At 46.3% G+C, this 64,710-nt stretch overlaps 21 protein-coding genes across 21 annotated transcripts; 13 read left to right on the top strand and 8 right to left on the bottom strand.

Moving 5' to 3' along the window:
• HD556DRAFT_1312997 (uncharacterized protein) lies at positions 1-1,120 on the top strand (the record flags this gene model as incomplete). Its single annotated transcript, XM_041300744.1, has 9 exons — positions 1-88; positions 137-213; positions 263-362; positions 409-468; positions 517-560; positions 645-713; positions 748-970; positions 1,001-1,023; positions 1,073-1,120. The coding sequence occupies 9 exons, from the start codon at positions 1-3 to the stop codon at positions 1,118-1,120; spliced, it is 732 nt and encodes a 243-aa protein (XP_041154420.1).
• Positions 1,121-5,223: 4,103 nt separating this feature from the next.
• On the top strand, positions 5,224-5,400 carry HD556DRAFT_1201101 (uncharacterized protein; the record flags this gene model as incomplete). Its single annotated transcript, XM_041296389.1, has 1 exon — positions 5,224-5,400. A coding segment is annotated over one exon (177 nt), but the record flags the coding sequence as incomplete, so codon positions are not given.
• Positions 5,401-5,412: 12 nt separating this feature from the next.
• HD556DRAFT_1312999 (uncharacterized protein) lies at positions 5,413-9,198 on the top strand (the record flags this gene model as incomplete). The annotated part of the gene is made up of 16 exons (XM_041300745.1): positions 5,413-5,569; positions 5,612-5,757; positions 5,818-5,933; positions 6,358-6,520; positions 6,573-6,718; positions 6,772-7,166; positions 7,218-7,400; positions 7,470-7,581; positions 7,632-7,963; positions 8,106-8,147; positions 8,180-8,368; positions 8,423-8,653; positions 8,736-8,831; positions 8,891-8,917; positions 8,940-8,957; positions 9,134-9,198. The coding sequence occupies 16 exons, from the start codon at positions 5,413-5,415 to the stop codon at positions 9,196-9,198; spliced, it is 2,418 nt and encodes an 805-aa protein (XP_041154422.1).
• A 2,545-nt stretch (positions 9,199-11,743) lies between these two features.
• Positions 11,744-12,840, top strand: HD556DRAFT_1530655 (translation protein). Its single transcript, XM_041309465.1, has 2 exons — positions 11,744-11,954; positions 12,026-12,840. The coding sequence occupies exons 1-2, from the start codon at positions 11,865-11,867 to the stop codon at positions 12,494-12,496; spliced, it is 561 nt and encodes a 186-aa protein (XP_041154423.1). The 5' UTR covers positions 11,744-11,864; the 3' UTR covers positions 12,497-12,840.
• Positions 12,841-14,084: 1,244 nt separating this feature from the next.
• Positions 14,085-15,083, top strand: HD556DRAFT_1434520 (translation initiation factor eIF3 subunit; the record flags this gene model as incomplete). Its single annotated transcript, XM_041305335.1, has 5 exons — positions 14,085-14,097; positions 14,157-14,257; positions 14,306-14,573; positions 14,653-14,968; positions 15,017-15,083. 5 exons carry the CDS (start codon positions 14,085-14,087, stop codon positions 15,081-15,083), a joined length of 765 nt encoding a protein of 254 aa, XP_041154424.1.
• On the bottom strand, positions 14,998-17,182 carry HD556DRAFT_993455 (transductin family protein/WD-40 repeat family protein). Its single transcript, XM_041312212.1, has 7 exons — positions 17,113-17,182; positions 16,851-17,063; positions 16,680-16,798; positions 16,554-16,633; positions 15,758-16,507; positions 15,451-15,702; positions 14,998-15,390 (listed from the first exon to the last, which is right to left on the bottom strand). Exons 1-7 carry the CDS (start codon positions 17,139-17,141, stop codon positions 15,157-15,159), a joined length of 1,677 nt encoding a protein of 558 aa, XP_041154425.1. The 5' UTR covers positions 17,142-17,182; the 3' UTR covers positions 14,998-15,156.
• Positions 17,183-17,896: 714 nt separating this feature from the next.
• On the bottom strand, positions 17,897-21,287 carry HD556DRAFT_1411032 (Metallo-dependent phosphatase-like protein). The gene is given in 21 exon segments (XM_041304165.1): positions 17,897-18,262; positions 18,311-18,670; positions 18,726-18,774; positions 18,827-18,963; positions 19,026-19,111; positions 19,164-19,172; positions 19,231-19,311; positions 19,364-19,426; positions 19,479-19,504; positions 19,556-19,602; positions 19,661-19,760; positions 19,814-19,841; positions 19,894-19,997; positions 20,235-20,270; positions 20,334-20,383; positions 20,445-20,494; positions 20,546-20,594; positions 20,648-20,702; positions 20,769-21,033; positions 21,044-21,094; positions 21,140-21,287. 19 exon segments carry the CDS (start codon positions 21,017-21,019, stop codon positions 17,993-17,995), a joined length of 1,851 nt encoding a protein of 616 aa, XP_041154426.1. The 5' UTR covers positions 21,020-21,033; positions 21,044-21,094; positions 21,140-21,287; the 3' UTR covers positions 17,897-17,992.
• A 410-nt stretch (positions 21,288-21,697) lies between these two features.
• On the top strand, positions 21,698-22,780 carry HD556DRAFT_1313003 (uncharacterized protein; the record flags this gene model as incomplete). The annotated part of the gene is made up of 7 exons (XM_041300746.1): positions 21,698-21,829; positions 21,920-22,009; positions 22,160-22,187; positions 22,213-22,308; positions 22,369-22,441; positions 22,523-22,654; positions 22,717-22,780. The coding sequence occupies 7 exons, from the start codon at positions 21,698-21,700 to the stop codon at positions 22,778-22,780; spliced, it is 615 nt and encodes a 204-aa protein (XP_041154427.1).
• Positions 22,781-23,373: 593 nt separating this feature from the next.
• Positions 23,374-25,318, top strand: HD556DRAFT_1530658 (uncharacterized protein; the record flags this gene model as incomplete). Its single annotated transcript, XM_041309466.1, has 14 exons — positions 23,374-23,493; positions 23,538-23,643; positions 23,708-23,740; positions 23,797-23,816; positions 23,869-23,883; positions 23,937-23,975; positions 24,031-24,059; positions 24,118-24,131; positions 24,187-24,222; positions 24,395-24,454; positions 24,513-24,647; positions 24,704-24,941; positions 25,000-25,057; positions 25,115-25,318. 14 exons carry the CDS (start codon positions 23,374-23,376, stop codon positions 25,316-25,318), a joined length of 1,107 nt encoding a protein of 368 aa, XP_041154428.1.
• Positions 25,319-25,713: 395 nt separating this feature from the next.
• On the bottom strand, positions 25,714-29,196 carry HD556DRAFT_1411052 (Metallo-dependent phosphatase-like protein). The gene is made up of 20 exons (XM_041304166.1): positions 28,953-29,196; positions 28,636-28,897; positions 28,515-28,569; positions 28,413-28,461; positions 28,312-28,361; positions 28,201-28,250; positions 28,102-28,137; positions 27,703-27,806; positions 27,623-27,650; positions 27,470-27,569; positions 27,365-27,411; positions 27,288-27,313; positions 27,173-27,235; positions 27,040-27,120; positions 26,979-26,987; positions 26,841-26,926; positions 26,642-26,778; positions 26,534-26,582; positions 26,127-26,486; positions 25,714-26,074 (listed from the first exon to the last, which is right to left on the bottom strand). Exons 2-20 carry the CDS (start codon positions 28,884-28,886, stop codon positions 25,805-25,807), a joined length of 1,851 nt encoding a protein of 616 aa, XP_041154429.1. The 5' UTR covers positions 28,887-28,897; positions 28,953-29,196; the 3' UTR covers positions 25,714-25,804.
• Positions 29,197-30,894: 1,698 nt separating this feature from the next.
• Positions 30,895-32,428, bottom strand: HD556DRAFT_1449110 (uncharacterized protein; the record flags this gene model as incomplete). The annotated part of the gene is made up of 2 exons (XM_041307547.1): positions 30,895-31,704; positions 31,757-32,428. The coding sequence occupies 2 exons, from the start codon at positions 32,426-32,428 to the stop codon at positions 30,895-30,897; spliced, it is 1,482 nt and encodes a 493-aa protein (XP_041154430.1).
• A 1,192-nt stretch (positions 32,429-33,620) lies between these two features.
• On the top strand, positions 33,621-36,928 carry HD556DRAFT_994076 (uncharacterized protein). Its single transcript, XM_041312213.1, has 4 exons — positions 33,621-33,690; positions 33,756-33,814; positions 33,867-36,582; positions 36,640-36,928. The coding sequence occupies exons 2-3, from the start codon at positions 33,799-33,801 to the stop codon at positions 36,578-36,580; spliced, it is 2,730 nt and encodes a 909-aa protein (XP_041154431.1). The 5' UTR covers positions 33,621-33,690; positions 33,756-33,798; the 3' UTR covers positions 36,581-36,582; positions 36,640-36,928.
• An 817-nt stretch (positions 36,929-37,745) lies between these two features.
• On the top strand, positions 37,746-40,967 carry HD556DRAFT_1449112 (uncharacterized protein; the record flags this gene model as incomplete). The annotated part of the gene is made up of 15 exons (XM_041307548.1): positions 37,746-37,818; positions 37,884-37,916; positions 37,968-37,987; positions 38,041-38,055; positions 38,109-38,147; positions 38,203-38,244; positions 38,290-38,303; positions 38,359-38,450; positions 38,512-38,517; positions 38,570-38,629; positions 38,683-38,817; positions 38,874-39,105; positions 39,162-39,219; positions 39,273-39,417; positions 40,579-40,967. The coding sequence occupies 15 exons, from the start codon at positions 37,746-37,748 to the stop codon at positions 40,965-40,967; spliced, it is 1,353 nt and encodes a 450-aa protein (XP_041154432.1).
• Positions 40,968-43,314: 2,347 nt separating this feature from the next.
• Positions 43,315-45,060, top strand: HD556DRAFT_1449114 (uncharacterized protein; the record flags this gene model as incomplete). The annotated part of the gene is made up of 12 exons (XM_041307549.1): positions 43,315-43,381; positions 43,456-43,488; positions 43,540-43,559; positions 43,610-43,624; positions 43,679-43,717; positions 43,773-43,801; positions 43,860-43,873; positions 44,149-44,208; positions 44,267-44,401; positions 44,458-44,689; positions 44,747-44,804; positions 44,860-45,060. 12 exons carry the CDS (start codon positions 43,315-43,317, stop codon positions 45,058-45,060), a joined length of 903 nt encoding a protein of 300 aa, XP_041154433.1.
• Positions 45,061-45,310: 250 nt separating this feature from the next.
• HD556DRAFT_1530665 (uncharacterized protein) lies at positions 45,311-46,046 on the bottom strand (the record flags this gene model as incomplete). Its single annotated transcript, XM_041309467.1, has 2 exons — positions 45,311-45,828; positions 45,881-46,046. The coding sequence occupies 2 exons, from the start codon at positions 46,044-46,046 to the stop codon at positions 45,311-45,313; spliced, it is 684 nt and encodes a 227-aa protein (XP_041154434.1).
• A 906-nt stretch (positions 46,047-46,952) lies between these two features.
• On the top strand, positions 46,953-47,637 carry HD556DRAFT_1449116 (uncharacterized protein; the record flags this gene model as incomplete). The annotated part of the gene is made up of 8 exons (XM_041307550.1): positions 46,953-47,025; positions 47,091-47,123; positions 47,175-47,194; positions 47,245-47,259; positions 47,314-47,352; positions 47,408-47,436; positions 47,495-47,508; positions 47,564-47,637. The coding sequence occupies 8 exons, from the start codon at positions 46,953-46,955 to the stop codon at positions 47,635-47,637; spliced, it is 297 nt and encodes a 98-aa protein (XP_041154435.1).
• HD556DRAFT_994712 (uncharacterized protein) lies at positions 47,574-48,909 on the top strand. The gene is made up of 6 exons (XM_041312214.1): positions 47,574-47,722; positions 47,779-47,838; positions 47,897-48,031; positions 48,088-48,319; positions 48,377-48,434; positions 48,490-48,909. The coding sequence occupies exons 1-6, from the start codon at positions 47,692-47,694 to the stop codon at positions 48,688-48,690; spliced, it is 717 nt and encodes a 238-aa protein (XP_041154436.1). The 5' UTR covers positions 47,574-47,691; the 3' UTR covers positions 48,691-48,909.
• HD556DRAFT_1411118 (uncharacterized protein) lies at positions 48,550-49,124 on the top strand. The gene has a single exon (XM_041304167.1). It carries the CDS (start codon positions 48,813-48,815, stop codon positions 49,044-49,046), a length of 234 nt encoding a protein of 77 aa, XP_041154437.1. The 5' UTR covers positions 48,550-48,812; the 3' UTR covers positions 49,047-49,124.
• A 2,751-nt stretch (positions 49,125-51,875) lies between these two features.
• Positions 51,876-53,615, bottom strand: HD556DRAFT_1449118 (uncharacterized protein; the record flags this gene model as incomplete). The annotated part of the gene is made up of 7 exons (XM_041307551.1): positions 51,876-52,465; positions 52,493-52,535; positions 52,586-52,714; positions 52,763-53,005; positions 53,062-53,142; positions 53,202-53,381; positions 53,421-53,615. 7 exons carry the CDS (start codon positions 53,613-53,615, stop codon positions 51,876-51,878), a joined length of 1,461 nt encoding a protein of 486 aa, XP_041154438.1.
• A 360-nt stretch (positions 53,616-53,975) lies between these two features.
• HD556DRAFT_1247331 (uncharacterized protein) lies at positions 53,976-54,411 on the bottom strand (the record flags this gene model as incomplete). Its single annotated transcript, XM_041298695.1, has 2 exons — positions 53,976-54,020; positions 54,139-54,411. Coding segments are annotated over 2 exons (318 nt in total), but the record flags the coding sequence as incomplete, so codon positions are not given.
• Positions 54,412-54,776: 365 nt separating this feature from the next.
• HD556DRAFT_1247311 (uncharacterized protein) lies at positions 54,777-57,949 on the bottom strand (the record flags this gene model as incomplete). Its single annotated transcript, XM_041298694.1, has 11 exons — positions 54,777-55,220; positions 55,281-55,610; positions 55,676-55,848; positions 55,943-56,126; positions 56,179-56,275; positions 56,338-56,498; positions 56,556-56,751; positions 56,884-56,999; positions 57,061-57,240; positions 57,302-57,520; positions 57,572-57,949. 11 exons carry the CDS (start codon positions 57,947-57,949, stop codon positions 54,777-54,779), a joined length of 2,478 nt encoding a protein of 825 aa, XP_041154440.1.
• Positions 57,950-64,710: the final 6,761 nt, after the last annotated feature.

Consider the following 64,710-nt stretch of genomic DNA (forward strand, 5'->3'; position numbering starts at 1 on the left):
ATGTCTGTTGTACTTAGGATTTTGGAGACTTTGGATGGCGCAGTGACAGCCACTCCTCCCTTTGAGCGCCCTCCTGGCAGTTCCCAACGTAAGTCCTTCTTTTCCCGCGTCGCTTGCTAACGTTTGTTCTATTTAGGATTATACTTACGAATTTCGGGACTTTGGATGGCAGTTAGAGCCACTCCTCCCTTTGAGCGCCCTCCAGTTCCCAACGTAAGTCCTTCTTTTCCCGCGTCCGCTTGCTAACGTTTGTTCTATTTAGGATTATACTTACGAATTTCGGGACTTTGGATGGCAGTTAGAGCCACTCCTCCCTTTGAGCGCCCTCCAGTTCCCAACTAAGTCCTTCCTCTCTCATGTCCGTTTGCTAACGTTTGTTCTATTTAGTATTATACTTACGAATTTCAGGACTTTGGATGGCGCAGTTAGAGCCACTCCTCCCTTTGAGCGCCTTCCAGTTCCTTAAACGTAAGTCCTTCTTCTCTGCGTCCGTTTGCTAATGTCTGTTCTATTTAGTATTCTGCTTATTGGAACTGGGGGTTGCGCAGTGCATGCCACTTGTCAGTGGCTCCTGCTTATAGGAACTGGGGGTTGCGCAGTGCATGCCACTTGTCAGTGGCTCTGCTTCTTGAAATTGGCGGTAGCGCAGTGCATGCCACTTGTTAGTGGCTCCTGCTTATTGGGACTGGGGCTCAGCGCAGTGCATGCCACTTGTCAGTGGCTCCTGCTTCTTGGAATTGGCGGTAGCGCAGTGCATGCCACTTGTTAGTGGCTCCTGCTTATTGGGACTGGGGCTCAGCGCAGTGCATGCCACTTGTCAGTGGCTCCTGCTTCTTGGAATTGGCGGTAGCGCAGTGCATGCCACTTGTTAGTGGCTCCTGCTTATTGGGACTGGGGCTCAGCGCAGTGCATGCCACTTGTCAGTGGCTCCTGCTTCTTGGAATTGGCGGTATCGCAGTGCATGCCACTTGTCAGTGGCTCCTGCTCCGACTTTTAATAGCCTGCTCCAACTTTTTAATGGTGGTAAGCGCTCAATTCCTGATGACCTTAACTGATCTGTTTTGTTCTCTAGACTGCTGAACCTGCCGGTACTTTTGTGTGGCAAGTGCTCTCTAGTTAAGTGTTAATCTTGTCTTAAATTTCGGTCTAACGTTTCTACAGGACAAATTTGTATTGTATTATATATATATTTGCTACATACATTTTCACCTGGAGTGTTGAGGCTTTGGTGAGGAGGGCCCCCTCATTGAAGTCTCGCCTCCCCTTTTGTATTTGTTACTTTATTTGTTTGCTTACTTGTAGTAAAATTTATTGTCACTCGTACTTTGTATTTGAAAATGTATGTTGATGGATGCACTTTATTTGCTGCCGGCTGAAAAGGTCACGTGACCGTGTGTATATTAGCAAAGAGCCTTATTAAGAAAGCAAGCGCAAAAGCACAGTAGTGTATAATAATCAAACGCTGCACAGACCAAAGCAACTATTATCTACTACATGTCTTAGATAGATAATGTGTTATGTAGATCTCAATTCTGCCTTGATGCGGCTCACCATTGACATGCTGAAGGACGCTATCATTGATTATTGTCTGCCAGTCAAAATATACTATTGGCATAGGCAGATGGTGGCAGAACACTAGGACAAGTAGCCATGACGCCATATGATACAAACTTCCCTTCCCGGTCAGAAGGTTGATTCTTCTTTGAAATTGCCTTCTGACCACAGAGGGGAGTCATCATATGGCGTCATTGTCACCATCTGCCTGGGCTGCTAGCATATTTTGGACTGACGGACATTCTCAATACCCTACAGGCCGCTTAGAGGCTAGCCCGCCCTCAAACTGTTCGTGTTAAGAGTTCTGCCTCAGAGGTAATACTTAGTTAGCTACACCTATACTGTAGGGTATTGAGAATGTTTTCTTCGGTTAACAAAGAAAACATTTTCAATACCCTACAGTATAGGTGTAGCTAACTAAGTATTACCTCTGAGGCAAAACTCTTAACACGAACAGTTTTGAGGGCGGGCTAGCCAGTATATGCCTCAGAGGTATCTCCAAACTGTTCGTGTTAAGAGTTCTGCCTCAGAGGTAATACTTTGTTAGCTACACCTATACTGTAGGGTATTGAAAATGTTTTCTTTGTTAACCGAAGAAAAACATTCTCAATACCCTGCAGTATAGGTGTAGCCAACTTACCTCTGAGGCAGAACTCTTAACACGAACAGTTTTGAGGGCGGGCTAGCCTCTAAGTGGCCTGCAGGGTTTCTCAATACCCTGCAGTATAGGTGTAGCTAACTTACCTCTGAGGCATATACTGTAGGGTATTGAAGATGTTTTCTTTGTTAACCGAAGAAAACATTCTCAATACCCTACAGGCCACTTAGAGGCTAGCCCGCCCTCAAAACTGTTCGTGTTAAGAGTTCTGCCTCAGAGGTAAGTTGGCTACACCTATACTGCAGGGTATTGAGAATGTTTTCTTCGGTTAACAAAGAAAACATTTTCAATACCCTACAGTATAGGTGTAGCTAACTAAGTATTACCTCTGAGGCAGAACTCTTAACACGAACAGTTTTGAGGGCGGGCTAGCCAGTATATGCCTCAGAGGTAACCTCAGAGGTATCTCCCCTCCATGGTCAGAAGGGAAGAGTCAGCCTTCTGATGGTGCAGGGCAGTTTGTATCATATGGCGTCATTGCTACTTGTCCTGGTGTCCTCCGGATGCCAATTTACTATTATACACTACTGTTTTTGTGATTGCATTCTTAATAAGTGAGTCCTTGCTGTCTCTCAAGGCGTTGAACTCCAGCTGGAAGTGTCTCCTGTTATTTGAGACAGGGATCCCACAGTGTAGTCCCAGATTCAGAATATCATTCATTCTTCTGTGGTAGTCTGCCAATATTAGTCTTCACTCTTCCAGCATCTGAGCGAGTTATTACAGTACTAATTATGTCACAATCTGGGCAAGACTTCATTTAATCAGTCTTCCATCAGTAGATTCCATTCATATATCCAAATTTGATCGCGGGACAATTTTTTCGGAATCATTTCATATAAGTTAAATTGAGTCTTGATCCGAACGAGCTGGTTGAAAATTTTCCTTGCTCACCATGGACCAACAAATGAGTCAATCAATCAAGCTGAGAGCAGCTCTGACCACAAGGATCAAGGAAATTATGGGAAAATCATCAGCAACAGGGATCTTCAGAGGGGGGATATTGCAAACTCACCTTCTACACAAAGCAAGGTGAGAGGTTATATTTAGGGCCTTATTTGATCCGCTCTATTAAATGGTCTCACTTAAGATTAAGAATTGGACATGAGCTAGACAGTTGCTTAGCAACACGTGATGTCAACTTCCATGCTTCTGCGTCAATCTCAGAATATGAGATCAATCGAGCTGCACTGACAGTTGCCCATGCAATGGTAAATCCTTGTGAGTTGTTTCACTCTGCAAGATATCACCTGGTTTTAAATTCACATCATTTGCAGATTATGTGGATTGGGATGTTGACAGATTTGCCGAAATGGCCAAAGTCTCTACACCTAAATCTGATGGTCCCCTCGCTAATACCAATCAGCTACCAAAGTACTTTTCTGCAGCTATGATCGGTAAAATTTCAGTACCAGCTACTATTGTGGACAGGCAAGGTAAAATTTTAACAATTTACTTGCCAAATATTCTGTCTTCTTCTCGGGTTGTATGTTCATTCTTCCTTGGGAATTCCCCTCATCAATTGATAAATTAAATTAGGAATATGTGAACTCAGCCACTAAGGGTTTACGGACTTTACTTCTTGAAACAATTACGTCCTCCACCCAACAGTCTTGGCGATCTCAAGGCTTTGTTGTCCCAGAGGGGGGTGGAGAATTTGGAGTAGGCAGAGTCACAGTATCACCAGCATATTTTATGCAAAGACACGAGGTATAGGCCAAATTTAGTGGTTGTTTAGCTACTTTTGACTTTGTTTGATTTCATTTGCAGAGACTGGAAGACCCAATGGTTACCTCGGCTTCCTATAAGTCTGTGGAAGTCCAAGAGTGGCTAGCTGCTTTATCAGCTACTGAATCTTTCTGGAATGCCATTACCGCTGTATCAGCTCCAGATCTATTCGAAGCAGGCACCTTGGCAATCACTCGTATTATTGAGGAACTTCAAGGTTCTGATAGAACATCACCACCCATCTGTGATTGGCCCTCGATCTTCTCAGGATTGGAAATAATTGCAAATCGTACAACTTTATCACACAGAGATTCTGGTGGCGCACCTTCTCTTTTTGATCTTCTGATTAGTTTAGGCAGTGGCCATGAGGCTAAGTTGACATTAGCAGATGTTGGGGCCGAACTGGATTATTACCCTGGGACAATGGTCTTCATTTCCGGGAAGGTTTTACAACATTCTATTGGTCCATGGGGTCCGGGAGAAAGGCTCGTTATTGCCCATTTTATGAGGGATAAAATCCACTCTAGATGCGGGGTATCCAGACCCCCCTTTCCAACACAGGCCTATTTTTTGCAGATGGTGGGGCAGCAGGATAGTTATTGTTGTGACAAGTAGATGATAAGAAAGGAGTAGTTCTTGGAGGAGGAGGGGTGGAATGGGACAAATCAAGTGTTTGACAGTATACCTACTAGATTAGTTGATGTGATCTAGTGATTCCTATGAATGGTTTCAACTATCAAAAATAGAATGTTGATAATATCAATTTTTCCCCCCACATGTAACCCTATGTCTCCCAAGAAAAAAACTCGACTCAAGGCAGCTACATTTTCCTTCCAAGGAAGAGGTCGTTTGTCTAAAGGCAAGGACCTTGATGTTGCCTATGTGTCTCATAAAACAAGTCATTGGAAAGAGAAGGAAGCCAACCTGGGTGGAATCATGCGCTGATAGCCTTTATGACACTGCCCCAACACCATCTCCATCCTCCAGCCCTCGTAAACGTATTAGAGAAGACACTCAAGGGTTGCAAAACAGTCATGAAGATTTTGATAGACAAACCCTTGGTGACTTTGTTTCCTATGTAGAGAACTCAGAAAGAAAACCAAGGCAAGCATAGTGATTCAGTGTCTTTTAATGATGTACTAAATAGAGATTATTACGACCAGACACAAAATGACTTCATCCAAGAATATCTGCCTTTCCGAGACTTGTACTTGGATATTCTCCTTGACTTGGAGAAACCCTCCGATGTATCCCAGTGCCAGTCTTGTCAGATTGGTGAAGGGAAATTCCGCTGTTTGACTTGCAGTGGAGATCAGACATTCTGTCGTTCTTGCATTGTCAATGCTCACCAGTTTTTGCCCTTCCACAAGGTTCAAGAGTGGACTGGGAAATGTTTCAACGACACATCACTTGAAGAATTGGGTTTTATCTGGTATATGGGCCATGGGGGACAACCATGTCCATTTTCTGACGACATGCATGCATGGGAGAATATTCCGATGGACGCAGAGGCCGATTTTTCACCAATGGAGACAGTTCATGGTTCAACTATACCAACCAAGTTGACCATTGTACATTCCACTGGAGTGTTTTTGCACAACGTTGTCTGGTGCAGCTGTCCTGGGGTCGATTGTCAGCAGCATTTGCAATTGCTGAAAGCTAAATTATTTCCAGCCAGTACCACTCGACCACAGACTGCCTTTACTTTTGATGTCCTCAATCATTTTCTAATTGACGCACTGGAGTGCAAGACTTCAGCATCCAGCTTCTTTGAAAAAATCCGTCGAATGACCAATAACTGTTTCCCAGATACTGTTCCTGTAAGTCTTATAAGTCTTCTTGGTGAAAGTTAAACTAACAGTACCAATTTGTTTTTCTAGAATCGATATCGAGAACTTATGAGAGTGTCTCGACTGTGGAGAGACTTGATGAGTCGAAAATGGTTTGGCTTTGCCCATAATGATGAGCAGAAACCGGACAAGGGTGATCTGGCTTGGTTTTGCCCTGCTTGTCCACAGCCTGGGATTAACCTACCTCCTGACTGGCAAGCCAGATATGAAAGGCAAGTCATTTATCCATCTTATTCTAAGGAGAGGCGACTCAATTTCTCTACCACACTTGAGAATATCATACTCACTGGCTAGCCCTACACTGCATAGTGTACGAGAGCTCCGGCCGGACTGACTTATGTTCTAATCAAGCTGGCCAGCATGGCATAGACTGGATGTAAAACCAGGCCGGCCGGCACATTAAATTGGCTTGCTAGCTTGACACAGATAGCATGCATAACCATGCTGGCCGGTTAAACTGAGGTGCATAGATGTCACTCAAAGACATGCCAGCCAGAGAGTTGGTCCGGAGAGAGACTTCTACTTTTCTTTTTTGCACATTTTTAACCTTATGCTTACCTGTTTGTACAGTTGGCTTGTTTCACAAAGATATGTGGTAGACGGGAACTTCACTGCTCAACATATGGTAATGAGAAAACCACAGTTGGACATTAGTTTGTCAGACGGGCTTGGGTATATGGTGAAAGATCAAGAATACCAGACTCATCTGTCATCGGCTGTAGAAAGTAAAGAGGTGAGTTGGCTCATGACAACCACTTTTCGTTCATGCTTCACTATCTTTGTAGCGGTCTTCTTGCAGCAATCATCGTGCAGTAAATGCAGCCAATATCAGCAGGAGCAATCTTCGAGCTACAGGTGTAGGAGCAACTGCTTGTGCTCGACATGGATGCTTTGTTCCTCATAGTATAGTTGATTTTCAGAAGGGCGAAAGGTCTGTGTATGTCCTCCAAATCAACATGTTATGCAAGCTCAGGTAATTTTTAGACACATGAATATCGACTACTCAATATGCAATGCATTGAATTATCATTCAGCTGGTATAGACTCTTCCCTCATCATTTATGATGTGGGGTGTCAGTGGAGCATTAATTTTCTACAGAGAGTAGCCCAGAGCAAGGGCTTGTCTGTACCTGAAAATATGCACATCATTCCAGCAGTTGGAAAATTCCATCTTAGCGCTCACAAATTAGCTTGCTTTGCAAGGTACAGCCTCAACTTTATTCAAGGGGCTGGACATGTTGATGGGGAGATTTTGGAGACTCTGTGGGCACCATTCAATAAGATCTCCCCAACTGCTCGGTCAATGAGTCAGGCTCACCGTCAAGAAGTTCTTGATGATCATATGCGAGACTCAAACTGGAAAAAAATAGTGGGAATAAGTAAGCCCTCCAAATTTTGCATTTGAACAAGCTTGACGATTGAGCTTCCAGTGAAGACTCTCTTGAAAAAGTACAAACGGGCTCTCAAAGGTGTTGATGACACAAAGTCTCCCTTTGACGAGCTCACTCTGTCTCTGGACCCTGAGAAGATTTCGATATGGAAGATCGATGAGAAAAAGGCCATGGAACAACGTGGAGAGTATCTTGACATCTATCAGTTGCAGATGAACAAAGGTAAGTGAACTCTGTCTAGTTGTGAGGCTGCTATTCTTGTATAGACATCTGATCAGTATTTGTATCTAGCTCCAACTATGGCAGAGATTAGACTCAAATTAACTGAGTCTGAGAATACCGACACTAGCAAACCTGGGACAGTCTCTTGGCTCATTACTGGCATCAATCTGGAGGATTTACAGTATGTAACCAATAAAAATAGAGAAACCGTTTGACATAGTACTATTTTAGGGATGGACTAAGGGCAGATATTCGACAACTTCCTACTGATGCAACCCCAGGACAGAAAGTTCCTATAGAAGAGAAGCGACAGAGATTGACAGCTAGGATAGCTAAATTTCATGAAACAGCCGATGCCATGACTGCTGGTATGGATCTTGGAACTGCAACAGTGCATTCCGACGATCCTAGATTCTGCTATGCAGGTCATGATGAAAATGGTTGGGGAGAGGTCTCAGATGAAGAGATCTCAGAGTATATTGACGAAGAAATCTTGGCTGAAGAGATGGGTATCTGGATGTCATCATCAGTGCCCTACCAGGATGCATTGGCTCTCGGACTGGGTCCCCTCCAAGCTGAAGAATTAGAACTTCGAAAGGGCCAAGCCAATGACTGCCTCGAAAAGCTTTGAATGGCCCTTGGTCATAAGGCCATCATCTATTGTCAGTATTTTCGAAGTGCTAATTCTACATGGGCTGGGACTAGGTCAAAGCAAGAAGCTCAACGCTGTCAGCTCAAAATTGACAAGTGTGTAAGAAGCTATCAGAGGGCAAGGTCAGCAATGGAAGGTCTAGGCATGGACAAAGCCACCTTGGGGAGTCTTTATCAGCCAATATCGCCTACAGAGCTCAGTATAGACAAAGAGGTGACAGAAGAAAATAGATTTGGACAAGGGTCAGACAGGCTGGCTTGGTTTTGGAGGGGAAATAATGCAAGCCAAGGTCAAGACGATGCCTGGATAGATGAATGTAAGAAAAAATCTTTATCTCTATGATATGTCACTAAAGCTCCAACTGATCTAGTCTACAGGGTGAACTGGTTGAAGGCTAAGGCTAGATGGAATAGATGGCAAGAGGAATTAAGGCTGGTAAGACATGAAATGGGTTGGACCATAAACTGGTTCAAGTACCACCAGAATGAATGGGAGAGAAGGGGTGGCCAAGCCACCAGACCTGGTCATCAAGCCTATGCTTATCAGCAGGTCTTGATGTGGGGAAGATTTGTTGAGGAGGCAGAGAAAAATTTCAATGGATGTCAATTTATACTTTGATCTGGTATACTGTCTTTGCTAGGAAAAATATGACAGGATAATTCTCAATGCTAATGAATGACAAGGTAGCTTAGCTAGCACTAGCTCCACTCTATGTAGTCCACAGCTGGCCGAGATAATTGTATTTAAGATATGGACTGGCCAGATGGTTCCTACAGCATGTATGTACATGGCTGGCCCTTATAAGAGTATATAACTAGCTTATATCTACCCTATGCAGTCCATGTAATTCTGATACCAATAACTGGTTAGCCTTGATTCTACAATAGACAGAATCAAGTCGGCCGGTATGAAATGTTGAAACCAATAACCAGCCAGTCTTGATCATACATGTTGTAGGAACTATCTGACCAGTATACAAATCTGAAACCAATGACTGATCAGCCTTGATTCTACTATTGTACAATTAAACCGAGCAATATTAAAACTAATAACTGGCCAGTCTTGATTCTACATGTTGTAGAATTAAACCGGCCAGGATGCAATGTTGGAATTGAAAACCAGCCAGTCTTGATTCTACTGTTGTAAAATCAAACCGGCCGGAATGCAATGTTGTGATTGAAAACCGGCCAGTCTTGATTCTACTATTGTACAATTAAACCGGCCGGGATGCAATGTTGTGATTGAAAACCGGCCAGTCTTGATTCTACTATTGTACAATTAAACCGGCCAGGATGCAATATTAAAACTGATGACTGGCCAGTCTTGATTCTACATGTTGTACAAGCTATCTGGCCAGTATGAAATTCTGTAACTAATGACTAGTATAGAAATTACAAAACAATAATTAGCTAGTCTTGATTCTACTATTGTACAATTAAACCGAGCAATATTAAAACTAATAACTGGCCAGTCTTGATTCTACATGTTGTAGAATTAAACCGGCCGGGATGCAATGTTGGAACTGATAACTGGCCAGCCTTGTTTCTACTGGTGTAAAATCAAACCGGCCAGGATGCAATGTTGGAACTGATAACTGGCCAGCCTTGATTCTACTGGTGTAAAATTAAACCGGCCAGGATGCAATGTTGGAACTGATAACTGGCCAGCCTTGTTTCTACTGGTGTAAAATCAAACTGGCCAGGATGCAATATTAAAACTGATAACTGGCCAGTATGACATTCTGTAACTAATGACTAGTACTCGTATAGAAATCCCAAACCAATAATTAGCCAGGCTTGATTCTTCTATAGGATTAAACCGGCCAGCTTTAATTCTACGGTTGTAGAATTAAACTGGCCAGGATGCAATGTTGGAACTGATAACTGGCCAGTCTTGATTCTACATGTTGTACAGGCTATCTGGCCAGTATGCAACTTAATAACAAGTGACTGGCTGACTTGATTTTACAACATGTAGAACCAAGACTGGCCAGTTATCAGTTTCAACATTGTGTCCTGGCCAGTTTGATTCTTGATTCTACAACAGTGGAGTCAAGGCTGGTCAGTCATTGGTTACAGAATTGCATACTGGCAAGCTTGATTCTACCTGCAGTGAAATCAGGCCAGCCAACTAGCTAGCTGAATTCTATATCTTGCAGGCATAAAGCTAGCCACTACCACTGATGGTAATCATTTATATATATATTAACACTAAACACTAATTCTACATACTCCGGCCAGCTGTATTATACATTTTGTAGGCATAAGGCTAGTTATTGTGTTTACAGTAATTCTAATATGTATATATCTACACCAGTCAACACTGATTCCACATACTCCGGCCAGCTGGAGTTTGCATACTCCGGCCAGTGACTGGCTGGCCATGATTCTACAGACTTTTGGCACATCCGGAGCCAGGGTTCTACATGGAAAGTGACTGAAGGGTCTGCGCTAAGGCCAGCTTCTTTTAGTATCCCACAAACGTCCCATGTATACGCATTTCCGTCGTAGCTGCCAGTGGCTAATAGCTTTCCATCTGCCGAAAATGACACAGAAGCCACGGCACGTGGATGCTGGAGGGGCGAACCGATGGGCAGGTTATTGTCCAGGTTCCATAACCGTACTGTGTCGTCCAACGATGCGCTTGCAAGGATGCGGCCATTCAGAGATATTGCAATGGATGAGACAAAATAAGTGTGCCCATCCAACACTGTGATCTGTTTGCGAGTTGAAGTACTCCATGTCGTAATCCAGTTGTCCTTTGATCCGGTCCCTGATATAAGTGTTTTTCCATCCGGAGTCCAAGCCAGGCACCACACCGCAGTGTAAGCTTCAAGAGTAGCGACAAGCTTGCCTGTCTTGGCATCCCAAATTTTGACATGCTGTTCGGAATTTTGGGATCCGCTAGTTGCAAACATGGTCATGTCTGGCGAGTAGACGAATGTATACACCACATGTTCGTCCGACCCTGTCTTGATTGGTGCAAGGTTTGCCTCTCCGGTCTCTACATCCCATTGTCTTGCAGTCCCATCTTCAGATCCGCTCAAGACTCGCTGACCGTCTCCACTCCAGCAGACAGAAACCACCAGTTTTGTATGCCCCATCCAGTTCACGATGACTTTGCCTGTGTCCATGTCCCACAACCTCACTCCGCCATCCTCACTCCCGCTGACCACTCTCTTCCCGTCCGGAGACAACGCTATGGTGTACACTGGACTGTCACCGTCCCGCCAGTCGTCTCCTATCTGTTTCCCACTCTTCAAGTTCCATACTCGCAGCGAGCCGTCCGCTGAACATGTCATTATCCGTTGTCCGCCTGGTAGATGTATGGCACCGAAGACACAATTGGTGTGTCCCTCAAATTTCTGGCGAGGTATGATCCTCGAGGTCTTCTGTCTTTCAACTTGAACGATGGGCGCAGACATCTAGGCGGAGCTCCGTTCCAGCTTTCATCTGACAAAGTTTAGAATCACCACTTACAACGATATGTTCGCAGGTCACGACGTGTTGACAGCAAGACACAACGAGCGTCAGTGCACTGGAAGTTTAAACTGGGACGTCCTCGTGTTCGCTTCACAGCTTCTAGCAGGCCGTGCAACTGAAGCGCCCAAGCCTCGTTTCTGATCAACCGAGTCACCGTCCTAACTCCCATGGTCCATATACCAAATTGCGCCTCATTGCCCTTGCTATGTCTTGCAGGTGATCTCGTCCTTCACGTATTCTTCTCGATCTCGTCATGGATGCTGCTCCTCTAATCGCAGTAAACGAAACTCGTCCTCGGCCGCAGATATCGGAGCACTTGGCCAGGGTTGAATGAAGCTGGAAAGCATCAATATTTTCCAGGACATGGTCGCCTTGATCAAGCTCTTGAGCACCAAACATCAATCGATGCATTCTTCAAGGGTGAGCCATCTGTGGCATGGATCATCCAACGTTGTACTAATTCTCGTAACAGGCACTGATTGAATATTGAGTCGTCACCAGCCGCCCGTCGTTCACAACCGAAATACAACATCCGCGCTGTCAACAAATACAATGTAAAACGTATACCTATCCCAGTCCGTGACTTTGTTTCCGATCCTCGTCTCATCGTTATTCATTCCTTCGATGCCATCAAGCCTGGTGCAGAGGTCGATGAGCTCAAAAGTGGCGTCCCCAGTGGTTCTGTCTTCACAGACGTCCTACTGGCTAGGCAAGAAGTCCAGATTCGTCCGGTGAAAAACACTCAGGGCCGGATCCGCTGCAAGACCATTTTTAGCAGGATCGTCTCTCTGCACGCCGAGAACAATCACTTACAGTTCCAGCTGATTGGTATTGGAACCAAGATCGAGCCTGCGCTGTGCAGAGCAGATCGTCTCGTTGGTCAAGTATTGGGCGCAATTGAGAAGCTCTCGAGGGTCTATACTGGTGAGCATCCTGGTTTTGGATATGCTATCCCGTTCTAAAGAGAATCTAGAGCTTGAAATGTGTTCGTTCTTTCTCTGCCGTTTACTGGGCATTCGTATAGAGGAGAAGAAAGAAAGAAAGGTCTCGAAACTCGCCAAGAACGAGCTCCTGCTGATCGACATTGGGTCGACATTGGCTGATGGGCGAGTATTGGAGAGGGGATCTCGTGAAGGTTCAACTGACTTTACCCGCATGTACTGAGGTTGGAAAGGAAGTCACGCTTTTGAGACGTGTCGAGAATCGTTGGTGGCTTGTGGGCAAGTGTTTCTGTCGACTTAGTACACTGATTCGCTACCTACTTGATGTGATCGGAGCCAATCTACATATATATCATTTGACAAGAAAACGGACGGAATGCATTACTGATGATCATGGGTATACTCAGAAGCGTAAGGAAGTCATAAGAAATGACAAAGGAGATCTTTAAAAGATGAAAAAAGAAACAGGGTAGATTAATGATGACCGTCAGTATACTCAGAAGAGGAACAACATATAAAGAGCCAAAGACGAGTCCAGCGTCCAGCGTGTCTGATTATGACGTGAGGATTGGTGTTTGGAGTTGTGTTAGTGACCACGGGAGGTGGGGTGGCAGTGGAGACAGCAGCCTGTGCTTGCGAAGACTGGACTTGAGAAGCGCCATTAGAATGTTGTGCGGTATTGCCATTGGGAGGAAGTGAGGTGCTTGCGGCAGTGTTCCCAGGTTTCAATGGAATGATTTTCATTCGTCTTTCTCTTGCTGATGCGTTCCTCTGTGTTGTATGAGATGGGATTTGAATATTCGAAAAGGAAGAAGACTACATACACGTTTTCCCTTGGCATATGGAACATCGACTACTGCTGAGGGACGTTCATCGAGCTGGATATCTTCACCGGTTGGTCTCCCAGAGAGACGACTTCGAACCCAGTGGAAAGGGCGGGGTCGCGAAGACGTATCGTGGGCGTCGGTGTGGAATAAAGAGGAAAACCGGTCACGAAGGGTGTGCGATGCGTGCTGAGAACATGCAAGTCAGAAAAAACAGTCCTGGATTAGATGTCAATGACGTACGTGAGCCCGATCTGGTAAGTCATCAAAAAAACCATCGGGCACCTGGCGCTGGGGGGCGATGATTGGCTGACGGACTGGACGTGGTGTAAGCTTAGTATCAGCCTAGAAGGAATAGGTTCAATTGCGATAGGATCTCAAATTAAGAGCGTTAGATTAAAAGTGCACTGGAATTTCAGCAGGTCAAGAGCGTTAGATTAAAAGTGCACTGGAATTTCAGCAGGTCAAGAGCGTTAGATTAAAAGTGCACTGGAATTTTGAGCTGGCGTGTCCTCGTGTTCGCTTCACGGTTTCTAGCAGGTTATGCGACCAAGCCCCGCCTCCTGTTGAATTCAACGTCGTCATCGCTCGTGGCAGTGGCACGCCATCGTCATTTTCCTTTTTCATCTTTGGTATTCCGGACTCAATACGTTAACAAGCAACTTTTAGCCGGTACCTAGCCACGTGACCTAATATTTTGCTACCACTTGCTGTATCTTAGACCAGGTCCACGACACACCTGTACCATAGTGCTACCCGCAAGGGACAATCGACACCACATAACCATGTCAGACTGGGGTAAAAACAAGAATCTGTTCAATCATATCTCCTACAACGCTCACCACGATCAAGCACAGAATCCGATGATGCTCCTGCCCCTACTGCGGCCTCGATCGCGACCAAGATAGCCGTAAAGAGCAAATGGGAGGGTGAAGACGAAGAGGAATCATCTCCAGTCGTACGTCGTTACCATCTCCTCCCTTATTCACCTCACCGATCTTACCAGAGCGATTGGGACGCATCCTCGGACGAATCCTCAGACGACGATAAACCAGCAGCAGCACCCGTAGCACCCCCAAAAAAGAAAGGCACGGTGAAACAGAAGATAGCGGAGAAAGAAGCTGCGAAAGCTGCACTAGCGGGCAATGATGATGTGGAGTATGATGAAGACTCTGTCCTTGATCCGCGCGACAAGGCGAGGTTGGATAGGGAGCGGGAGATTAAAGCTGATTTGGATAATGCTGCTGCGCTTTTTGGTGCTGCTGGCCTCGGAGGTGGGTTTTAGGCTCGGAGTTGAATTTAGGTTGTTGGTTTGCGCGTTTTCAGCTGATCCCTTCGCGCCTGTGTTTGCAGGCACCTCATCATCCGATCTAGACGCGCTGATTTCCGCCGATCCCCGCACAAAAGAGGATTTCCAGGATTTCTCAGCAAGAATCATCGAATTCATCGTTAAGCAACATGAGACCAAACCTTTGTACGCGTCATTCGTGGAGCATCATGTCCGAGAGCTCTGTCAGCCTTTGAAGGACGTGGAGATCAGGAAAGCTGCGAGTGGGCTTACGACGCTTGCTAATGAGAAGCAGAAAGAGCAGAGAGACAAAACGAGCGGGAAGAAGAAAGTCAAAGCTGCTGCGAAGCCTGTCCTAGGCTCGGCGAAAGTCGCCAACAAGTGAGCATATTGTTTTGATCAGTCGTTGCGATCGCTGATTGGTTGTAGATTTGACACGGGGGTGTATGATGAAGCGCTGGATGATTTCGGTACCAACCAAGACGATTTTATGTAGAACAGTACCTATGCATCTACTATATTACGTTTGAGTAGATTTGTCTTTTTAGTATGAGCTGATATGTCAAAGCTCAGTCGTCCTCGTCTCCTTCGTCTTCGCTCGCTTCGTCATCGTCGACGAGGCCTACTAACCCTCCGCCTTCTTTTTCCTTCAGAACGCGCCCGGCTTCGCTGAGCTTCGAAGCGAATGCTCTTCGTGCGCCGGAGTTAGCGCCGACGTCCCATATCTGTAGCTTCGCTCTAGAGCCTGCTGCAGCGATCGTAAGGGGGTCGTCTGGTGAAAACACCGCTGAGAAGACTTTGCCCTAAAATCACGAATCAGCACATGATATTGATGTGACGACGGAATCAAATAAAATACTGACCACTTCCATATCTCTTGACGCAACCATGCTCACAGCAGGCTTGCCTCCAGCGGTCTGGTCTACGTTCCACACTTTGACGAGTTTGTCCGTTCCTCCCGTGCATATACAACCCCGTAGCAATGGGCTGACGTCAAGAGCCGATACGGCACCATCATGAGCAGAGAGCGTAAACCGTGCTGGTGAAGGGGATTTTATATCCGTAGGAAGCGCCCGAGCATCAAAGTTGAGCACGAGGCCATTTTCTAACGAGACCTAAAAACCCCTCAACGATTAAAACATTTGACAACGAATCAAGATTGACACTCACGTAAAACGCATGCGTTTCCCAAGGATCCCATCGCAAAGCCTCAACATCGGCCCCAAGCACAGCCCCAACACCCGTGTCCGGCGCCCTAGAATCAAACACCCGAACCGTCCTATCATAACTTCCAGACAAAAGCACTGTCGGTTCTTTCTCGTTCCATTGCACAGCTTGCACCTTATCCTTGTGCACCCCAAAGCTCCTTATCGCTCCCTCCCCATCCACGATCGGACGTGACAAATCCCATAGCTTCACTGTACGATCCGCAGATGCGCTCGCTAGCATGTGCCGATGGCTGCGGTTCCATGAGAGCCCGAGGACAGCGTCGACGTGGTATGCGTTTGATGAGGGACGGTGTTTTGTCTTTTTGCGCTTCTTTTTACCTGTGCCCGCTGGGACGGGTACATGTGCAGCTGTTTGATCAGGTCTGCCGAGGATCATGTCGGGGTACATGCTTTCCACGATATCTAGTGACCATATTTCGATTTCAGGATCGAGCGTGCCGACTGCGATGTAGTTTCCGAATTTTGGTGGGGTGTCAGTGTCCATTTCTGAGGATGTAGGTGGGAAGTCTAGCCATTCGAGGCAGAGGGGGAAGTTTGGGAGCATGAGGTCGTGATGGACGTAGAGGTTGTCTTGGGATTCGTCGTAGACGTAGATCTCGAGTTGGGAGACATCGTCTTCGGTTTTTGCGGTGACTAAGAGGTTGTCTGTTGGGAGGATTTCGAGTTCTGAACGCTCATCATCTTCAACATCCTGTATAGCGTTAGATGCAAATAAGAGAGAGGTAAAACAACCGCACCTCTTTGAGTGTGATGTATGGATCGTCTTGGTTATCCCTATAAAATGTAAGTCCTTTAATATTGCTAAATGGACCCGTGCCTGTTAAACATCAGCATCACTGAATAGACCGTGTCTACAGACGTACCATCTTCTTTGACATCATCATCGTCATACTCATCCAACTTATACTGCGCAAGATCATCCCCCTTTTCAGGCACATCAACCGGTACATCCCCGTCCACCTCCATCGACGCATCCTCCTCGCTTTACAATACCATCAGCAAACATCACAAGGAGTAAAAACAAAATCACGCACTCGACCCATGCATCTTCATCACCATCCTCATCCGCATCATCCGCCTCAGCACCTTCCGCGCCCTTGCCCATACTCTTAGCAGCATTGTGCGCACGCTCCATCTCTATCCGCGCATCCTCGAGCTCGATACGTGCGAGTGTACTGACGCGCTCGAGTTCCTTCTCATCGAGGACGTATTTGGAGGGCTGGTGGGCTGAAATGCCTCGTTTGACCCTGGAATTCGAGTTAGATATGTGAGATGTGCGAGACGGGGATTGGTTACCATGATACACAGGAGATGAGGTTGCTCATCGTTTGTGATGATGAGCAGCGAATCTAATTTTTTGTGATCGTAGTCACGTGATATTTGAAACTTGAATTGCCCATCACCGTGCCACGGTTCTGTTCAGCTATTTCTGATCGCCGAAACTTTCAACAGTTAACCGGAACCTCCGACTTCGAAGCCTAAGCAGATGGACAGTTATAGAATTTTCTTAGAGCACCTTTAGGCTCCCACTCAATTATGGATTCATTGGAAGTGGAGCAAAATCGACGATCAACTTGAAGTGCCAGTGGATCTGTTTTTCAGTGACTTTCCTGCGCGTCTGTCTAGATGTGTACCTGGCCGCCAAGAATGTACAGCAGTCATACAGCAACCGGACAAGCGCTTTCACGCTGCTACCAACACCACCATCACCACCATCACGCCTGCAGGCTGGAACCGATTGAAATATTCTACTAGTCGATCTCCATTGACGAGCAGCTCTTACACCCCTGATCAATTTGTTGCCCAGCTGAACCATATTGTTCCCTGTCTTTATCTTTTCCTAATCTACCCCGCCCAAATTCAATACGTAGGTCGTTTATCGATATCACCATTCTTCCTATGGTTTCTAACCGCAGTGCACAACTCGACAGTACTTCCTTTGGTTCCTTCGTCCTGTCCACCTTCGTCAGTGAGTCAGGGTCATCAGTGGTCCCATCTTCTTCCCTTCTCCCGTTGAACTTCAGGATCAGTAGGCCTGGGCGATGATTTCGTGACTGATCACGCCAATTGTGCGAAGCACCTCTTATCTAGAATGTAACTGTCGATTCAGAGTGTTTGAGTAAGCAGGTTAACAATACTAGTACAGCGCACTACAACTACAGACCATACCATACCATCAATTCCACATGCCCTGAGCATACAGGCCCAGTATATCGCTAGCCAGCGTCGGACTATACGATGAAACATCAGCCATCGTGTAAGTCTTATCCTTCTGTAAGCCATTGAGGATGCCAATAATCTCCTTTCCAAGGAAGTTTAGGAAGACAACATCAATAGGTGTGTCGGCCGTCACGTTAGGGGGATTTGAGCCAACGTAGAATGGAACATCGTAGTTGGGCAACGGGGTGTGTAGTGTATCGTCTGCTTTATCAGCGTCGGGGCATGACTAAACAAGTGTTGTGAGCATAGAACAAGCGCGGCGTGGAACTCTTACATCTCTCGTGACATAACCAAATGATGCTTGTCCACCGACTCTAGGATGGTCGTCTATCTCCTCCAACCTGGCACTGTCCGCAGTATCATCGATTTCATGGCTGGAAAATACATCTTGGGTTTCATCTCGTTTCTGTTGTATCGCCGCCGGTTTGTTCATAGCAGGGAGCAATTGGTTTGCGATCCCAGATGTAACATTGGCAATGTATAAGAACGAATCCTGATACGGCATGATCGTCAGTTGATCGTTCTTGGTGAACGGTCCCTTTAAGAGGTCGAAGCGTAGAGCCCATGAATCGATGATAATGATGTTTGGAATGGAATCGCGAGTGTTGTTGATAGCGAGTGCGTATGGGACAGCCTAGTGAACGCGTCGATACCTGCATAATTTACTTCACTACAAACTTGGCACTTACATTTTCGACGAAGAAAGATACAAGAGACCCGTTGGAAGGATAAGGGTTACTAGCGCACAATGGTTGAGCTTGAACGATAATACTACATAATGGGCACCCACTAAGACAAGGTATAATCTTGCTGAGCTGTTCCGTACAGGTGGGACAAGTTAAAGCGAGCCGCAAGCTCCTCTAGGCCACGGGTGATCGATCGTCCGTGGTCGGTGTCAAATGATCGGTTTGAGGTTCGAGTGTGGTACTAAGTATGAGTCATGGGCAAGATTAGGCTAGCGGTTGAGAGCCAACAGTTCGGTGAAATACCTCGTAGGTCACGCGGTTCTGGTCAAGATATCTCCTTGTGAAAGTAACGTTGTTACGGTTGTGCTTGGCAGCATGGAGGTCCGCGCCTAATTTCCTGGTGTTAGGTGTCTGAGGTACAGTATTGTTATAACATCGTACTCATCCAGCCTAGAAGATCGTGTCAGACAATACTCCTTATTCATATTCATATTTGCAGTTTACGCACCGATTGTTTCCATGTAGCGCCCGCTTTCGATACCCATGGATCGACCATCGTACTGTGTACAATCACGGATGTGGGTATGTCCTAGATCTACAATGAGCATGTGATTTGGAACGATCAAGATAGTGGCCTCCACCTCCAAATATTAGTATGGGTGTTAGAGGGTGCACGGCCCGTACAGCGTTGACGACAGTAGGCCCTGGATGAACATTTTGTTGGATTTTCGTTTGACAAACATTTCAATGACATACAGCTATCATTGGAAACAGGCATGTGTCTGCAGTCGCATTAATGGAATATTTCCTTCGGCAACAAGGAATTTGCCTACCCGATAAGCACAAACGCGTCAGGCTCTTCTGCAATGGCCTCAATGAACTACAAACAGAAATCAGGATGCCATGTTTCAATCACTCAAACGCATTGAATAACGTACCCACTGCTCCTTGACCATATCACCGACAGCTTGCACAGTCGTGTTCACATCGTTCCCAGTAAAATCGAATATGACTCCCAGAGAAGTGATACGACGGCCTCTGCCGTGTCGAATGAATAAGAGTCCCTCCTCGAAGTTAACATGTTCACTTACTTCCTTGTGGTGAACTTGGTGTAACGGTCTGCAGGGATAAACGTTGGCAGCAGCAACAATCGTTTTGAATCCGAACTCACTGCCTACTGGGACACTCTCAGGCTTGCCGTCTGAATTAAAAACAGTGATGTTGACGTTAGAGGTCAAGTACCGCCCAGCGAGGTGGGGGACAAAGTTGGTATACCTGCAGAGCATTCATGGCATTTTGGTAAGCCGTTTCCGAATTTGCGAAGATGTTCGTGGGACATTCGTCCATAGAACAAGTATTGAGTGATACAGACAGTCAGTAGTGTGAGCATACCAAACACAGTTAATGGAGAATAGAAAAGACGCATCATATAATGCGGGACGTGACAAAAGAAGAAGAAAAGCAAATTTTGTGTCAGTTAAAGAAGATTCGTTCAAAATGGTTATAACGTACATATCATACGTATCTGCATAACCATACAATTCGTGGCTATAAAAGGGAGATCGAGGAGACGAATTAGGAGAGGACTCGGACTACAAATCCAACACCCACTTTCCGATGGTCATGAGATCGTAGGGGAGGCGCTCAATGAACTTGTTTGACTATAAATGGCGCATCCAACATGTCAGCATTGGTTATATATCACCTATGAATAGAACGGACCTCGTGTGCGTCGACATCACCGGGAGGATATCCATCAGAAAGACCGGTCCCTGGGAAACGTGAGTCGGATTGTGTTTCAGACAATGAGTGATTGCACATACCGTCATGTAGATCACCTGAGTCTATCAAAAGAAGGTCGACGTCCTTATGCTGCAATAGGAATTATACATGATGAGTGCACGAGTTCAGATTGATGGACGAACGAGGGCGATTTGCTTCATGTGAGTCACAAAGCTAGCAAAGTCTCCGAGATCCCCACTAGTAGAATTCGCACGAGGTGGGTGAGTGACGGTGGCTCGAGGTAGTTGCACTGTGAACACCAACCTGTAGTATGGTTCAGCCCAGGACGTCTTCTGGTGCCCGAGTAGCCAACCATGGGTATCGGTGGTGTGGATCACGTTCAAGTCTCCCCAGACAAGAGGACGGTATGGAGGTGTGAGTGGAACCTGCGGGTACTCACGGCTTTCCAAATGTTCATGAGCATGGCTGTCGCGAGCGTGCAAGTGATCGCCCGCGCAAGCAGCGCTACGGAGTGCAAGACCCAGGAGAATAGCAGGAGTTAACTTGAAAATCATACTGGAGACCCCTGAAATTGATACTCAAAATATCACTGCCTTTATACCACAATGTTTTCGGAACTGACCTCGGATATGAAAGATGCTTTCTGACAGTTTGAGGTGGGGCCCCTCCCCCCAATTGCCTAACCTTCAAACAGCTGGTCTGCATCATGGATATCAAATGGACGACATGGCCCGGCAGTGACAGAAGTGCCATGATGATCATGGAGGAACTTCAGTGTTCAAAGTCGACTCGTTTACAGAAATTTGACAAACCGAATCCCACTGTCGGCCACCCGGTTGACATATTCAGACGAGCTATTTCAAATGACGGACGCAGTGGTTGGGAAGTTCGAAGGATTTGTTATTTATAATTTGGTTCGGTCTCTTGAAGGTTACCGGATTAACTTTTGAACCTTTAGCCTTGCTTTAGCCCCTTCCAGTCCATCTTTGACGAACACTTAGCTTGACTCCTGCTTTGGAGATTACGGTACAAAGCATCGACCAGAGAAGAATTATCTGAATCTACATCACTCAATCCGGAACAATGTAATCCCCTTGCTCATGCCCGCGGTGCCTTATTAATGAACAAATTCAATCTCCTCGTGTTGTCCTCGTGTTCTGGCACCCTGTCTCCTTGCTCGGCTTACCGTCTTCCAAGTTACGGGCCATCGGACTCGTAGATGCCGATATATCATGATCGCGTATAGAAAACTTGAAGATTGGAGAGAGAATTTCTACATTTCTATACCACAACAAATAACTAAAATTGTTAAGACCATCAGACGCGGCGCTCTGCGGGGTGTATCAATACGAACAGCTGGCGAGGTCCGTGTTTGTGATATAGGTTTGTTATATGCAGAGAATAATCATATATAATGAATAGAGTTCTAAGATGTCGAATCACTCAACTTGAAGCTGCCATCAGGGATCCCACGGAGTAACTCCATCGCCGTCGCTCAGTCATCCACATTCAAGCGCAAACGTGTACGATCTTGGCTGTCGCGAGTACGTCTTCCTCTTAGAGACGCGGCACATGCGTTGTTAAGGATAGGTACATCGGCCTTCTACCTGCGATCCAACTGCATGAGTAATATAAGTTTCAAGAAACAAGAGAATACCCACAGTCTATGTTTTTATCGAGGATGAAATATTTAGTCACAAGCCGACTCGCACCCGTGTCAAGGTTCGTCAAGGTTGTATTTGAACAGGTCTTGCATACAAACAAATCCGATATCTGAAGTTTGGGTTGACCAGGCGGACCAAATTCAAACCCCAGGAAATAGATTACATACCATGCATCACATGTCAGTCCTCCTACATGCCCTGAAAAACATATCACTTTCACCGCTCCCCAAAATCTGCAGCAGTGGAATTGCGCATCATGGCCTTGAGCGAAGTTAGACAGGGACTGAGAGACGACAACGACTCGGAATGGAGGTAAGAAGGGTGGGAGTAAACTTTGAGTAAACTCTAAAGTCCCTCTATCCACCACTACCTTTTTGATTGTGCTTAATACAGACAGGAATGCCACTTCTTCGCCAATGCCCTCCGTCGCGATGCCACCTCGATCTCCTACATCCTCACATCCGAAAAGGCCATCCCACACCTCAGGCCTCAGCAGCGAGTCGGGACGCTTCAAGCCGACCTTCGGTGAGCTGTAGATATTTGCCAACTAATTGTCCCACACAAATAATTATACTCCACGACAAAAGGGTGGTCGCGTCTCACCGCGTCGCTATCGGCACCAACAGAAAACTAGTAGACTCATTGGAATAGAAGAACCGAACCGCAACGTTACAACGCACGTTCAGCCATCACTCGCGAACTCTAACTAATACTTCTTCGCCGCAGTTCTCCTTTTGTACTTACTTGCGTCGCCCCACCTCTGATGCAAAAAAAAAAAACTTTAAAGTCCGATTTACATAGCATCACCAGGGCTATGGTCACCTTCGATGCAATACGTTCCACTCACTTTTTGACTTCTCGCACTGCATATGACACATGAGGCCTCAGTATCATTTCCTAACAACCTGAACTCTTTCAAGTTGCTAGTGCACGAGTAATAGGTGTGTAGCCTACGCTCGTAATAATGCTTTCTTCGCGTTGCCTTATGTTAACAAGCTGCTGTACCTCGTACTTGTCTGCCTACAAAGAGTTAACAATCTAGGCATAGCCAGCAACCTCCGTAGCTGCACCACCTGAACTCGCCCGAGCTAGAACAAAGTTTAACGATTTTCTATATAAGGAACCAGGCGACCGAGTCGATCATTGATCAAGGGATCGTCAACTTTCACACCCACGTTGCAATATTAAAGATTCTGCACTTACCACTCATTAATTATCCTTATCGCATAGCCTACCACAGCCCGATGACCGAGGAAGAGGACGCGAATTGCCTGGAAGCGGAGCCTACGCAACTGCAACATCTATGCGGAGTGCACAACTACCTCGATCCCATTTCGGTTCTCGAGAAAGCACTGGATAGTGGTGTACGTATATATAGCGTGAATGTTGTTGTCATACGTCTACCAAGTCCGCCTCTCACCCACATCCATTCTCTCCTAATATGACCATAGTCTTAAATGATCCCACTTGGTGGCCGATCATCAATGCATATCGGTTTTCCAGCTATTTTTCAGGTTCGTGGAGAGCGGTTGGATGTCACGGTCGAAGCTCATTCTAACCTTGATGATGGTTTCGCAGTTGCGGCATTTGTTGGACTGACATATGATTGGGGTGAGCATGATGATATTAAAGGGATGCTGATATCCTACAACTTGAAGTATTTTCAGCACTTACATTCGGACAAGAGGTATGTCGATCCTATGACCGGAGCAGCCTTCCCTCTAAGAATGCTTTTATAGGTCGAATTGGTCTGGGTGAGTGGAGTCTCATGTCACGGGGACAACTATGAAAATACGCTTCATTACAGAAGCAACGCTGGTCCCTAATGACAGTCCTGTATCTCAGCGTATGTGGCTTGCCTGTCGTCGTTGTCATGTCGTGCTGACTTGAAAGTATCCTAGGTGCGCTACCTTGGAATCTTATATGCTGTGTATGTTTGGAAGGCTAAATATCCGATGTCGCGCTAATTGTATATCTCTCATAATCAGCCTGGGCATCCTGAGTATGTCTCCTTAATACATTCACTGTCTTCGCTTCGTCTGACTAGCGGCATACAGTTCATGTTCCCACCATCTCGCTGACAGGTACAGTGAGTCTTCTGCACAGATATCTGCTATATCTCTCCAATTAACCGTGGTGCCCTGTAGGAGTGGGTGTTGTTCTTTCCTAACTTTCTAGTTCTCTAATGACGGCCACACGATACTTCCATAGATGTGAGTCTGTTTGGAGTGTGTGCTAGTGCTAGTCACTGAATGGATTCCTCAGGCTTGATTGTGTACAACCTATGGAATTGTACGAGTGTCCTGGTATTCACAATGCTGTGGGGTGAGCTTGGCACTTGCGAGACCTCAGTGATATTGACTTGACTGAAACATGCTGCAAGTCATCAGCGTCACTCGGTTGTATGCCATGCATCAAGGATCCAGAAAGATCCTGATACTTCTCATTGCCACCCTCCTGCTTGTCGACATTTTCGATGTGGTGGCAGCTGTACTGGAAAACCTACATGTTTCAGGGGGTACGCTTAATTGTGAATGAAAAATAACGTGCATGGGGCTCACTGATGAATGCCAGAGGAACTCATTCTCTCCGGCACTCATCAGTGCTTGATCGGCAGCTACTATGAGGAAGATATCCCACTGCTGAATTACATTTCTTGGATGGTCTCCATTGCGTGGGAGGTCCTCGCACTGTCTCTCGCAGTTTGGATTGCGGTAAAACACTTCCGTGAACTGCGACGACATTCGGCAGGAGGGATTATCGGGGACTGTTTCACGGTGTTGATGAAAACTCACGTGGTTTACTTTGCGAGGTAAGCTCATATTGTGATTATTGTTCCTACTTTTCCACTGAAGGGTCGGACGTGGTAGCTTTGTTGCCGTTTCTTGCATTAACCTCATTCTTGATTTCGCTCCAATATCCTCAGCGGTATGTCAATATTTTTCACTGACTTCTGCATGCGACTACGATTCATCGTTTCTATAGGACCAGGTTTCCCTGGGAAATGAGACTTTTGGTGGCTTACTTCAGATTTTGGAAGTCGTACAAATGTTTGTGCTGGGACCACGACTGATCCTTGGCGTTCGAGAATTTAACGCTAAACTCGTGGCTGACTCCGACGCGGCAACCGGCATGATCTCAATCGTTTTCCAAGAGCGTGTGCATATATCGACTAGCAGTAGTGTGTAATGCTCAGTGAAGTTGACGCGGATAGTTGACTGGTGCTTGCAGGGAGCACGGGAAATTTGTTTTTTTGGTCTCTATTCCAAGTCTTGTTGCGGTGCTCAAGTAATTATTTGGTGTAGATTTCAAAGAGACAGGTTTGGGCAGTATTCTCTTTGTATTATGTATTCGAATTATTTGTTATAGGTCCTGACATTAACAATCATCTCAACCAATATCCTGGATATCCCTAATGTACTAACGAAGGAAATGAGTGTACTGAACGGGAAAGCGGAGAAGTGAGATATGCTTATAGGCGATGTCGCCGGAACGTTAGGGTGCAAGTTCCAATTAGCTTTTGCTGGATCAGTAGGCCTGGGCGATGATTTCGTGACTGATCACGCCAATTGTGCGAAGTACATCTCTTATTTAGAATGCAACTGTCGATTCAGAATGTTTGAGTAAGCAGGTTAACAATACTAGTACAGCGTACTACAACTACAGACTATACCATCAGTTCCACATGGCCTGAGCATACAGGCCCAGTATATCGCTAGTCAGCGTCGGACTATACGATAAAACGTCATCCATTGTGTAAGTCTTATCCTTCTGTAAGCTGTTGAGGACGCCGATAATCTCCTTTCCAAGGGAGTTTAGGAAGACAACATCAATAGGTGTGTCGGCCGTCACATTTGGGGTGTTTGAGCCAGAGTAGAGTGGAACCGGGTAGTGGGGCAACGGGGTGTGCAGTGTATCGTCTGCATTATCAGCGTCGGGGCATGACTAAACAAACAAGTGTTATGAGCATCGAACAAGCAAGGCATGGAACCCTTACATCTCTCGTAACATAACCAAATGATGCTTGTCCACCTACTCCAGGACGGCCGTCTATCTCCTCCAACGAGGCACTGTCCCGAGTATCATCGACTTCATAACTGGAAAATACAGCTTGGGTTTCATCTCGTTTCTGTTGTATCGCCGCCGGTTTGTTCATAGCGGGGAGCAATTGGTTTGCGATCCCAGATGTAACATTGGCAATGTATAAAAACGAATCCTGATAGGGCATGATTGTTAGTTGATCGTTCTTGGTGAACGATCCCTTCAAGAGGTCGAAGCGTAGAGCCCATGAGTCGATGATAATGATATTTGGAATGGAAGCGCGAGTGTTGTTGATAGCGAGTGCGTATGGGATAGCCTAATGAGCGCGTCAATACCTGACTTCACTACAAACTTGGTACTTACATTTTCGACGAAGAAAGATACAAGAGACCCGTTGGAAGGATAAGGGTTACTAGCGCACAAGGGTTGAGCTGGTGGTTTGAGTGATAATACTACATAATGGGCACCCACTAAGTCAAGGTATAATCTTGGTCAGCTGTTCCGTACAGGTGGGACAAGTTAAAGCGAGCCGCAAGCTCCTGTAGGCCATGAGTGATCGATCGTCCGTGGAAGGTATCAAATGTTCGGTTTGAGGTTCGAGTGTGGTACTAAGTAGCAGTCATGGGCAAGATTAGGCTAGCGGTGGAAAGCCAAAAGTTCGGTGAAATACCTCGTAGGTCACGCGGTTCTGGTCAAGATATCTCCTTGTGAAAGTAACGTTGTCACGGTTGTGCTTGGCAGCATCGAGGTCTGCGCCTAATTTTCTGGTGTTAGGTGTCTGAGGTACAGTATTGTAATAACATCATACTCATCCAGCCTAGAAGATCATGTCAGACGATACTCCTTACTCATATTTGCAGTTTACGCACCGATTGTTTCCATGTAGCGTCCGCTTTCGATACCCATGGATCGATCATCGTACTGTGTACAATCACGGATGTGGGTATGTCCTAGATCTACAATGAGCATGTTATTTGGAACGATCAAGATTGTAGCCTCCACCTCCAAATATTAGTATGGGTGTTAGAGGGTGCACAGCCCGTACAGCGTTGACAACGGTAGGCCCTGGATGAACATTTCGTTGGACTATCGTTTGACAAACATTTCAGTGACATACAGCTACCATAAGAAACAGGTATGTGTCTGCAGTCGCATTAACGAAATATTTCCTTCGACAACAAGGAATTTGCATACCCGATAAGCACGAACGCGTCAGGCTCTTCTGAAATGGCCTCAACGAACTACAAACAGAAATCAGGATGCCATGTTTCAATCACTCAAACGCATTGAATAACGTACCCACTGCTCCTTGACCATATCACCGACAGCTTGCACAGTCGTGTTCACATCGTTCCCAGTAAAATCGAATATGACTCCCAGAGAAGTGATACGACGGCCTCTGCCGTGTCGAATGAATAAGAGTCCCTCCTCGAAGTTAACATGTTCACTTACTTCCTTGTGGTGAACTTGGTGTAACGGTCTGCAGGGATAAACGTTAGCAGCAGCAACAATCATTTTGAATCCGAACTCACTGCCTACTGGGACACTCTCAGGCTTGCCGTCTGAATTAAAAACAGTGATGTTGACGTTAGAGGTCAAGTACCGCCCAGCGAGGTGGGGGACAAAGTTGGTATACCTGCAGAGCATTCATGGCATTTTGGTAAGCCGTTTCCGAATTTGCGAAGATGTTCGTGTGGCATTCCATAGAAAAAGTATTGAAGAGTGATGCAGACAGTCGGTAGTGTGAGCATACCGAACACAGTTTAATAAGGAATAGAACAGACGTATCATGTAATGCGGGATGTGTCAACAGGTCAGCAAAGATATGGCAGAGATAAAAAGTCGCGCCAAATCATCAAAAACGTGACAAAAGAAAAAAAGCAAATTTTGTGTCAGTTAAAGAAGATTCGTTCAAAATGCTTATAACGCACATATCATACGTATCCGCATAAACATACAATTCGTGGCTATAAAAGGGTGATCGAGGAGGGGAATTAGGAGAGAACTCGGACTACAAACGCAACACTCACTTTCCGATGGTCATGAGATCGTAGGGGAGGCGCTCAACGAACTTGTTTGACTATGAATGGCGCATCCGACATGTCAGCATTAGTTATATATCACTCATGAATAGAACGGACCTCGTGTGCGTCGACATCACCGGGAGGATATCCATCAGAAAGACCGGTCCCTGGAAAACGTGAGCCGGATGGTGTTTCAGACAATGAGTGATTGCACATACCGTCATGTAGATCACCTGTGTCTATCAAAAGAAGGTCCACATCCTTATGCTGCGATAGGAATTACACATAATGAGTGCACAAGTTCAGATTGATGGACGAACGAGGGCGATTTGCTTCATGTGAGTCACAAAACTAGCAAAATCTCCGAGATCCCCACTAGTAGAATTCGCACGAGGTGGGTGAGTGACGGTGGCTCGAGGTAGTTGCACTGTAAACACCAACCTGTAGTATGGTTCAGCCCAGGACGACTTCTGGTGCCCGAGTAGCCAACCATGGGTATCGGTGGTGTGGATCACGTTCAAGTCTCCCCAGACAAGAGGACGGTATGGAGGTGTGAGTGGAACCTGCGGGTACTCACGGCTTTCCAAATGTTCATGAGCATGGCTGTCGCGAGCGTGCAAGTGATCGCCTGCACAAGCAGCGCTACGGAGTGCAAGACCCAGGAGAATAGCGGGAGTTAACTTGGAAATCATACCAAAGACCCCTGCTTAGGTCAAGAAATATCACTGCCTTTATACCACAACATTCTCGGAACCGACCTCGGATTGAACATCCTCCTTGATTGGCGCCGCCCCAATCATTGCCTAACCTTCGAACAGCTGGTGTGCATCATGGGTATCAAATGGATAACGTGCTCCGGCAGGAGCTGAAGTGCCATGATGATGGAGTTCGATGTTCAAAGTCAACTCGTCCACAGAAATTTGACAAACCAAATCCCACATGCAGGGAAACGTTACTCGGGTAACATATTCATACGAATTATTGGACGCAAGTGTTTAAACGATAAACGGCTGACTACACTACTGATGCCGGATGTGTTAATTATATAATTCGGTTCGGTCTCTTGAAGGTTGCCGGATCAACCTTTAGCCCCTCCCAGTCTCGAGATACTATCTATCACGAACACTTAGCTTGACTAGACTTGCTTCGCATATTACGGTACAAAGTATCCATCCGTGAAAATTATCCGAATCTACTACATCACTCGATGGAACAATGTGATCCTCCCCCTCTTGCTCGCGCCCGCGGTGCCTTAATGAACAAATTCAATCTTCCCGTGTTTTGGCACGCTATGTCGTTGCTCGGCTCACCGTCTCGTTGCTCGGCCTACCGTCTTCCAAGGTACGGGTCATCGAACTCGTAGATGTCGATGATCACGCCTAGAAAACTTGAAGATTGGAGACAGTGCATCCAAACGCCCAAATGTCGACTTTCTCATTCCACGGTCATTGATTTAGAGCACAAGCGGAGATCTCGTCGGTTGTGTGAACATGTGTAGGTTGCGCTATTAGATGCCACGTGTGAGTTCTGCTACATGTCCTGAAAAACACATCGTTTTTCACCGTTCCCGAAAATCTGCAACGATGGAGTTGCGCATCATGGCCTCGAGCGAAGTTAGAGGGTCTGGACAACGATTCGGAATGGAGGATGGCGTCAAGCTTGGTCCCCTTTGGTGAAGACTGCAATATTAGCCTATGTGAGTGAGCCCATATCAAACATGATGTTGTCCTGCTTGAGATCCGTATACGTTATCTCAAGTGCGTGCATACGCACAAGATTTAGTGCAAGATGTTTCTTTCCGAATGACCTCCTGGAGAGATTTGACATCTCCACCCAAAACCTCTGTGACAAAGTATAGATGGTGCCCGTGTCGATCCTTTCCAGATTGTTCAAGAAGAAAAGAAGATGGAGGCAATGAATCGACGTGAGGCTGGATGTTAGAGACCAGGAGTTGAGCGTTTAAGAGCAGGTAGCTGCAATATTACGCCTCGTTCAAATAGACCAGTTGAATCTCCTTTCAAAGCTTTGATCACGACTACAACTGCTGGTCTCCACGTACATCTCGTCAAAAGACATCCAGATGGTGGAGTTTATACCTCTCCGCTCAAACTTGCGGATGATTTTGAAGCGCTTCTCTGGATTTAAGGAATCACCAAATTCGACACGAACCTTGGAGATAGTCATGCCCTTAGTCCATGAGAATTCTTGATACTAGCTCCTCCGCAAATTTCAGTTCAACTTCTACGCCCTCTGCGTCAACGTGAACGTGTTTATATAGGAAACGAGGTGCAGAGGGCCAGAAGATGCAATTTTCGGATGTGCTATTGTGAGATATCGGAGGCTGAGGTAATACTGATGTTGTATTTTAGAGAAATGGCATTGAAAGTCTCGCACTGGACGTGTACGCTAAGCGGACACCGTAGTCTGTAGCATGGTAGTTTTGTTCAAGGAATCCTTTCACGGAATGATTACCCTATGCGTGTCAGACAAACACAACATAATAACGCGTCCTATATGCAACACGATTGAGACTAGGTAAGGTATGGATACCACTAGAGAGCGGAACACTCGTGTGACACCAGTTCAACAGGATGTGTTTGATGATGTGCTTACGCCAGAAGCGGATACAATCTATCTTCGTAAGTAACTACCATAGCGCAAAGCTGATATATAACTACTTGGTGACAGACGAGTTCTACTCTAGACATCAATGACCTCAAGCCTGTTAGACTCCCATGTAGGATACGAAGTAGAACCTGCCGCAACATGTTTCCAATTTGCATTGAGCAAATAAATTCTATCCTTGTCGAGCCATATGTCCAGTAACTCACGAACACAGAACTTCCTTTTCGATACGACCTCGACGTAAGGCAAGGATGTTGTAATCGTCAAGTTCTCCTCTTTGACGGTGTCATCCATGACAGGACTCATTTCTATCGTAGATGAATCTTTCACCACACGCCCAAGACCCTGTCTGTTTGTCCCAGCTATTGGGCTGAAGTCCATCAGACGTACTCCGTACACCCCAGGGCGCGCGTCTGGCCCGCTAATTGCGAAAGCCTGCAAAACTCGATTGCCACTAACGTGGACTTTGCCTCGATATGGATACCAGAAAACACGAGTATTTGAAGGACCCCAATGTATCCATGGTATTGTTATTGTTTCTGCAACTTCGTCAAGGTCGAAGAAAATCCGCATGGAGATGATGAAGACCAGAGAGGCAGTACCATAGGACGCAGTAAGGCATAGTAGTTGATGTTTAGGGTCTGGGGTGTACCTCACCGTTTGAGGTTGGGTTTGCATCTGCTCAATATCGTCCATCGGAGGGAGGCATTGTATACACTGCAACGGGAGGGGCAATTTGAAACGCGTATATGGTGACATCTTGCTCGGGTCTTCTATTGAAAAGAACTCCAGATATTCAGTCACAATGAGCAACCTATCATTTCCGAGGAAACAAAAATCAATCTGGTTTTCAGATGGGTGGGGTGTTATTCTGCCGGTGACCATCTGAATTCAAGATTAATCGTCAAGTCTTTGAACATTTCAGATCAAACCTCACCGTCTTTGACGTGTTTTTCCAATCCCAAATCTGCAGATTCCACTCGTAATTCCTTCCATCATCGTTTGTAATAACCAAGGAACGCAGCAAAGCGATATGCCTCCCACAACACTTGAGCTTCGCACATGTTGTTTTAATGAGATCGGATTCAGATTCGGTCATCTCCACTAGAATTAGCGTTCGTTCGGCAGCTTGAGGGTGAACACCATCACCATCACCATCCAGGGCTCTAAGGTCAATACAGACCACCTCATCTGATTCAAGAGGATTATCCTCTGAAGTAACACAATACGCGACGGCGATCAGGTTTTGTGCTAGGTCCATCAACACATCCAGGGTGACTGAGTGGGGCTCCGAACGCAATGTTTCTAGAGACCAGTAGCGCTCGATTGTTCTTTGCGAGGGCTTTGGTAGTATTGGAATTATCGCAGCGAGGTCATCAGGTTCATCCCACGAGAAGAAATGCCCATGAGTCACGAGATGTTTCTTAGCGTACGATTTTTCTTCTAAGGTGATTGTTTCGAAAGAGTACATGTCAAACTTGAACCATGCGTGGGACCTGTCCTTCAAGGTCTTCAGACGGATGCCAATAGGTGTATAGTTGGTGTTGGGGACAGGAATTAACCGTTGGCCAATGAGTTCGATGGTGTATTGAAGCTCGGAGGAGGACATGTACGCCTGGCGAAGGGCCTTGCATACCTGCAAGAGCATCGAAATCCATCTAGAATGAGAATCACATCAACACAATTGTGACTCACAGATGTACAACGAAGAATATCTCGATAAGAAAGATACCTGAGAATGTAAAACATCAGTTCTTCAGCGAGAGATAAGAACCCTGTTTTGGGCTTCATTTCGTAGCCTACTCTTCCGACATGGCAAGGTGGACAACGAGACTCGAGCATTGGATATGAGTGGGAAGTTATACACCAGATGCTAAGGAAGATATTTGAGTGACTGACCGCTGGAGCACGGCGGGAGCTTGCAAAAAAGGGTTACATAAATTGAGGTGAACCGAATGACTCGTTGCGTGGGGTATCATACATGGTAACTTACCCATATGGGACGGTAAAGGAGGTTTACACTGTGGGAAGCAAACGTTTCGATCTGAAAAAGGCAACGCTTATTTTCTGTGACGGAACCTTTCTCGATCGACCTTCCCGATGACCGTGACGGAGTCTGCAGCTGCGACCAGCCTTCTGAGTCTGCAGAGACCTCACTCAACCGAATCAGCCGCACAATTTCGCGCATTCTGAACGTCCGCACTGCAGCACTGCCCTCAAAATTAAATCGACTCGGAGGAACAACTGTCAAGTTTCTTCCTTAACAGTCTGACTACGAGAAACTATTACCACTCTAATTTATAATAGTATGTCAGAAATTCGACATGATGCATATCCGATGCCCTTTGACTATCTGATTTGCGATGAAGTTTTTGATGGGACGCAAGGCAAAGGCAATCGGGATTGGCGCGACCGAGCGCTGCTACAATTTTTTATGGCACTGGATCCGTAATCACTGAAAAATTCATCCGTTCAATCTCAAGCACAGGTGGTCCAAAATTTAAAACTGAACACACCAGTTTCGGGAGGGGACCATTTCGTCCTCGGACTTTGACAGCAAACGATGACATTTCGTAAGTGTGTTCGCCCATTCCAATGGGCAAGGCCGCTAAATGTTGACAACGACTTAGAACTCGCCGTATCCTCATGTCCTCCCTCATGCACACAATGCATATGTTACGTACCATACTACCCGACACAGCATCAATACCTGCACACCCGCCCTCGTGTTGCCAACGAACGAGTTCTTCACTCTTCCACAATCCCCAGCAGGCGCACAACACCAGAACAACGATCCATCACTTCTTACGACCTCCCCCTGCCCCAGAAGGTCTATTAAGCCCTAGACTTTGATCATTGGCTAACGTTGTCGTACGTCTTCCATCAAAGATGACATCGTTCATATGGTAGCTAACTGCACTTTCTAACCTAACTAGCACTTCCCCGGACAATTCTGGCATATTCTGCCACCATCACACAATGAATCATGATCAATGTCAGTATCAGTATCTTCTATCTATTACCTCGATCGCTGACTTCATTCGCAGTGCGCCAATCACCTGAAGGCATGTGGGAGAGTCTTTCCCGCATCGCCGTTAAGAGTGCTGAGTATAACTCCCGCGAACGTCAGCCTCATCCGAAGTGTTTGGAAGGGACGCGGGTAAACCCTCTCGACTACATCTACAGATTGTTAGACGACCGAAAGAAGAGTCGACTCATCTGGCTGCATGGTACAGCAGGCGTCGGAAAGTCTGCTATTGCATTCACTGTAGCTGAAAGAATGAGAAATCTGCAAGTAACAGAAGAGACGAACATCGAGAAGCGGCTCGCGGGCACATTCTTTTTTTCGCGCAAGCACACCGAACGCTGCACAACTGGATATTTTTTTGCGACGCTCGCATACCAGCTTGCCTGCAATTTTCCCAGCGTCCGAGAGGACTTGAACAGAACCATCCGCGAGAATCCTGCTCTTTTGGATTCCAACAAGTCTCTCCGCGACCAGATGGAGGGACTCTTTCTGAAACCTCTGCGGAAGCTTCAATCTAGACTGCGCGAATGTCCGCCTTCGGCGTTCGTTGTCGATGCCCTTGATGAATGTATGTCCGAAACTGAGGTTGCGGATCTCATTTCCCTACTCGGCTACGCTCTTCGTCAACCCAATTTGCCCGTAATCCATATCCTACTCACGAGTCGCTCAGAAGCGTACATCCGTGAAGCCATTCAACTTGAAGATGTTCACCCACTGGTGTGCGAGATACCAGTCGAAATTTCTGGAGAGGGTGTTGCTGCAATCATCTCATTAGATGGCGCAGATGTTGACGATGACATCTATATCTTCCTGGAGCATTCCTTCAAAAAGCTGCGGAGCCGATATTCAAATTTCCCCCAGCCAACATCACGTGAACTTGCACGGTTGGCTAGTCGAGCGGGAAGACGTTTCATTGTAGCGTCTACGATGATGAAATTCGTCGATGATGGATATCATGATCCCCGCGATCGGCTCCATCTCATGCTGGAATTCACTAGCGAGTTGCTCCCAGGAACGGAAGTTTATAAATTATATGACCGTATTCTCGCCACATGTGCCAACCCCGCGCGAGCATATTTGCACTTATCTATTGTTGCCTCCCTTGCAAACCCTCTGTCAATCTCACAAATCGCGGAACTTCTTGGCCCTGGTGAAGGCAGGGATGTGGAGATGGTACTGGCGCAGCTACGGTCCATCATGGACATTCCTACGGACCGCAGTCTCCCAGTAAATATCTTTCACTCATCCGTTCGCGACTACGTTCTTAACCCTTCGAACTGCAATCTCCCTGGGGTGCAACATATCAGATACCCCCACCCCCTACTCGCTCGTTCATGTCTCTACTTGATGATGCAAGCCATCCCACGAAGCACGGCCTTGTTGGACGCACTATCGCAATTGAAGACGCATAGCCGGGCTATGAAACCCCACGAGCCCCAGAGCTTAAAACAAGAGCTAGCCTTCATAGTCGAGCCACCGACGCCATTCACAGTCCTTACAGCCCTGCAGTGGCTTCGGGGAAGTCACAAGTCAGATTTACTTTCCTGGTTAGAGACCCTTGACGGGTGCGCTTGGCTGGAGACCCAAGAGGGGAAAGACTGGCTGCAGATTCGGTGGAGGATAGACTGGCTCCAGACCCAGGGGAAGACATTCTTACCGAAGGCTCATAGCGTCCGAGACTGGCTGCTGACCCAGGGGAGGAAAGGCTCGCTGACTGAGGCCTGGCCATCTTGGCTGGGAACACAGAGTGGGAGAGATTGGCTGCAGGCACAGTCGGGGCAAGATTGGCTGCAAACCCAGTGGGGGAAAGATTGGTTGCAGACTCGGTGGGGGCAAGACTGGTTACAGACCCGGTGGGGACAAGACTGGTTACAGACACGGCGAGGTCAAGACACGTATACCCAGCACACGCGGGACTCGCTCCAGACCCTGAACGGAGAAGGCTGGCTGAAGACTGAGAGTGGGCGAGAATGGCTTAGGGACGAGAGCGGGAGAGAGTGGCTGCAGACCCATAGTGGACGAGACTGGCTGCAAACCCAGAGTCGACAAGACTTGCTGCCAACCCACAGCAGACGACAGTGGTTGCAGACTCAGAGCGGGCGAGAGCGACTGAAGACCCAACCCGGACAAGAATTGCTGCAGACTCAGGGTGGACGAGATTGGCTGAAGACTCAGAGCGGACGAGAATGGCTGCAGACCCAGAGCGGCCAAGACTGGCTGCACACGCCCCATGGTCAAGCTTGGCAGTCGACTGCTGCGGCGTCTGTCTGGGTCACAATGGAGGAGTTCTCGAGGACTTTGGAAGCAGTCAGCGAGTATGCGATCGTCCCGGAATTGCTCTCGCTTGCAGCTTTCCAGGCAATCCAGCAGTTCAAGAGTTTGCCGGATTTCTTGATGTTCCCGGTGTTCCTGGCATTGAGGCATCAAGATTCTTCTTCCACCTTACCGCAATGTCATTTCCCGCCAGACATGGAGATATTCCACGCTATGATGGCCTTTGAGGGTTTTGCACACGAAGCACAGGAACGAAGTCGATCAGCTTCTGACGCGCTCAATTATGCGTGCCAGAATTGGGCGTTCCATCTCTCGCGAGCTCACAGTCCATGGGACAACATACTTAATCACCTGTTCAAATCTTTCTGGAGTCACCATCTCCTCTGCTGGCTCGAAAGGCAGTGGTGTTCGAAGGGCCTCCGGTCTTGCCTTGCTATTTTATTCGAAGCGCAGAATTGAAGGTCAGTGTGTTGTTAACGATGTTTGCGACGCAGAAACTAACCTGCACATGTGAGTAGGGACATCATCAATAAGAAAGCGGTAGATAGTATTTATTTCTCCTGCACGTTGCTCAAGTGCTTCCAGCACATACTCGCTCTAGCAGATCCTACCCTTCTTGTTTATTACAGTTGGTAAAAGCAGTACTCTGTTCCGTTTTTGATGTGACAAAGAGCTGCAGTTGGTTGGAGAAGAGCATGGCAGTGCGTTAATAAGTTATGCATTTATGACTTATTGTGTATTGAAGCGATTACCGCTGCGCGGTTCGTTTTGTGTTATATATAGTTTGTCTATTTATATACAAGAAAAAATGCGGTTGCGTCTATGAAAGCGTCGATTCAAAGCAAATCCCACTGATGATCATGATGCCCCAAGACTCGGACCCAGACGATGCCATACCCCAGGGGTCTGTAACAGACTTGCCCCCAGAATGTCCATTTCCCGGACGTTCTCATGATATGAGTCAGTACAGTTTGAAGAACAACAAATCAGGTCTTATGCGACGGTCATACTATCAGTGCGCCCAAGTCTTCTTTTATTTGCGTCCTTTCTGATTGCTGTCTAGTTCTAGCAGTGATGACGCTAGTACTATCTGTCAATCAGCGTTTCTCAACTAGGCTATCTCTGGCTAGACAAACCGATGCCCGTCAGCACCGCACCAATTTCCTGATTGGCAGATTGAAGATTCTGCATTCATCATTGTTGGCAACCTTATATGACAGCCCGATAACCGATGCAGAGAGCAAGGATGTGCGCACAAAGCGACAGATAGCACAAGAACGAGGAGCAGAAATGTTCAACATTGAGATAGTACTATGCTCGCGCACGAGAACGTGAGTTCACTCCGTGTGAATCTTCCCTACTTTTGACGGTTTATTTCTGGTATAGCCTTGGCATGCCGACACAATTTGCCTTCTATCTTTCACTGTGTTAGTATGTAAAGCGTTCCGCCCGTCGAAATGTTTCATGACCAACGTTTACGTTGACCGCTAGCCCCTGGATCTTTGGGTAATGAACACAGGAATGGATTTCATTTTGGTGATCCAAGCACTGGATGGTGGTATATAAACTATCACTATACGTCTACCAAGTTCACCTTTCACCCTCACTCCCATTCTCTACCAATATGACCATATTCTCAAATGATCCTGCTTGGTGGCCGACCATCAATGCGTATCGTTTTTCCAGCTATTTTTCAGGTTCGTGGAGAGCAGTCGGATTCTGAAGATTATGTCTCAATTTGACGTTGGTTGCGGTTTCGCAGTTGCTGCCTTTGTTGTAGTGACGTATGATTGGGGTGAGCATGATAACATTAAAGGACTGCTGATATCTTACAAGTGTTTTTCAGCACTTACATTCGCACAAGAGGTATGTCAATACTATGACCGGAGTTAGTCATCCCGCTAAGAATCCTTCTATAGGTTGAATTGGTCTGGGTGAGTAGAGTCTCATGTCAGAGGAACAACCATGAAAATACGCTTAATTACAGAGGCAACGTTGGTCCTTGATGACAGTTCTGTATCTCGGTGTATGTAGCTTGTTTGTCGTGGTTGTCATGCTGTGCTGACTTGAAAGTATCCTAGGTACGCTACCTTGGAATCTTATATGCTGCGTATGTCCGGAAGGTTAAACAATCAATGCTGTGTTGATCGTCTGTCTCTCACAATCAGCCTGACCATCCTGTGTATGTCTCCCTAGTACATCCACTGTCTTTGCTTCTTCTGACACGCGGTATACAGCCCATATTCCGACCCTCTCGCTGACAAATACAGTGAGTCTTCTGCGCAGATGTCTGCTATTCCCCTCCAATTAACTGTGGTTCCCTGTAGGAGTGGGTGTGGTTCTTACTAACTATTTGGTTCTCTACTGACTGTCACGCTATACTGCCGTAGATGTGAGTCTGTTTGGAGTGTGTGCTACCCGAGGTTGATCACTGACCGGATTCATCAGGCTGGATTGTGTACGTCGTATGGAATTGGACGGGTGTTGTGATATTTGCGTTGCTGTGGGGTGAGCTTGGCACTTGCGAGACCTCAGTAATATTGACTGAAACATGCTGCAAGTCACCATCATCACTCGGTTGTATGCTATGTATCAACGATCTAGAAAGATCCTGATATCTCTCGTTGTCACCTTCCTGGTTCTCAACATTTTCGATGGAGTGGTAGCTGTAATGGCAATGGTACATGCTTCAGGGGGTACGCTAAATCGTGGATGAAAAATAACGTGCATGGTGCTCACTGACGAATATCAGAGGAAATCGTTTTTTCCGGCGCTCATCAGTGCTGGATTACCTTCACGGGAGATATCCTATTTCTGAATTCTGTTACTTGGATACTCGGAACTGTGTGGGAGGTCTCCGCGCTATGTCTCGCAGTCTGGATTGCGGTAAAACACTTCCGTGAACTGCGACAGCATTCGGCAGGAGGGATTATCGGGGAGTGTTTCACGGTGTTGATGAAAACTCACGTGCTTTACTTTGCGAGGTCAGCTTATATTGTCATTATTATTCCTTTTTCCACTGAAGGGTCGGACTTGGTAGCTTTGTCGCTGTTTCGTGCTTCACCCTCGTTCTTGATTTCTCTCCAACATTCTCAACGGTATGTCGATCTTTCACTTCCATACATGCCACTACGATTCATCATTTCTATAGTTACAAAATTCCCTGGGAATCCAGACTTTTTATGGGTTGCTTCAGATTTTGGAGATCATGCAGTTGTTTGTACTGGGACCACGGCTGATTCTTGGTGTTCGAGAGTATGGCGCCAAGCTCGTGGCCGATTCCAACACAGCTATTGGTATGACCTCAATCGCTTTCCAGGAGCGTGTGCATATATCGACTGGCAGTAGTGTGTAATCCGTCCTCGATTCATCCTCTCACCTCATTCGACGTCCCACTCCTGTCTTTTCGCCTGACTTATGCCAACTGGCTTACGGAAAATCCAATCAAGATGATTCCAAGGTGCGCGAAGCACAGTCGTGCATGCGTAGCTTGATGATGTGAGGCATACTCGATGAGTTTTGACGAGGTTGATACTGGTGGAGGAGTTTGCCTTCCACTTTTGGTCGACGAGGCGGAAATACGGGTGTGAATATGAACTATCTCGTATTGTCACTGAAGCACTACTGGCTTATACATGTACGCTAATAGACATTGTGCTATGAAGACCATGGCTCTTTAGCTGGGACCCAGTGCCTCTATGGAGTCAGGGGAATCTAAAGAAATCCACAGTGCTAACGTCTGGAAATAGCACACTAACCATCAAATGGTTTGTTGACGTGGTTCCAAACGGTGACAGCCACGGACCAGGAACAGATATGCAGGCATCAGGACTAGCAATGAACTAATAGTGCAAGAGTCAAGCATCCGCTGCTTGATGCTACATAGGTTGTGAATATGATAGCGAATTCGACACAGGAAGAGGTAAATCTCCCGTGGTTGGCTGGCGGAAGAGACCGTCTTCAAAATGACACAGAAGTTGGGGCCTTGAATTACATTTTCGGATTTGAAAAGTTTGAGTGCTCCGGGTCGTGGACATACTCTGGGGGATTTGAATATTGAGAAAGGGAAGGTTTCATGATATCTGAACCGGGCACGAATTTTCACAAGAACGTATACACACGGAGGGCTATAGCTACTATTATTTATAGATTTCAAGCACATCTGCAGAAGTGATAAAATATTTTAAACAAAATGACAGGGGTTCTCTGAGCACGAGTTGATCGATGGTGTCGGTGAGATCTTGAGACTGTGCCCGCCTCATTCTTCACACTGTGACAGGGCGCCCGTCGCTATTGGACAATTGTATAGCGAGTCAGTATCATGATGAGTCTCCGGCCATTGGTTAATATACAAGCTCTCCATGAAGTTGCACAATACATAGTAATAAAAATGTAAACAGCATGATAAGGAATAGGATACACTGGCACGACTCGCAATCATTCATGACCCAACTCAGCATCAATTCGTGCTCTCCGCAAGTCCCTCCTCTCCTCGTCAGTCATACACGACCACCCCTCAACAGTCTCCGACAGATCCTCCTCGATACGCTCTTCCATCTCTATTTGCTTCTTGCTCTTCTTCGGCGGAGGTCTCGGTAATGGTGGTGGAGGAGTCCGTCAGTTGGGGTGGAGCGGTGCAATCCGCGAAAGCATCGTGCGCGAAGACTTCACCAATGGCGAATTGGAAGGACTGTTTGAGAACGGTGAATTTGGTTGTGAGTTGACACGCCGGATGAGCTCTGACATTGGGGTCGACTTGGGTTTGATGTTGAAGGCGGGTGACTGGAGAGTGACAGACAGAGCCTGCTTTGGTGGGGCAGCCACGCTTTTCGGGGAAATCTTCTAGGTAGAAAGAATATCAAATAGTATGAAAATGTAGTACCTTGGTTATCTCAGGGATTACAATGGTTTCAGAATTCCTGGGACCATCGTCTCGAGAGTCTTTATCCTCGGGCAAATGGTTGCTTTGGTTAGGGGATTTCGAACGAGGAGGGTCGTTCTCGTCGTCCTCATGTCCACTTTCCGAGAGAACCGCTTTCCTTTTGCCTTAGGTTTCGATTTCGACGTTGCAGCGGAGGTGGGTTTCGATAGCGGCTTCTTCTTCGATGTAACTTTCGGTTCCTCTTCCTCAACGAAATCGTCGTCTTCGAGACCATTATTACCTGCAGCTGGCTCATCCGTGGGGGATTTGTGCACAAGATCGTCGGGTTGGACTCTGTCAGCCTGCTTCCGACCTTTTTTCTTCCCCTTCGCCCGAGAAGACAATTTTGTGTCCTTTTTCTTACCCTTGCTCGCAGCAACGATGTCTGCGTCCTCGTTTTCGTCTTCAAGCGTGTGCAAATTGTCAATTTCTGGGACGACGGGCGACAATTGTGCAGAGAATAGAGGAGGTGCTATAATAGAGGACGACGAAGAATCGGGGACGTCTACATCCATCTCTTCGCCATGAACCTCTGACTGAAACAGGGAAACCTTCTTCCCATCTCGGGTGGAGAAGAGGGCGGAGAAGACAGATCGGGTAAAGCAGGAATAGAAGATGGGAGGGATGATGTTGTTAAGACGGAAGCGCTGGCTCTTGCGGTGAAGGAAGAACCACAACGTTGCTCGGCTGAGTATCGACGATGCGTTGTTCAGGAACCTTTAGTGAAGGCGATGTCCTAGCTTTAGGCTTCGGTTTAGGCCCGGGTCTCGACTTGGGCTTGACGGGCTTGTCTTGGGATTTCTGCCGCTTCCGTGGAGGCTTGAGTGATAGTTCGTCGAGGTCGGAGTCGGATGATAACTCTATCACATCATGGTTGACAGGCACGTAAGTCGGCTTCTTGACCTGAGTCTTTCGAGTGCGCGTCTTGGCTCGGTCGGCAATGCTAAACACAGGATCGACCTCCTCGATGAGATCTGAAACCGCAGATGGTATGGCTGGAGGGCGGATGCTGTCTGCAGCCTGCAGCCAAGGTACTGGCTGAGATCGCAGATGCAGAACCTATGAGTGAGCCAGAGGAACAAAGTTCATCGTTTTTGATGAAGTACTCGTAGTTCGAGACTTTCGCAGCACGGGATGTGGACGCGGTTTAGACTTCGGTACAGGTGTTCCCGTGCCACGAGGAAGTAACGGAGAAGTATTTGGTGGTTCAGAGTCTTAATAGCCTGGAGGTGGTGTAAACAGAGACACATTACTTGTGTCGAGAGGTTCATGTCTTCGCCGGGGAGTCTGTGCTTGACTGGTAATAAATGAAGCAATCTGAATTGTTGACGTTGCAAATCCGTGTCCAGTTAGCATGCGGTATAGGGCATGAAGCTTGAAGAATTCCTAACGCTGTAGTATCTTTTCCGGGCCTGTAGAAAATGGGGTTCCGCTCAAGAGATCGCTTTGGTCAGCAATTTGAAGAGATCGTAAAGCATCTTCGTCTTCGCTGTCAGCGACAATCCAGTTGTCTGTAACATCGGCCATGTTGTAGTTGATAGATATTTTACTGGGTGTTATCGATGAGTATGCATATAGAAGAAGTTAAGAAGAGTAAGACATGTCATGAATCAAATTATACCTCCGAACCTCGTACTCGTCAGCTTGTGAAACACTCTAGCCACAGCCCAACCTAGCCACAGACTCCGGAGCTTCCAGGGAACAAAGTTCATTAATTTTCTATATCAAGGATGCAAGAACCGCAACTGCATGATCTATGTGGAGTGCACAAATGTCGGAAAAGACATCATGATGATGGCAAAAGTATCTGTTTACATTTGTACTACGCCGTAGACCAAACAAATTTGGCTTCGTGTCGGATTCGTGTCTACTCACTTACCCTTTCTCCCTTGGAATATGATCTGACCAATATCTCACTTCCGCAGTGATTTCGGTTACCAAACTAGTGAGCACGGATAGTGGTATATAGCGCGAATGTCACCGCTATACATCTACCGAGTTCACCTCTCACTTACACCCATTCTCTGATATTCAACCGGCAACTGCAACATCTAGCATGCGGGGAACAATCGATTTTCTATATAAGGAGTACAAGAACCGGCAACTGCAACATCTAGTATGTGGAGTGCACAAATATTTACCTTGCCCTTATTGATATTTCGGTTACCAAACTATAGTGAGCACGGCGTACATACATATAGCGCGAATGTCACCGCTATACATTTATACCAGGTTCACTTCTCACCCACACCCATTCTCTAATAATATGACCATGGTCTCCAATGATCCCATGTGGTGGCCGTCCATCAATGTACATCGTTTTGCCAGCTATTTTTCAGGTTCGTGGAGACACGGGAGAGCAGTCAGATGTTGAAGCTGATGTCTCAATTTGAACTTGGCTACGGTTTTGCAGTTGCCGCCTTCGTTGTAATAACATATGATTGTGGTGAGCATGATGACATTAAAGGGCTGTTGATGTCTCACAAGTATTTTTCAGCACTAACATTCGGACAAGAGGTATGTCAATACTATCACCGGAACCCGTCTTGCTAATAATCCTTTTGTAGGTCGAATTAGTCTGGGTGAGTACAGTCTCATGCCAGAGGGAACACACATGAAAGTACGCTTAATTACAGAGACAACGGTGGTCGCTCGTGACAGTGTTGTATCTCAGTGTATGTAGCTTGTTTGTCGTAGTTGCCATTTTGTGCTGACTTGGAAGTGTACTAGGTGCGCTACCTTGGAATCCTATTTATTGCGTATGTTCGGAAGGCTAAACATCTGGTGTTGTGCTAATCGTCTATCTCTCATAATCAGTCTGTCCGTGGTCGGTGTGTCTCCTTAGTACATTCACTGTCTTCTCTTCTTCTGACCAACGGTATTCAGACAATGTTCCGACCATCTCGCTGACAGATACAGTGAGTCTTCTGTATAAATGCCTGCCATTCCCCTCAAATTAACCGTGGTGTTCTGTAGCAGTGGGTGCGGCTCTTTGCTGACTTCTCAGTCCACTAATGGCTACCACGCTATACTAATACTATCATAGATGTGAGTCTGTTTGGAGTGTGTGTAGTACCTGAGACTGGTCGCTGATCGTATTTGTCAGGTTGGATGATGGTCACTATATGGGTTTGGACGGTTGCTGTGTTATTTGCTCTGCTGTGGGGTGAGCTTTGCACTTGCGAGACCTCGGTGATATTGGAATGACTGAAACATGCTGCAAGTCATCATAATCACTCGGTTGCATGCCATGTATCAACGAAACCGAAAAATCCTGATATTTCTTGTTGTCGCCTCCCTGGCGATCAACATTTTTGCTGGAGCGACAGCCGCAATGTCAACGATCCATAGTTCAGGAGGTACGCTTAATTATGGATGAAAACGAACGTGCATAGGACTCATTGATTGACACCAGAGGAACTTGTTCTCTCTGGCACCTATATGTGCGGGATTAGCTATACAGGTGATGCCCTAATTATGGATTCTGCTACTTGGATACTCTACATTGTGTGGGAGGTCCTCGCACTATGTCTCGCAGTCAGGATTACGGTAAAACACTTCCGTGAACTGCGACAACACTCGGCAGGAGGGATTATCGGGGACTGTTTTACGGTGTTGATGAAAACTCATGTGGTTTACTTCGCGAGGTAAGTTCATATTGTGATTATTGTTCCCTTTTTCCACTGAAGGGTCCGACTTGATAGCGTTGTCGCTGTTTCGTGTTTCGCCTTCATCCTTGATTGCTATCTAACATCATCAACAGTATGTCAATCTTGCACTTACCTCTACATGTGACCATGATCTATCATTTCTATAGAACCGACATCTCCTAGAAGATCGGACTTTTTATGCCTTGTTTCAGATTTTGGAGGTCGTGATGTTCGTGCTAGGACCACGGCTGATCCTTGGCATTCGAGAATATCATGCTGAACTCGTGGTCGACTCTGACGCAGCAACCGGCATGACTTCAATCGCTTTCCAGGAGCATGTGCATATATCGACTGGCAGTAGTGTGTAATCCACCCTCGATTCATCTTCTCGCCTCATTCAACGTCCCATCCCTGTCTTTTCATCTGACTTACGCCAAGTGGCTTACGGAAGATCAAATCAGGATGCGCGGAGCACGGTCGTGTATGCGTAGATTGATGATGCGAGGCATACTTGATGAGTTGATGCTGGTAGAGAAGTTTGCCTTTCACTTTTGTTCGACGAGGCGGAAATACGGATATCAATATGAACTGTCTCGGATTGTCACTGAAACATGTACGCTAATAGACTGTGCTATGAAGACCATGATTCTTTGGCTGAGATCCAGTGCCTCTATGAAGTCGGAGGAATTTGAAGAAATCCACAGTGCTCATGTCTGGACATAGCAAAATCAATATCAAACCGTGACGGCTTGTGTCGGACGTGGTTCCAAACGGTGACAGCGACGGACCACGAACGGATATGCAAGCACCAGCACCAGCAATAGTGCAAGAGTCGAGCATCCGCTGCTTGATGCTACATAGGTTGGTTATGGGACCTCGAACGAGGAGGGTCGTTGTCGTTATCGTCGTCCTCATGTCCACTTTCCGAGAGAACCGCTTTTCTTTTGCCTTAGATTTCGATTTCGATGTTGCAGCGGAGGTGGGTTTCGATAGTGCCTTCTTCTTCGATGTAAGTTTCGGTTCCTCTTCCTCAACGAAATCGTCGTCTTCGAGGCAATTATTACCTGCAGCTGGCTCATCCGTGGGGGATTTGTGCACAAGATCGTCGGGTTGGACTCTGTCAGCCTGCTTCCGACCTTTTTTCTTCCCCTTCACCCGAGAAGACAACTTTGTGCCCTTTTTTCTTACCCTTGCTCGCAGCAACGATGTCTGCGTCCCCGTTTTCGTTTTCAAGTGTGTGCGAATTGTCAATTTCTAGGACGGCGGGCGATAATTGTGCAGAGAATAGAGGAGGTGCTATAATAGAGGACGACAAAGTATCGGGGACGTCTACATCCATCTCTTCGCCATCCATGAACCTCTGACTTGACGCGGGGAAACCTTCTTCCGTTTACGAGTTATCTCGGGTGGAGAAGAGTGCGGGGAAGAGTACGTCTAACTCCTCAGCAACACCATCATGATGGTGCGTCTTTGCCTTGACAGTAAAGATGCTATTCGCACTCACCGCCTTTTTCTGAATGGTATTCCATCAAATGAACGCAAAGTTCGAGTCCTTCAAGTTAGTGAAAGGAGAATCTACCTGACGCAAGAGGTTCTTAACCTGTGCTTCACAAGATATATACTGTGATGATGTGCAACCTGGATGGTAAAATCCACCAATATCCCCAACTTGGGATCAATGCGGAAACAGAAACGACACGAAGGCAGGTTTTTGGTCGGAGATAAATTTGGCACCGGTGCGTGAGGCCAGAATCTTTTTCTGATCCAAAGCATATGCTAATGCATGGAGCTTCATGGACTGCCGGCTTGCCGCCCCTTTCGTATAACCAACATTTTCCATAACAATGTCATGGTTATTGCATGGGATCTCACGCGATCTTCGGATAATTCAGATGCTTGGGATGGAAGATGCCATATTTCTACAGCTCGTGGAATCGCAGGGTTGTGGTTGTAGAATCGGATAAGGCATGCGCACACTTTTCCAGAGAGACCGAATGGTTGAGACATGCTGAGACTAATTTTCGATCAAGACAAATGACCTGATAGAGAGAGAAAAGGAGAGAACGTGACGTCAAATGAGAAGTGGCGTGAGTAAACGGAAAAGCTGATCAGGCGTACACAGACCTGGACCAAGATAGGTCCAGGAATTTCGGTTACCAAACTATAGTGACTCGGAGCAGGGCGCGCGCCGCAGCGCACATATAGCGCGAATGACCGCTATACATTTACCAAGTTCACCTCTCACCCATTCTATAACAGTATGACCATAGTCTCAGATGATCCCACTTGGTGGCCATCCATCGATGTACATCGTTTTGCTAGCTATTTTGCAGGTTCGTGGAGAGCAGTCGGATGTTGAAGCTGATGTCTCAATCTGAACTTGGCTACGGTTTTGCAGTTGCCGCCTTCGTTGGAATAACATATGATTGGGGTGAGCATGATAACATTAAAGGACTGTTGATGTCTCACAAGTATTTTTCAGCACTAACATTCGGACAAGAGGTATGTCAATACTATCACCGGAACCTGTCTTGCTCACAATCCTTTTGTAGGTCGAATTGGTCTGGGTGAGTACAGTCTCATGCCAGAGGGAACACACATGAAAGTACGCTTAATTACAGAGACAACGGTGGTCGCTCGTGACAGTGCTGTATCTCAGTGTATGTAGCTTGTTTGTCGTAGTTGCCATTTTGTGCTGACTTGGAAGTATACTAGGTGCGCTACCTTGGGATCCTATCTGCTGCGTATGTTCGGAAGGCTAAACATTTGGTGTTGTACTAATCGTCTATCTCTTATAATCAGTCTGTCCATGGTCGGTGTGTTTCCTTAGTACATTCACTGTCATCTCTCCTTCTGACCAACGGTATTCAGACAATGTTCCGACCATCTCGCTGACAGATACAGTGAGTCTTCTGTATAAATGCCTGCCATTCCCCTCAAATTAACCGTGGTGTTCTGTAGCAGTGAGTGTGGTTTTTTGCTTACTTCTCAGTCCACTAATGGCTGCCACCGCGCTATGCTACCAAAGATGTGAGTCTATTTGGAGTGTGTGCTATCTTAGACTGGTCACTGATCGGACTTGTCAGGTGGGATGTTGTACACTATATGGGATTGGACGGTTGCTGTGGTATTTTCGATGCTGTGGGGTGAGCTTTGCACTTGCGAGACCTCAGTGATATTGGAATGACTGAAACATGGTGCAAGCCATCATCATCACTCGGTTGCATGCCATGTATCAACGAGACAGAAATATCCTGATATTTCTCATCGTCACCTTCCTGGCGATCACCACTTTTGCTGGAGCGACAGCCGTGGTGTCAACGATGCATACTTCAGGAGGTACGCTTAATTATGGATGAATACAAACGTGCATAGGGCTCATTGATGGACACCAGAGGAACTCATTCTCTCCGGCACCTACCAGTGCAGGATTAACTACACAGGAGATGCCCTAGTTATGGATTCTGCTACTTGGATACTCTACATTGTGTGGGAGGTCCTCGCACTATGTCTCGCAGTCAGGATTGCGGTAAAACACTTCCGTGAACTGCGATTACGTCCGGCAGGAGGGATTATCGGGGACTGTTTTAAGGTGTTGATGAAAACTCATTTGCTTTACTTTGCGAGGTAAGTTCATATTGTGATTATTGCTCCCTTTTTTCACTGAAGGGTCGGACACGATAGCTTTGTTGCTGTCTCTTGCTTCGAGCTCCTTATTATATTCTCTCCAACATCATTTACGGTATGTCAATCTTTTACTTACCTCTACATGTGATCTGGATCTATCATTTCTATAGAACCGATATCTCCTAGAAGATCAGACTTTGTTTGGCTTGTTTCAGATTTTGGAGGTCGTGATGTTCGTGCTAGGACCACGGCTAATCCTTGCCCTTCGAGAATATAATGCTAAACTCGTGGCTGACTCCGACGCAGCAACCCGCATGACCTCAATCGCTTTCCAAGAGCGTGTGCATATATCGACTAGCAGCACCGTGTAATACTCGGTGAAGCTGACGCAAACCGTTGTCTAGTTCTTGCAGGGAGCACGGGAAATTTGTTTTTTGTTTCTATTCCAAGCCTCGTTGCGGTGCTCGAGTAGTTATTTGGTGTCACAAAATAGATGTCAAGTGTAGGCTATATTTTCGTCGTAGTATTATTCGAATCATTTGCTATAGGTCTTGACATTGACCATGTTTTAACCAATGTCCTGTATATCTCTACTGTACCAACGAAGGAAAGCAGTGCCCAGAACGCGAAAGTCGAGGAACGAGAGATGTTTCTAGGTGATGTCGCCGGAACATTGGATGCAAGTTTCTATTTTCTCCTGCTTCTCATCTTCGAGGACATCTCGTGACCCACCTCTCGTCGTATCGGAAGCACTATGGGATATTGACTTTCGTAATATGGTGTGACTGTCTTGTAGCATATATAGGCATCATGTCTTTTCAGGCTTCATGAGCGCACACACATGGACAGTAGTGCACGCGTGTAAGCCAGCTGGCGTGAGTCGAGAATGGTTGAACGTCAAAATTGAATAATGGCATGGTGTAGTATATGAATGAGTTGTGAACGTCTGATACAAACTACAGGATAGGCGGAGTGGTGATTGCGGGCTTTGTTGATCACGCGGCAAGGCCCTCGACATCTCGCGTACTTCGACATTGCTTCGGTTAACTTAAGCATTCTAAAAAGCGGAGGAGGCGCGTCTGGCAGGTGAAGGTGGGCCGAAGAGTCCAGTGCGGGGCATGATGTAAAATTCCTAGGATGGTCGGAACAGATAGAACGGTCAATGATGTGGCTTTGTTGAGCTGCCAAAGCTTTTGAGTTGTACGAGCGTGCTTCAGAGAGCTCAGACGATGCTTCGCCACCGTGTGGAGTGCTGCTGAGCATTGCCGAACAGGGGAATCTGAACATCCAGGGTACTAACATCTGAGCATCGCATACCAAACCTACGCCAACACACCCAGAAAGGGTCATGCAGGGGTCAGCACCAGCGATAGTGCAGGAGTCGAGCATCTGCTGCTTGATGTCAGGTTGTGGAGGTGATGGCGACTTCGAGATAGGGAAGGGTGGATCCCGAGTCGATGTGGTTGGTTGGTGGCAGAGACCTGCTTCTAGGACGTAGCAGCGTTTTGAAACTGATCACATCAAGGCAGCCAAGATGTTCTCAACAAACTTGACAATGGAATCGACGTTTGGGCCATAATCGAGGATTTCGAATTTGGAAGGCGCATGCGAGAATAAGGTTGTGGTCATACTCTGGGGGAGATTTGAGGGCACAAATCGAAGTTAAAGAAGGGAAAGTTCTATGAGCTTTGAAGGACGTGGGCGCGGTTTAGACTTCGGTACAGGTGTTCCTGCGCCATGAGAGAGTAACGGAGAAGGATTTGGTGGTCCAGACTCCAGAGTCATGGTACCCCCGCGGTGTAAACAAAGACTTCACATGCACGTGATCGTCGCGTCAATCGTGGCCCGAACTTCCACCGACAGGTGGTGGCTATTACCATGACCAGTGCCATCATTGTCATCTTGTACTTTTGACGACACATACTACGTTCTGGATCCGTTCCACTCACTTCTTGACCTCTCGCACCACATGTCGTATGTCACTCCTGCGGTACCATGTCGGAAATTTCTAATTTTGGTTGGCATGCCTTTAAATGGATTGGAAGGCCTCAATTTGCCGGCGGCATTACGACTCGCTTGGAAGACAACCCGAAAATTTTGGAAGCCGCTTGAAAGCGATATAGGGGTTCTTGCAAGTGGGTCCCAGGACCATTCCAATGCAAGGGCAAAATTTCGAGCAATATTTATGTACCCTAATCGGGACATCATTGCAAGCGACAAGGTCCTTCCAAGGCCTTAAAATCATCTAAGTCTTTCGAGCAAATTTGGATCATTTTGATTATTTAATATAATAACACTACTAATGATAATATATGAAAATGCCCCCAATCGCATTCCAATCATTCTCATTTCCCCCCAATCTCTCACATTTTGAATTGCGGTCTCCGTCACAATCATAATTTTCTGGAAATGATAATCCCAATGGGGAGGGTTCAGTTGAAGACAATACAGATAGAAGATCAGTCTTACTAACCTTGGACGAATGAATACACAATGGGGAGGCAGACGACGGTACCAAGCTCCAGGAGACGGGAGTGGAGGTAGACAACGGGGTGCAGAGGGCCTCAGGAGACGAGAGCGGAGGTAGATGACGGGGTGCAGAGAGCTCCAGGAGACGGGAGCGGAGGTAGACGACAGGGTGCAGAGGGCCTCAGGAGACGGGAGTGGAGGTGGACAACGGGGTGCAGAGGGCCTCAGGAGACGGGAGTGGAGGTGGACGACGGGGTGCAGAGAGCTTCAGGAGATGGGAGCGGAGGTAGACGACGGGGTGCAGAGAGCTCCAGGAGACGGGAGTGGAGGTAGACGACGGGGTGCAGAGAGCTCCAGGAGATGGGAGTGGAGGTAGACGATGGGGTGCAGAGAGCTCCAGGAGATGGGAGTGGAGGTGGACGACGGGGTGCAGAGGGCCTCAGGAGACGGGAGTGGAGGTAGACAATGAGAGTGGAGGTAGACAACGGGAGCGGAGGTAGATGACGGGAGTGCAGAGAGCCTCAGGAGACGGTCCAGGGAGTGGAGGTAGACGATGGTACAACGTCAATATTTGAGGAGACGTTGGGAGTGGTCCATTGGGAGGCAGATGACAAGACAGTCTAAGGGTGAGACACTTGCAACTAATTGAGAATGCCTGGACCAAAATTGGTCCAGGCTTTCAGTAATAATATCTTTAAAATCTGTCAATGAATCATGTCAGAGTCTGTCAATAATATGGATGAATCGAAATGAAAACAAACGTTGATTTGGACGTCGTCGTTGACGTAATATCAAACTACAGTGACGGTGGTTGAACAAGTTCAGGTCTAAGTGTCACAACGGCTGATTCATAATAACTTATTATATAATATGTTTGTCATTGTTGTCAATGTCTGACATTGTCAGTACTCACCATCCAGCAGTCGCTTATTGGACTTCACAGAGCGTAATATAATAATTATCGTTTTTCTTCCAGTCAAACTGTCTGAGTGAATCACGAGACACATGTAAGCAAGTCACAATCATAGTAAGTATCAACAAATCATCGACAAATCAAAGGACCATTGTCAGTCTTAGACTAATACTATTATTTCTTTGCACGGCCAGACCTTCGCACCAATGCCAGATCCTCGTCAGCAGCACCTAACATTAAATCCTCGGCCCTGGCTCCACCCTTGGTCTTGCGCCTTGGCTTGGGCTTGGGCTTGGGCTTCTGAACGAGAGCACCTGGACCAGACTCTGAATTGTTGGTAAGCATTCCAGGTGCCCGCGAGCCCGAATCGTTGAGTGCAGGCGTAGGTGGCAATAGCTCGCGGTCCTGTGAATCTGCTACAGCAAGACCTTGCATAGCCGCAGATATAGATTCAGGTGCAAGAATATTAGGTGCATTCAAGTTGGCGACACGACGGACAGCTGACGGTGGGGTATCTTCTTCGTCAGTGAGTGGTGATATGGCTCGGGGAGCATCAACTTCTGGCAAATCACCCCCCGTTTCCATCACACACTCGAAATCCTCTTCCCAGGTATTGTGTGGACCGCTGCTCACACCTACAAAGTCTGAGCCCAGAGCAGCTACAGAGGAAGAAGTAGCAAAGAGGGAATTGTTGAAGAAGGTGTAAATGCTGTCGGCCCAGGCGCCGCCGGTCATCAGAGTTTGACGGTAGTAGTTATGGTACTCTTTGTACGAGATTCAAGACTTGTCACCTATCTCGACTAGCTCTTTGTCGCCAGAAAGAATAAAGATAGCCTGCAGCCTAGTTTAGTACGTGTTCTGCAAGGTAGATTTAACAAACGTACAACAATTGCTGCTGCTGCGATGAGGCCTGGAGTTATGGCACGTAACTCCCATATCTTAGCTTTGGTTTTAGGCGTTGGAGGCGCATTGGCAGCTAGCGAGGATCGGCCAAAAAGAGACGCTTTCAAGATCTACTCAGACTATTCAGGATGTGTGTGTCAGAAAGGAGAAGAACATACATAAACGAGCTTTGATGTTTTGAAAAAGTCTTCTCGGGAGACACGATCTGGATGAGGGAAGAGAACTGGTGCAAATTTCGTGTATGCACCTTGAGGGTTAAGGAGCAAGGTGCGACATGCAGGCTCCAAATCCCGTGCATACCCTCGTATGAAGAACTTTGCGTCGAGATTGAAAATGGCGGCTGCGCATGACTTGACATCAGAAACCATTTCGGCACGAACACTATTGATGCCTTTGACAAACTTAAAAGACGATCAGCAGGAATGATTCACGATTCGTACACTGATGTACTACTTACATGGGAACCGAAGTTCTTATGGGCCATCATGTTGTGGTCTGCTGGCAGAATAAAAAGAAAGATTTCGGCTTTGATGCCATCCTAGGAGGTGGCGCATGCAAGGGGAAAATGATGGTATCGACCCAGAGGCAGTGTGTGACAGAAAACTTGCGTCCGTAGTTCTTGATGGTATCTTCCTTGGCGGCGAGTGCGAGGTCCTTGTTGGTGAGCTTTGTCTTCCGACCTTTTGAAAGTGTAGCCTCAAGGAGAGCGTTCTTCTTCAGAGCCTCCCGGTACTTTCCTCGCATATCTAGAAGTAGCCTTTGTGCAAGTTCGAGTGCCTAATAGAGACGATTGATCAGCTGCTGTCGTTCATTCACAACATAAAGACTTGCCTTGCGAAGATCTTCGGCTGATGCATTGAGAGGAGGTGCTGCGATTGCAGTACAAACACGCAATAAATCGGAATCGTCGTTGGACTGGTCACTGTCTGAATCTGTCGAGTCAGCAGTGGAGCTGCTATCTATATTCTGAATATCTTGAGTAAAGTCTTCGCCTTGGGCGCGCTGAGGCATGGCAGTTTAGAGAATGTAATGAAGAGCAAGCTGGGAACATCTGAATTAGTCGAACACACTTTAAATCAGCACTGTTCGGGTAGTGTCAGACCCTGTTGATGTAATAAGATGGTAGCAAAACACGTACCCTTATCAGAAACATAATATAACCATCGCATATCCACTTGGAAGCGATGATTAATGAACAAACTGACCTCGTGCTTCCAAGACCTTGCACAGTGACGAAAGAGGAGAATGAGGGTGGCGGGTGTCTGGAGTACGTGGTATTGATATAAAAGGCAGGTTCAATAGGCGAGATTGAGAGTAGTGAAGGTGACAGATGCCGTGGAATTTGATGTGGTGAAGAGCGTAGATAAGCAACTAGCTGCTCCAGGATTTGTTGGAGTAAGTGTCATCACAGATAACCTTGGATGCGAGCATGAAAGCGGATACGAAAAGAGGGTGACTGTATCGTCACAGATAACCTTGGATGCGAGCATGAAAGCGGATACGAAAAGAGGGTGACTGTATCATCACAGATGACCTTGGATGCGAGCATGAAAGTGGATATGAAGAGATGGTGACCCAAAGATGCCCAAGTGGTGGGAGCAGCGAAATTGATGGAGGACTGGATTTTTGTGTGGGGAAGGGCAATGCGACAAAATGAGGGAGCTTTGCTCATCAGTGGGAGTTGGATGGGGGTGGAGGTAATACCAGGTGCACAATGTTGGCATGGGCGATGGAATGGGGGAGCTTCCTTGCCAATGGGGTAGTACTCTGGACAAGCAAAGAGATGGGTGATGAGCCGGATGCACAACCATTAGCATATGCAATGAAATGAGGGTGCTTACTTGGGGATGAAGGATGCTCTGGGCAAGCAAGCAGACTGTGTCCAACGCTGATTTGTTGGAGTAAGTGTTGTCACAGATAACCTTGGATGTGAGCATGAAAGCGGATATGAAAAGATGGTGACTGTATCGTCACAGATAATCTTGGATGTGAGCATGAAAGCGGATACGAAAAGATGGTGACTGTGTTGTCACAGATGACCTTGGATGCGAGCATGAAAGCGGATATGAAAAGATGGTGACTGTGTCGTCACAGATGACCTTGGAAGCGAGCATGAAGGCAGACCAAAGAGATGATGGCCCAAGGATTCCTGCTGGAGGAGGGAATGATAAGTTATATAAGTTTCCTTTGGACGCGAAGAAACATGTCAGTATCGATATAGTCAACAAGAAAATAATCCCCATTGTTGTCAAAATCTGGGACAAGCAAAGCACCACAAATAATTGAATGAAGGGTGATGAATTCAGATGAAGCTGCGGGCTGTGCACGCAGACGAGTGAGTCGCAGGTCTCGATCTAGGAGGCGCCGACGTGGTGAAGTGTCCATGGGAAGAACCAAAGCGAGATCTAAGGTGCGGTTGCCGACAATGTGCTTGAACATGAATAATAATTTAACAAAGATATTTTTATCGCAGCCATCCTTGTCCTGCGTGCGGATTAGAGCGCAGTCACGACGCTCATGGCCATGAAAACTTGGACTGCATCGCAGATAGTCGGTGGTTAACTTCCAGGTAGCGGTCGACTCATATTGGACTTTGAGATAGCGATGTTCATGTATCTTTTGAAAAAAATGCAGCATCAGAGATTCAACTAAAACTTCAGAATGAAGGAAATTCACCAGGTCTTGCGCTGAAAGTTTCAACCACATTATTCTGTCTGGTAATGGTACGTGGTGGGAGGGTAGGAAGTGATTCAAAAATGTTGTGAGCTTCTTCCTGAACTGGTCGAAGGCGCGATTTGACCTGTGTTCTTCCTCTACCTGTGCTAGGCTGGTAAGATTCCTCAAGGGCGAACCGATATGCAGGTGAGCTTCAAATGGCTCATTGTCGTTGTCGTTTTCCTCGAGTTCTTCCCGTGAGAGTGTAAGTTTGTGTCGTTCCTCGTCAAGATAGTCGATATGGCTGCGAACAAATTCGGCAACAAAGCTCTTATGATCGAGTTCGATAATCTATGGTATACACGAAGTTTAAGTTATTGATGGGAAGTAAACTTTCAGAGTAGGCGATGTCATACCTGATTAGCAATGTCCTTACGATTAGTCTGCCGTAGATACCAACGCTTGATTGGTCCATGCTGCTTTTCATTCGGTCGAGTACTGAAGTTGCGAGCGGCACCTTTCGCTATGATGTCGTCAAATATGTGCTTTGAGGCGTGCATTTTGGGGAAATTCCAGTTCTTAATTGTATCTGGATCAGTCTCATCGACAATTGCAATGTATTCCTATGATATAATGCTATTGTCAGTACACTACATTGACCGGAGACACGGAATCAACACAACATACTTCTAAATGCGTCTGAAATTCCAAAACCTCGGCTTTTCCTGCTTTGATTGTGCTCTCTGTGTGCACATCGAGAGATACATACATGTCGATATGGAGATAACTCGCTATGCACCGTAAAAGTGCATAGCCAGCTTCATCATCCGTGCGCGTCAGTACATTCTGGGTGGTATATAAAATTTGCTATCGAAATCAAATTTAAGTGGTCTGTCAATGTCAAATCAACGTGTCGTACCTTAGAAATGTCCCTAAGTTTATTACCGTCGCTGTAGGTAATGTTAGTAACTCGATCGAAATGATTCAAATTGCGCCATCGTGTGAAGGTAGCAAATCTATAGGCAATTGAATAGTCGGATTCAGATGGTGAGCAGATTGGTACGATAAATCAACTCACTGGTCATCAATCTTTTTCTCAGCACCACGTCCCAGAGCCGCTGCGTGTCGTTTAAGCTCACCAAATAAATGTTTCCCCCATTCCCCTATATGATACACGTGAAGGTGGTCCTGCGAGATCGTTTCGTGTGGGTTGGAATTTGGGAGCCGCCAAAAGACATTCTACAATAAAGAAAGTCAGATTCAATCAAGAATATGATAATGAGTACCGGCCATAACTGGCCGAAGGCCCCGTTTTTTCAATGCCTCTTCTCCAGCCGTTTTGTCCCTATTCCATAGTTCTACGCAAGCTTGTGCGTCTTCGGGCGTTCGGATTGGATAAGTTGAAGCATTGTCGTACAGCTTATCGGATGGGACAAGGCAAATAGGACATGGGCAATGACAATTCGTCCCCCGTATCAGTGCCATGACACATCTATCGTTGACCGATCAGAAATTTGTCTACAGAAATTAGTATACAACATACTGTTCCTCATAGTCAGCAGATAAGAGCAAAATGAATGCATACAACCACCTAACGATACCATCATAACAGAGATGCGCATACCCTGTCTTGGCGTAGAGTATAATGGTTTCGAGCAGCTTAAAAAACCCTTCATGCCATACAACACGTTTGAGGTTCACGTACAACAGCTTGCCGTCCTCTTCAGAATCGTCGGGAACCTGTGCGAAAGAAACTCAGGAGTAACGAGACTGGTTTCAGTTCCTAAATTTAAAGACATACTATTGGTAACCAACCAACCATCTGCCCACCACCAAGCCCATCAGTGTTTCTAATGTCAACGGGCAAGTTTCCACAATGAGCGAAGACCGGATAAGCTTTGACTGTACCAGCGGAAGAGAGGTGCGTCTTGTCTGCATACAGAATAAATGCAAAAGGGACGGTGTTTTCAAGTAAAGATGACTGTAATACATGCAAGAAAGGATATTGTTTAACGAATGATAGTACAAAAAATAAGTCATACTTGGACATTCCACCAGCAATCCGCAGTCCAAGGTTCATGGTAAAAGCGCTCGTAACGTGTCCCATCGTGTTTATATACCCGCTGCGCATCCCAAACGAAGTGCGGCGCCAGCAATGGGTCCTGTAATAAGTCCAAAGCCCAGTCCCACAATGGGCGTGTATATACATGAAACGCAAGGTCTTCCCGTTTATGCCGGGTTGTGATAGTATGCTTCTCGAACTGTAAAGGTATTGGTAGCTACAAAAGGGAAATGCGACATTCTCCTCTTACAGGTGTCATCTGGCCAGCCGCCCTATCCCAGGCTACAGAAACATCGCGGTGGGACTTGAAGGTAATGTTTGCTTGACCATCAACGATTCTCCAGATGAGTTGTAATAGCGCATCTGTGTGGTCCTTGTTAAGGGCAGCATTGTGTGCAAGTTCGGCAAATTCAAAGTCTGCACGACAGCTGAATGGCTGCCAAGGTTCTTCGTCAATGATAGGCGGCTGCTGATCTTGGTTGCATCCGAACGTAGAGAAAGTCTCGATGGAGGTTGCACGACCAGATTTTGGGTGATACTCCGTCTTAAATGTATCGAGATCAGAGTGAACCGAAGGTACCACTGAAAGCGAGGATAGAGCAAGGGGTGTGGGAGCATGAGATGCCATGCTGGAATCTGAACCTGCACCTGAATCGTGAAAAAAATGGATGAGGAGCGCATTGTGATCAGTCAAAGTACATACGTTGCCATGAGTCTCCACTGATGCTCATCACATCAACATCTGGTACCATTTCAAATGACGGGCCCACGATAAATTCATCGGGCGCATTCTCTGCGCGATCCTGGAATGACGTTGAAGGGTCTGACGATGGGGAGCCAATATTATGTGTCGCAGCTGCTTGTTCCTTGAGAAGACGCTTTCTCTTTCGACGTAACTCTGATGATTGTGTGGTAAGAGATATTAGTACTATTGCTTTAAGTCGATAGAAGCACAATTCACCACATACCTTTCTGTTTGATTTGCTCCTCAACCGCCTGTGCTGCGAGCACTGCAAACTCATCATCATCCTTCTTTTTCTCTCGTCTTCTCAAACAACTTTGCTCGTGAGATCGTATCCCGCGAGACGAGAATGACTTATCGCAGTATTGACAATGAATTTGGTTGTTGGAGGCCGAGGGTATATTTAGTACATTGACAGTATACTTGCGTCGCCTGGCTGGACCATTTGCGACGCTTCTGCTTGGCGCTGTCTTCTTAGATAGATGATCTATAGATAAACACCTATAAAAACAAATATCTCCACGGTCAGCGATTCAGACAAATACCAATGACTGATAACGTGGTCGTTCGTGGGTGGCTAGTTGTATACTACCCAAAGTACGTTCAGCTAAAGATACTTCTGCAAGATCAGTAAATACGATGGTCAATCCAATCTATGGACTTGACAGAAACAAACAAACAAACAAATAATGGTCAGCCCGACAGTATGGCAGTAACCAAAGAAATAGAAAGTTCTTCCTCAAGCTTCCTTTCAACAACAGTGCCTCTTACCAAACTGTACTCCAAAAAGAATGGTGCGGAATTACAATGATCAACCCCCTCAGCACAAAACAGGTAGAATCAAAGGTCAAGACTAGTCAAATGCTTTATTGTAGAACTCTTAGCTCAATATTGAACCTGCTGTCAAGGAACTCACTTTGAGTATTCAAACAGACTCAGGAACGGACGTCCTTGGATTTACTACCAAGTCCCCTCTTCAACAGCTAAAGCCTAGCAGGCACAGAAAACCTTGGCTCAGTATCACTACTCAGATGAGTGAGGTCAAGCTTCACTATCAATCCCTTAAGTCTCCCCACTAAGCTACTCTGAGTCTTAGGTGGACGTAGAGACAACACGAATATTTTGGAATATGCCTTTTGGAAAGAGAACACCAAAGGCTGGTGAAAGTAAAACAAAAGAGAAAAGAAAAGAAAATAGAAATTTGAATAAAACTGTGGCTGTACCTTGCTTGCTGGTTGTTGCACACAGTGAGCTCGCAGCTAGTCGTTTAGTATGATGAGCTTGCAGTATTACTGTCTCTTGAGAATGTTCCTCTCAGTCTTGAACAGTTCTTGACACTGATGCTGACACTTATCACACCTTACTCACAACTTAATGTTAGATGGGCTGAAAACTCCCACTTGGTTTTTTTTGGTTTTTTATTTCAAAACTGGGGTCATTATATACACAATAAATGTGGCTGTGCTACTAGTATATTCAAGAGTCATAAAGAGTCATTCAAGAGTCGTAAAGAGTCATAATGAGTCATATATTCAGGGTGAGTCATAGTGAGTCAGTTCAAAGTTATTTCTAGTCATAGTGAGTCATAATGAGTCATTGGGTATTTTGCTAAGTCATCCTGGCTTGTTGCTAGTCATGTGACCTATCCAACTCCTGATGACAAGTCCAGAAAGAGAGTAAGAAATGTCACATGATGTGAATCCTTTGTGTGTCTGTCATTTCTTTGCTTTGTTTGAAGGGTGAAAATGACGCGAGCCTAGTATTTAGGGTTTTACGAATGTTTTTCCAGGACAACATATGTGGGAAATATTTTTCACAGTCACCTGACATGCGTGGGAGTTTTGTCTGGGTCATCACCATGGCTGACTAAGCAGAACTCATTGCCGAATTAAATGTACTAAAATATTCAGTCCGCTTGCATGCAAACTCGTAAAAACAAAAAATATTCCCTTAGCCTCAGTCTGACTTCAGATCATAGAGAAAATGATTTCATAGGGCATAGGGCTCATAGGAGAGTATCAGTCATCCATGCACCGAACCAGTTTGGTGCAGGTCATCTATTGGAAACTGAGAAATCAATCGTCCCCAATTGCAAACGTTCAGGGGGAGGGGGTATTTCAAGAACTAGCTAAGCTTAGTTCATCTTCTGTATTAGGAAAGGGGTATCGTAGTGGGTCAGTCATGATATGGTTTTGAGGCATGGGTGAAAGTTCTGCTTGAAAATCTTCCTGCTGAATATCCCGTAATCTTTCCTCTATCTCATCAAGTGCACGATGCAAGTCTTGTGCTGTTATGAATATGTATTCACATGTAGGGCATCGCCACCTGAGAAGGTATGCACCCCTCCTTCTTTCTCCACGATAGGGTCGCAAGTCTACCTGATAATGTAGATCTCCATGTGGATGCATTTCTCTTGCATGCCACATAAATGAACTTCCTAACCGATCAATCTGACTTTCAGCTATAGTCAGCTGGCTTCGAAAGTGTTCTTCATTTGAGTATATCTGGCCAAGGCGAAGGTATTGAGTAGGTAAGAAGCCAGGTTCAGGCTGAGGGTTTGCCTCCAAGCCTTGCTCAACTCGTGTTGCGCGATTCATCGTTCTCCAAGACAAATTGTGGTACTTGCACAAATATTGTCCTCAACAATCTCCAAATAACGCGTATGTTTGCTCGCTAGAATGTATAGAGCAAGAGCGTAAATAGTGTACAAAATGAGCTCCAAGACTCGCATAGCTAACTACAGTCGTTCTGGTACGTGTTTGGTTGGTAAAGGGAAAACTATCTTGCGTAGTATACGGAAATGCAGACAGTAAGGGATGATGTATACTACTAAGAAAAACTAGCTAATCAGCTAAGGAAAGGGGATGTACTTGTCAACTAGAAGTCAGGCAGCGGACCCAGACTCCTAACAAGGCTTAATAATTCATCATAGCGGCGATCCTGAGAGCTCTGTACCAAAATTTCACTTCCAAGTTCCTCAACACTATTCCCAAAGCTATCCATTCCGTCCAACTGCTTCTGATAATCTTCAAGGGACTGCATGAATGTGTCTGGCTCTGTGGCCTTGAACGCTCTGAGGCACTTGGTGCGCTTCTTGCACCAGCGTAGAAAGCGAAGGTGTTTGGGAAGGGAAAGGACGCCAGTAGACAGGGTAAGACGAATGGGCGGTGGAATGTATTCATCAGTGGGTTCATAGTGCAGTCCAGTGACATGCACAACTAAGACGTCCTTATATTGCTCCACTACTTCCGAAAGTCGGCCGGTGAAGACCTGGTGGCAGCGGGACTGGTCCTCTAGGCGCACAATTTGGCCGAGGGAAAGAGAGGAGTGATAGGTGCAGCAAATTTGGTGGTATGTCCAGCAGCGGTCCGACACGCAAGTGTATGCGTCCGGTTTGGTTTGGATGACAGCGCGCTGATGAGTAAGGTCGACAAATGACTTGGGATGGCAGCGGAAGAGCATTGTGATGAAAAAGAGAGAGGTGAATTGTGAAAAGAGAGTGAGATTGAGTAGCGCTGTTGTATACTAGCGGAAAACTGAGGAACACCTCCAAATTTTCTTGCGTCCTTTATATGAAAGTTGAGCAGGGTCTTCAGGGACTAGACATATTACTATACTAGGCAAATTTGACAATCCCTGCGATCTAGCCCCTAATGAATTGTGAATGAAAAAGGCGCTGTCTGTTTTATTAAAGCCGCTAGGGTTTTAAGTTTTTTAAGGTTTGCATTCTTCCTGTTGCCGAAATTAAAGTTCAGTCATTAATTTAGGTTCCGGCTCAGTTAATTGTCCTTCAGCGCGCAGTAACCAGTGAAGTAATAGGTAACATGTATGACAGTGTCTCCTTACAAGCCGCTTGTATCCCAAATCCCATAGTACAATTACAGTCAGTAAATATCCAGAGAATAGAGTTGAGTGTGCACAATGTATGTGATGTACAAGCAAAGCTAAGCAGGCCGCTTGTGTTTCTTGCAACAAATGTTCCTCTTCAGACCTACCATTCATTAAGAAAAACTCTGAGGAAACTAGGGAAAACTAATCTAATGGGAATGTTACCCACGACTGGACTTCTATCTTTTCAATTTCTTTCAGGTGAGCTTCTGCGTTCTGGGCCCGTTGCTCTAAGGTGGCGCAAATTGCGCAAATCCAGTTAGGGAAGTTTGGTAATGTATCCCGTTCTTCCGGGGTTAATGGATCTGTAAGATATGCGTTCCCAGGTTCCAACAAAATGTCTTTACTTCCTTCTGAGTGTGTGTGCTTCTCCAATACATGACCGATCCAGACAGCTGTGATATGTAGTAAGTTAGCACGAGCTTTCTGGCGCCATGTCTTTAGCTGCTGTGGGGAATAACTGGTCCCTCCTTCACTATTCAATAGGTCCATCAGAATCAGGAAGAAGATGTTCCTCTTCAAGTTCTTCAATTCCTTGAGAAAGTCTCCAAAATTGACGCGAGTTCCTTGAAATGTATGGCAACAATCTAAAGGCAGCGACTCCACGACGGGATATTGTACCGTCCATTTCACTTAATACATATGATCCTCCCTGAGTTCGCCGTTCCACTTTATAAGGGCCGAGATAGCGGGGTTTAGTCTTTTGGTTTAGTTCCTTCTCTATCCGAGTATTACGTACCAGTACCAGATCTCCTGGTTGATAGGCTTCCCGTCTTAATCGCTTTGAATACCTTTTCTCAAACTGCTCTTTCGATCTGAACCAAGCTTTCTTCAGTGTTTCTGCTGCTTGCTCTAAGTCTTCTGGACGTCTTTCAAGCTGGCGTATCCTAAGTGCTAACAATTCAACTGAAGTCATTCCACTCTTGAAGCCATCTACCATAAATGTAGCTTCTGCTAAGTCAAATGGCAAAACTGGGTGTACTCCGTGAACTAGGTAGAATGCAGAAAATCCTGTTACCCGACTTGTGGTAACTCGGTCCGCGAATAAAGTTTGGGGGATCTTCTGAGGCCATTGTGTAAGGTTTTCATTACACGCCTTTATTAATGCTTCTCGCAATATGAAATGCCCTCTTTCAACTACTCCATTAGCCTGAGAGTTGTATGGTGAGATTGTGACATGTGGAATATTCACTCTCCGCATAAGGACTGAAAATGCGCCTTGCACTTCTGGTCCGTTATCAGTAGTTACTTGACCAATGGCTCCATACCTACAGTAAAGATCTTCCCAAAAGAATTTGCTAAGGGCCTTGGCATTAGGTGCTCTCAATGGTCGTCCTTCTACATATCGTGACAAGTCATCCCTAGCCAGCACAATGTATTTGAATCCTTGAGCTGGGGGCATATGCATGATGTCAATGTAGACTTTCATAAATATTGTAGATGGGGTAGAGACGGTAATAGGAATATGCATTTTGGTAGTGCTTCGAATTTGACAAGGGTGGCATGATTGTACATGATGCCGTACATCTGAAAATAAGTAGGGCCAGAAGAACCTGAGCCGTACTGTGTCCCATGTGGCAACTTCACCCCTGTGTCCAAGCTCTTCGTGTGCCTGATTCAGAATAGTCGCACGTTTTTCCGGATCAAAGACTACTAACAGGGGTGGTCTAGCCTGCATTTGTTTATACATCCTCCCATTCTGCACAAAGAATTTGACAGCCTTTTTCAGGAATCTCTTCTTTGCTGAAATATTTGCAAATGAAGGTGCTTCTAGGGTAGTTAGAAATTTGAAAATGTCTTTCAGGTTCTGTTCCTGCAAACCTGTTCCCATGAATACTACTGAGGGCTTTTCCTGATGTAATACTGTAGCTCGGAAGCATGCCTGAGATGCTCCCGTGTATAATGCTAATTCATCCAACCAAGAATCATCCTGAACCTCCACGCTTTCTCCTTCACCTAGACCTCTCCTGGACAAAGCATCTGGTCCTTTGAACTTGGTGGCTGGAACATGGATAAGTTTGAAATCAAACAAGAGAATTGTTACGGACTAGGATAGTTCGAGCTCTCCCTAGGCGGATTGCCTAATCTGATAGCGGGCTCGCTATTGGAGAGACGGGGATCTTCTCTCGAATGAGAGGTTCGGGGGTTCCACTTAAGGTAGCGTCGGCTTTCCTTAAGGTGCGGCTTAGACTGAAGGACTGGGACTGTCTTTCAGAGGAAGTTCTGGATAAAACCTAGTAGAATCAAGTAGGGAATATACATGATTCTAGTCTGCTCTATATACTGTCGTCCGTGTGCACAGACCAATACTACGTTCGGTAGGTAGGTATAAGTGTGTCTATACAAGGGCATCTTATCTGATGCCATGCGGTCGATTATCTATGCATGAGGCTTACCATGCCTCTCTTATCTGTCCTCAAGGCGTAGTATGCCTTGGAGTCTAACTGCGCATGTTAAGGCATGCGGCTTCTCTTCTGACCATGAGGCAGAGCTTCCTCATGATCCGGGTCGAGGACCATCTAGGTCCGATCAGATGTAGCCTAGGCTGGTCTAGGTCATCTAACGGCATCCAGGCCGTTCTAGGTGTCTCTACGAGTCTCCGTTGAGTCGGTAAGTCTTCCAAGACGGTGCATATGGTGGGATAGGGGCTAAGGTCATGATGACCTCCGTAGGAGGGGTTCTCGGTTACATGTTATTGTAACAAGAATACCTTGAATCCATCGATTGATAGCTGCATTTGGCTGAAGGTCAGGTTCATT

This window comes from Suillus plorans, assembly GCF_016647745.1.
Source record: "Suillus plorans strain S12 chromosome Unknown HD556scaffold_84, whole genome shotgun sequence".
NCBI classification, from domain to species: domain Eukaryota; kingdom Fungi; phylum Basidiomycota; class Agaricomycetes; order Boletales; family Suillaceae; genus Suillus; species Suillus plorans.

What these genes read in the sequence shown, in the direction of transcription:
- HD556DRAFT_1530655 (XM_041309465.1), top strand. Translation starts at nt 11,865, where the DNA reads ATGAAGCTGGAAAGCATCAATATTTTCCAGGACATGGTCGCCTTGATC. An exon ending in AATCGATGCATTCTTCAAGG is followed by an intron (nt 11,955 to 12,025) that starts GTGAGCCATCTG and finishes TTGAATATTGAG; the next exon opens with TCGTCACCAGCCGCCCGTCG.
- HD556DRAFT_993455 (XM_041312212.1), bottom strand. Translation starts at nt 17,141, where the DNA reads ATGAGCAACCTCATCTCCTGTGTATCATG. An exon ending in GATGAAGATGCATGGGTCGA is followed by an intron (nt 16,799 to 16,850) that starts GTGCGTGATTTT and finishes GGTATTGTAAAG; the next exon opens with CGAGGAGGATGCGTCGATGG. An exon ending in GGGAAACGCATGCGTTTTAC is followed by an intron (nt 15,703 to 15,757) that starts GTGAGTGTCAAT and finishes AGGGGTTTTTAG; the next exon opens with GTCTCGTTAGAAAATGGCCT.
- HD556DRAFT_1411032 (XM_041304165.1), bottom strand. Translation starts at nt 21,019, where the DNA reads ATGATTTTCAAGTTAACTCCTGCTATTCTCCTGGGTCTTGCACTCCGT. An exon ending in ACCAAGTTCACCACAAGGAA is followed by an intron (nt 19,761 to 19,813) that starts GTAAGTGAACAT and finishes TCGACACGGCAG; the next exon opens with AGGCCGTCGTATCACTTCTC. An exon ending in CAAGATTATACCTTGTCTTA is followed by an intron (nt 18,775 to 18,826) that starts GTGGGTGCCCAT and finishes ATTGTGCGCTAG; the next exon opens with TAACCCTTATCCTTCCAACG.
- HD556DRAFT_1411052 (XM_041304166.1), bottom strand. Translation starts at nt 28,886, where the DNA reads ATGATTTCCAAGTTAACTCCCGCTATTCTCCTGGGTCTTGCACTCCGT. An exon ending in TGGGCTGAACCATACTACAG is followed by an intron (nt 28,570 to 28,635) that starts GTTGGTGTTTAC and finishes GAATTCTACTAG; the next exon opens with TGGGGATCTCGGAGATTTTG. An exon ending in GACGCGTTCGTGCTTATCGG is followed by an intron (nt 27,314 to 27,364) that starts GTATGCAAATTC and finishes ATGCGACTGCAG; the next exon opens with ACACATACCTGTTTCTTATG.
- HD556DRAFT_994712 (XM_041312214.1), top strand. Translation starts at nt 47,692, where the DNA reads ATGGCTGCCACCGCGCTATGCTACCAAAGAT. An exon ending in CGCGCTATGCTACCAAAGAT is followed by an intron (nt 47,723 to 47,778) that starts GTGAGTCTATTT and finishes CGGACTTGTCAG; the next exon opens with GTGGGATGTTGTACACTATA. An exon ending in CATTTGCTTTACTTTGCGAG is followed by an intron (nt 48,320 to 48,376) that starts GTAAGTTCATAT and finishes CGGACACGATAG; the next exon opens with CTTTGTTGCTGTCTCTTGCT.
- HD556DRAFT_1411118 (XM_041304167.1), top strand. Translation starts at nt 48,813, where the DNA reads ATGTCAAGTGTAGGCTATATTTTCGTCGTAGTATTATTCGAATCATTT.